Source organism: Trachypithecus francoisi, unplaced genomic scaffold (genome assembly GCF_009764315.1).
Source record: "Trachypithecus francoisi isolate TF-2019V2 unplaced genomic scaffold, Tfra_2.0 Lachesis_group0, whole genome shotgun sequence".
NCBI classification, from domain to species: domain Eukaryota; kingdom Metazoa; phylum Chordata; class Mammalia; order Primates; family Cercopithecidae; genus Trachypithecus; species Trachypithecus francoisi.
This window is the reverse complement of record NW_022681453.1, coordinates 109,727,902-109,799,990: the sequence shown is the minus strand read 5'-3', so window position 1 is coordinate 109,799,990 and position 72,089 is coordinate 109,727,902. Positions and strand designations below refer to the sequence as shown.

The 72,089-nt window shown below is 34.7% G+C and overlaps 1 long non-coding RNA gene across 1 annotated transcript; it reads right to left on the bottom strand.

Moving 5' to 3' along the window:
* Positions 1–27,616: 27,616 nt before the first annotated feature.
* Positions 27,617–50,525, bottom strand: LOC117077004. The gene is made up of 3 exons (XR_004434607.1): positions 50,482–50,525; positions 40,607–40,612; positions 27,617–27,815 (listed from the first exon to the last, which is right to left on the bottom strand). It is a non-coding gene; the product is annotated as an uncharacterized LOC117077004 (long non-coding RNA).
* Positions 50,526–72,089: the final 21,564 nt, after the last annotated feature.

Sequence of the window (72,089 nt, the reverse complement as noted above, 5' to 3'; positions counted from 1 at the left end):
AATGGGGAAGCGATTTTGAAACTGGATAACAGGCAGGGTTGGAACACTTTGGAGGGCTCAGAAGAAGGCAAGGCAAAGTGGGAAAGTTTGGAACTTTCTACAGACTTGTTTAATGGCTTTGACAAAAATGCCAAGAGTGATATGAACAACAAGGTCTAGGCTGAGGTGGTCTCAAATGGAGATGAGGAAATTGTTGGGAACTGGAGCAAAGGTGACTCTTGTTATGTTTGAGTGAGACTCGCAGGATTTTGCCCCTGTTCTTGAGATTTGTGGAACTTTGAACTTGACAGAGGTGATTTAGGGTATACAGTGGAAGAAATTTTTAAGCAGCAAAGCATTCAAGAGGTGATTTGGGTGCTATTAAAAGCATTCAGTTTCAAAAGGAAAACAGAGCATACAAGTTCAAAAAATGACTGGACGTGGCGACTCACATCTGTAATCCTTGCACGTTGGGAGACTGAGGTGGCCAGGTCATGTGGTCAGAAGTTCGAGACTAGCCTGACAACATGGTAAAACCCCATCTTTACTAAAAGTACAAAAAAATTAGCTGGGCATGGTAGCAGGTGCCTATAATCCCAGCTACTCCAGAGGCTGAGGCAGAATTGCTTGAACTCGGGAGGCAGAGGTTGTAGTGAGCCAAGACTGGGCCACTGCACTCCAGCCTGGACAATAGACAGAGACTTCATCTCAAAAAAAAAAAAAAAAAAAAAAAGTTCAAAAACAATTGCATCCTGACAATGCAATAGAAAAGAAAATTCCATTTTCTGATGAGAAATTAAAGCCAACTGCAGAAATTTACATAATTAATGAGAAGCCGTATGTTAACCACAAAGACAATGGGGAAAATGTCTCCAAGGCATATCAGAGAACTTTGCAACAGCCCCTCCTACCATATACCAGAGGCCTAAGAGGAAAAAGTGGTTTCCTGGGCCAGGCCTGGTGTCCATGCTGTGTGCAGCCTAGAGACTTGGTGCCATGTGTCCCAGCCGCCCCAGCCATGGCTGAAAAGGGGCCAATGTAGAGCTCGGGCTATGGTCTCAGAGAATACAAGTCTCAAGCCTTGGCAGCTTCCATGTGGTGTTGAGCCTGTGAGTGCACAGAAGTCAAGAACTGACTTTTGGGAACCTCTACCTAGATTTCAGGAGTTGTGAGGAAACTCTTGGATGCCCAAACAGAAGTTTGCTATAGGGATAGGGTCCTCATGAAGAACCTCTGCTAGGGCAATGCTGAAGGGAAATGTGGGGTGGGAGCCCCTACATATAGTCCTTACTGAGGCACTGCCTAGTGGAACTGTAAGAGGAAGGCCACTGTCTTCCGGATTCCAGAATGGTAGATCCACCTACAGCTTGCAACATGCACCTGGATAAGCCACAGACACTCAACACCAGCCCATGAAGGCAGCCAGGAGGGAGTCTGTACCTTGTGAAGCCACTGGGGTGGAGCTGCCCAAGACTATGGGAACCTACTTCTTGTATCAGTGTGACCTGAATGTGAGACATAGAGTCATAGGAGATCATTTTGAAGCTTTAAGATTTGATTGCCCTGCTGGATTTTGAACTTGCATGGGGCCTGTAACCCCTTTGTTTTGACAAATTTATCCCATTTGGAATGGCTGTATTTACCCAATGCCTCTACCCCCACTGTGTCTAGGAAGTAACTAACTTGCTTTTGATTTTACAGGCTCATAGGCAGAAGAGACTTCCCTTATCTCAGATGAGACTTTGGACTGTGGACTTTTGATTTAATGATAAAATGAATTGAAACTTTGGGGGACTGTTGGGAAGGCATGATTGGTTTTGAAATGTGAAGATATGAGATTTGGGAGGGGCCAGGCGAGGAATGGTATGCTTTGGCTCTGTGTCCCCATCCAAATCTCATCTCATACTCCCATAATTCCCACATGTTGTAGGAGGGACCTGGTGGGAGATGATTGAACCATGGGGGTGGGTCTTTCCCATGCTGTTCTCATGATAGTGAGTGGGTCTCACAAGATCTGATGGTTTTACAAAAAGGGAGATTTTCTGCACAAGCTCTCCTTTTTGCCTGCCACCAACCACATAAGATGTGACTTGCTCCTCTTTGTCTTCCTCAGTGATAGTGAGGCCTTCCCATCCATGTGGAACTGTGAGTCAATTAAACCTCTTTATTTTGTAAATTGCCCAGTCTTGAGTATTTCTTTATTAGCAGCATGAAAACAGACTAATACAGTCATCTATCAAACTAAAGCACACACTAGAAAGACTAAGCCAGAGTCTACAATCTTTTATGTCACCTGTAGACCAACACCTTTGGATTTAACATTTGTACTCAAATTTTGAACTTATATTTAATGTGCAAGTGATTTATAGCAGAAGGCCTCTAGAGAAAAAAGAAACAATGATTTTACTTATGGCAATACTTTTGAGTTTATTTCTGGTTTTAGTTAATTAATCTATTAAAAATGAGACTCTATCTTTTTTACGTACGGTTTTATTTATTTTTGGCATCTTTGAAATTGAAAAGTTTGTAATTTAAAAACTAAAGTAGAACTACAGCCAGCATAAGGAAACATGAGTCTTCATAATTAAATTGTGTTGAAAACTAATATATTTTCATTAAAAAATAAATATCAAATAAATTAATTTCATATTGAATTTAAGACTAAAAAGAAAATCCTATAACATTCTGAAAGTCACAGTTAATTGTGCCAATTCCTTATCTTTTCTAATTAGAAACAAAAAGGGAATTTTTATAGTTGATAAGTTAAGAAACAATACCTAAGAGTACTTATTAAACCTTTGGATACTTATTAAACCATCTCCTGCTTGCCCTTTGGTCAGTTTCTTTGTGTTGAAAGTATTATACTCTCGGAGGTTGTTGTCTGAGTTTTATAAAGCAGAATAGTCTCCAACTTTTTTTTTTTTTTTTTTTTTTTTTAAGTTTGAGTTTCCCTATATCATCTCCTTCATTAGCCTCTTCAGCCAGACTTGGGAAGAGTGAGGCTGGTGAGTTGATTTGAGCTACTGTCTTGTCTCATGCATTCAAGCTTGACTTATGTATCTAATAGAAAGGATGGTAAGTTGGAGGGGCAGGACATGTCACTTGACAGACTTTTTCTAAGAGTACTCTCATTTCCTACTGTGTGATGCTAATGAATTAGGGCATTGGCTTATGACACCAATCCAAAACTAAACTATACCCCTGGCTGGAAGCAAACACTGTTTTATCTACCCCGTTTCAGCTTAGGGTAAGCTGAAAGCTGAAACAACTGATCATCCAAGATGTTCATATTTTACTTCCAGCAGGCTTCAGCTTCCCTGTGGTTCTACTGCTCTTTTATAAAGCATTTTTTCTTTCTCATGCATCCTGTGTTAGGCTGTCCTGCTTCATTCAGATTCTACTTTCTTCTTTATGAAGTTATCTATTGTCTATGATCCTGAAAATATTCATCTTCCTGAATTTTACCAGGGCTATGTATTTTTTGTTTGTTTATTTTCAGATGCTTTTAACACCATTTTGGGATTGGAGCATTATGGAGTTGTAACACATCCTCAAATTATTGCCTTCCAATTTTTCCGTTAGTTAAACAAACAACTGGAGAAAAATTATCAAATGCCTGAGTGCTTAAAAAATACAATATTTATGTGCACTTTGAGCATGCTTAATGTTTGTAGGAGCCATAACAATATGAATGATTATTAACATAGACTAAATTTAAACATTCCCAGTTAGAAATTACAATTATAGGATAAAAGAGAAATATTATAAACCTTGTAATTGTAAGAAAATAACAATAGTATTAAAAATGTGGCTTGAGAGAAGGTAAGAATTTGGTAAGAAACATGAAGAATGCTGCTTAAAATGTGTCATATTATCCAGATACTGCCTTACAAAAATAAGAATTTTAAAAAGTTATTCAGTTTTTTTATTAGTATGTGTAATTTGTTTCTCTTGATTTAGAAATGAATATTTTAGCTGATGATGTAAAAATATAATAATTTTTTAATTTGAACTTATTTTTGTTAACTACAGATAAATTTCAATGTAATCCTTTTGCAAGCAACATATAAATAAAACTGTTTTTATTTATCCTTGCATATTTATATAGATTTGATAATATGAAAGCATGTACATGGAGCAAAATACGGCGTTAAGAATAGCTATAAAATAAATACCTACTCAGCTTGATAAGAAAACTTATTACAATTAGATTAGAAGTTACATAATCTCCCCTTGTCAATTGTATCTGTTTTTCTCCAAACATAAGGAAGGGACCCCACTATCATGAACTTTGCCTTTTATATTTCCTTACTTTCACATATAGTCATGCATCACTTAACAACAAGGGTTTGTTCTGAGAAATCCATCATTGGGCTATTTCTACACTGCACAAGCAACATAGAAGGTATTGACACAAATCTAGATGATATAGCCTGCTACACAGCTAGGCTGTATGGTATCGTTAATTACTACAAGACTGCCAACTTGTATACAATGTTACTGTTCTGAATGATGTAGGCTATTATAACACAATGATATTTCAGTATTTAAACATACATGAAGATAGAAAATATACAGGAAAAATATGCTATAAAAGTTTAAAAATTGGTATACCTATAAATGGGCAATTACCATGAATGGAGCTTGCAGGACCAGAATTTGTTCTGGGTGAGTTAGTGAGTTGTGAGTGAATTTGAAGGTCTAGAACCTTACTGTATACCATTGCAGACTTTATAAACACTGTACACTTAGGATGCACTAAATTTATTTAATTTTATTTCTTCAATAGTGAATTAATCTTAGCTTACTGTAACATTTTTCTTTATAGATTTAAAATTTTAAAAAACTTTTTGACTCTTTGGTAGTAACACAGCTTAAAGCCAAAACACATTATACATCTGTAAAAACATTTTATTTCTGTGTGTTGCTATTTTATAATAATAGAATAATAATGTTATAGAAAAACAGAATAATATATTCTATTTAAAATACTTTTTTCTTTTTAAACTTTTTTTGTTAAAGACAGGACACAAATAAACACATTAGCCTAGGCCTACACAAAGGGGGATTCATTAAAACACTCTCTTCCACCTCCATATCTTGTCCCACTGGAAGGTGTTTAGGGAGCTTTCTTCTCCTTGATAGCAATGCCTTTTTCTAGAATACCTCCTGAAGGACCTGCTAGAGGCTGTTTTTGAATTAGCTGTTTTATGTCTTTTAGTAAGTGGAAAAAGACACTCTAAAATAATCATAAAAAGTAGACTGTAGTAAGTACATAAACCAGTAACATAGTTGTTTGTTATCATTAAAAAGGATTATGTATTGTACACAATATTAGATGTTATACTTTTATAAGACTTACAATGCAGTAGATTTATTTACACCAGAATTACCACAGCAGGTGAGTAATACATCATATTATGACGTTAAGAAGGAGATAATATCACTAGGTGATAGATATTATTCAGCTCCCTTATAATCTTGTGGGACCACCATCATACTGTAACAGTCAATTCTCGACTTACTCAATGGCTTAACTTTTCATTTTTCTACTCTATTATCATGGAAAAGTGATACACATTCAGTAGAAATTGTACTTTGAGTCCCATACAACCATTCTGGTTTTCCCTTTCAGTACAGTTTTTAATAAAGTACATGAGATACTCAACACTTTATTATATTAGATAATTTTACCTAACTGTGGGCTTATAGAAGCATTTGAGTGCATGTAAAGTAGGGTAAGCTATGTTCAGTTTATTAGATATATTAAATACACCTTCAGCCTATGCTTTTTTTTTTTTTTAGCTTAAAATAGGTTTATTGGGATGTAAGTTCATCATAGGCCAACAAGCATCTGGAGGTATATAACTACTTCTTTGTGTTTTACTCTATGGAGCATAAAGGTTATATGGTTATCATGGTGAAAATATGAGAAATGCACACCTTTTTGTTCACAGGGAGGAAAAGAATATATTGTAAAATATGTCCATGTTCTTGGCTATAATAAGACTTACTCTCTGGGGGAAAAAACATTGCCATAGTCCTATTTCTGCTACAGGAAGGAAGGATATTCTTCCCAATACAACTGTCTGTATTTGTTGTTGTTGTTGTTGTTTTGTTTTGTCTTGTTTTTTAATTTCACCTAAGGGAGTCAACTGAAAAAAAGTAGTTGATATGGTTTGACAGATCTGAGCTGGAGTTGTAGCTCCCATAATTCCCACATGTTGTTGGGGGAACCTGTTGGAAGATAACTACGTCATGGGAGGTGGATTTCCCAGACTGTTCTCATGGGAGTGAATAAGTCTCACGAGGTCTGATGATTTTATAAGGGGTTTCCATTTTCACTTGGCTTTGGAACTGCATAAGAGGCAGAAGTTGGAACAGTTTGGAAGGCTCAGAAGAAGACAGGAAAATGTGGGAAAGTTTGGAACTTCTTAGAGATGCATTGAATGGCTTGGACCAAACTGCTGATTATGATACAGCCAATGAAATCCAAGATGAGGTGGTCTCAGATGGAGATGAGAAACTTTTTAGAAACTGGAGTAAAGGTGACTCTTGGTATATTTTAGCAAGAGACAGGGGACATTTTGCCCCTGCCCTAGAGATTTCTGGAACTTTCAACTTGAGAGACATGATTTAGGTATCTGACAGAAGAAATGTCTAAGCAGCAAAGAATTCAAGAGGTGACTTTTGGCCGGGCACAGTGGCTCAAGCCTGTAATCTCAGCACTTTGGGAGGCCAAGACGGGAGGATCACGAGGTCAGTAGATCGAGACCATCCTGGCTAACATGGTGAAACCCCGTCTCTACTAAAAAAAAAATACAAAACACTAGCCGGGGGAGGTGGCGGGCTCCTGTAGTCCCAGCTAATCGGGAGGCTGAGGCAGGAGAATGGTGGGAACCCAGGAGGCGGAGCTTGCAGTGAGCTGAGATCCGACCACTGCACTCCAGCCTGGGCGACAGAACTAGACTCTGTCTCAAAAAAAAAAAAAAAAAAAAAAAAAAAAAAGAGGTGACTTTTGTGCTGCTAAGAGCATTCAATTTTAAAAGAAAAACAGAATAAAAGTTCTGAAATTTTGCAGGCAGTTGAGGCAATAAAAAAGAAAAGTCCGAAGGGGGCAGAGTAAGATGGCCAAATAGGAACAGCTCCAGTCTCCAACTCCCAGCCCGAGCAACACAGAAGACTGGTGATTTCTGCATTTTCAACTGAGGTACTGGGGTCATCTCACTAGGGAGTGCCGGACAATCGGTGCTGGTCAGCTACTGCAGCCTGACCAGCAAGAGCTGAAGCAGGGGGAGGCATTGCCTCACCTGGGAAGCGCAAGGGGGGAAGGAATCCCTTTTCCTAGCCAGGGGAACTGAGACACACAACACCTGGAAAATCGGGTGACTCCCACCCCAATACTGCTTTATAAGCAAATGGGCACACCAGGAGATTATACGCACTCCTGGCCGGGAGGGTCCCACAGCCACGGAGCATCCCTCATTGCTAGCACAGCAGTCTGTGATCTAACTGCAAGGCAGCAGCGAGGCTGGGGGAGGGGCGCCCGCCATTGCGGAGACTTAAGTAAGTAAACAAAGCCGCTGGGAAGCTCGAACTGGGTGGCGCTCACAGCAGCTCAAGGAAACCTGACTGTCTCTGTAGACTCCACCTCTGGGGACAGGGCACAGCTAAACAACAACAACAACAAAAAAAGCAGCAGAAACCTGAGCAGATGCAAACGACTCTGTCTGACAGCTTTGAAGACAGCAGTGGATCTCCCAACACGGGGGTTGAGATCTGAGAAGGGACAGACTGCCGGAGCAAGTGGGTCCCTGACCCCTGAGTAGCCTAACTGGGAGACATCCCCCACTAGGGGCAGTCTGACACCCTACACCTCACAGGGTGGAGTACACCCCTGAGAGGAAGCTTCCAAAGTAAGAATCAGACAGGTACACTCGCTGTTCAGCAATATTCTATCTTCTGCAACCTCTGCTGCTGATACCCAGGCAAACAGGGTCTGGAGTGGACCCCGAGCAATCTCCAACAGACCTACAGCTGAGGGTCCTGACTATTAGAAGGAAAACTATCAAACAGGAAGAACACCTATACCAAAACCCCATCAGTACGTCACCATCATCAAAGACCAGAGACAGATAAAACCACAAAGATGGGGAAGAAGCAGGGCAGAAAAGCTGGAAATTCAAAAAATAAGAGCACATCTCCCCCTGCAAAGGAACGCAGCTCATCGCCAGCAACGAATCGAAGCTGGTCAGAGAATGACTTTGACGAGATGAGAGAAGAAAGCTTCAGTCCATCAAACTTCTCAGAGCTAAAGGAGGAATTACGTACCCAGTGCAAAGAAACCAAAAATGTTGAAAAAAGAGTGGAAGAATTGATAGCTAGAATAATTAATACAGAGAAGGTCATAAACGAAATGACAGAAATGAAAACCATGACACGAGAAATACGTGACAAATGCACAAGCTTCAGTAACCGACTCGATCAACTGGAAGAAAGAATATCAGCGATTGAGGATCAAATGAATGAAACGAAGCGAGAAGAAGAACCAAAAGAAAAAAGAAGAAAAAGAAATGAAGAAAGCCTGCAAGAAGTATGGGATTATGTAAAAAGACCAAATCTATGTCTGATTGGGGTGCGTGAAAGTGAGGGGGAAAATGGAACCAAGTTGGAAAACACTCTTCAGGATATCATCCAGGAGAACTTCCCCAACCTAGTAGGGCAGGCCAACATTCAAATTCAGGAAATACAGAGAACACCATAAAGATACTCCACGAGAAGAGCAACTCCAAGATACATAATTGCCAGATTCACCAAAGTTGAAATGAAGGAAAAAATCTTAAGGGCAGCCAGAGAGAAAGGTCGGGTTACCCACAAAGGGAAGCCCATCGGACTAACAGTAGATCTCTCGGCAGAAACTCTACAAGCCAGAAGAGAGTGGGGGACAACATTCAACATTCTTAAAGAAAAGAATTTTAAACCCAGAATTTCATATCCAGCCAAGCTAAGTTTCATAAGTGAAGGAGAAATAAAATCCTTTACAGATAAGCAAATGCTTAGAGATTTTGTCACCACCAGGCCTGCCTTACAAGAGACCCTGAAGGAAGCCCTAAACATGGAAAGGAACAACCGGTACCAGCCATTGCAAAAACATGCCAAAATGTAAAGACCATCGAGGCTAGGAAGAAACTGCATCAACTAACGAGGAAAATAACCAGTTAATATTATAATGGCAGGATCAAGTTCACACATAACAATATTAACCTTAAATGTAAATGGACTAAATGCTCCAATTAAAAGACACAGACTGGCAAACTGCATAAGGAGTCAAGACCCATCAGTCTGCTGTATTCAGGAGACCCATCTCACATGCAGATACATACATAGGCTCAAAATAAAGGGATGGAGGAAGATCTACCAAGCAAATGGAGAACAAAAAAAAGCAGGGGTTGCAATCCTAGTCTCTGATAAAATAGACTTTAAACCATCAAAGATCAAAAGAGACAAATAAGGCCATTACATAATGGTAAAGGGATCAACTCAACAGGAAGAGCTAACTCTCCTAAATATATATGCACCCAATACAGGAGCATCCAGATTCATAAAGCAAGTCCTTAGAGACTTACAAAGAGACTTAGACGCCCCTACAATAATAATGGGAGTCTTCAACACTCCACTGTCAACATTAGACAGATCAATGAGACAGAAAGTTAACAAGGATATCCAGGAATTGAACTCATCTCTGCACCAAGCGGGCCTAATAGACATCTATAGAACTCTCCACCCCAAATCAACAGAATATACATTCTTCTCAGCACCACATCACACTTATTCCAAAATTGACCACATAATTGGAAGTAAAGCACTCCTCAGCAAATGTAGAAGTACAGAAATTATAACAAACTGTCTCTCAGACCACAGTGCAATCAAACAAGAATTCAGGTCTAAGAAACTCAATCAAAACCGCTCAGCTACATGGAAACTGAACAACCTGCTCCTGAATGACTACTGGGTACATAACGAAATGAAAGCAGAAATAAAGATGTTCTTTGAAACCAAAGATACAACATACCAGAATCTCTGGGACATATTTAAAGCAGTGTGTAGAGGGAAATTTATAGCACTTAATGCCCACAAGAGAAAGCAGGTAAAATTGACACTCTAACATCACAATTAAAAGAATTGGAGAAGCAAGAGCAAGCACATTCAAAAGCTAGCAGAAGGCAAGAAATAACTAAGATCAGAGAAGAACTGAAGGAGATAGAGACACAAAAAACCCTCAAAAAAATCAAAGAATCCAGGAGTTGGTTTTTTGAAAAAATCAACAAAATTGACAGACCACTAGCAAGACTAATAAAGAAAAAAAGAGAGAAGAATCAAATAGGCGCAATAAAAAATGATAAAGGGGATATCACCACGGACCGCACAGAAATACAAACTACCATCAGAGAATGCTATAAAGACCTCTGTGCAAATAAACTAGAAAATCTAGAAGAAATGGATAATTTCCTGGACACTTACACTCTCCCAAGACTAAACCAGGAAGAAGTTGAATCTCTGAATAGACCAATAGCAGGCTCTGAAATTGAGGCAATAATTAATAGTCTACCAACCAAAAAAAGTCCAGAATCAGATGGATTCACAGCTGAATTCTACCAGAGGTACAAGGAGGAGCTGGTACCATTCCTTCTGAAACTATTCCAATCAATAGAAAAAGAGGGAATCCTCCCTAACTCATTTTATGAGGCCAACATCATCCTGATACCAAAGCCTGGCAGAGACACAACAAAAAAAGAGAATTTTAGACCAATATCCCTGATGAACATCGATACAAAAATCCTCAATAAAATACTGGCCAACCGGATTCAGCAGCATATCAAAAAGCTTATCCACCATGATCAAGTGGGCTTCATCCCTGGGATGCAAGGCTGGTTCAACATTCGCAAATCAATAAATGTAATCCAGCATATAAACAGAACCAAAGACAGGAACCACATGATTATCTCAATAGATGCAGAAAAGGCTTTTGACAAAATTCAACAGCCCTTCATGCTAAAAACGCTCAATAAATTCTGTATTGATGGAATGTACCTCAAAATAATAAGAGGTATTTATGACAAACCCACAGCCAATATCATACTGAATGGGCAAAAACTGGAAAAATTCCCTTTGAAAACTGGCACAAGACAGGGATGCTCTCTCTCACCACTCCTATTCAACATAGTGTTGGAAGTTCTGGCTAGGGCAATCAGGCAAGAGAAAGAATTCAAGGGTATCCAGTTAGGAAAAGAAGAAGTCAAATTGTCCCTGTTTGCAGATGACATGATTGTATATTTAGAAAACCCCATTGTCTCAGCTCAAAATCTCCTTAAGCTGATAAGCAACTTCAGGGAAGTCTCAGGATACAAAATTAATGTGCAAAAATCACAAGCATTCTTATACACCAGTAACAGACAAACAGAGAGCCAAATCAGGAATGAACTTCCATTCACAATTGCTTCAAAGAGAATAAAATACCTAGGAATCCAACTTACAAGGGATGTAAAGGACCTCTTCAAGGAGAACTACAAACCACTGCTCAGTGATATAAAAGTGGACACAAACAAATGGAAGAACATACCATGCTCATGGATAGGAAGAATCAATATCGTGAAAATGGCCATACTGCCCAAGGTTATTTATAGATTCAATGCCGTCCCCATCAAGCTACCAATGAGTTTCTTCACAGAATTGGAAAAAACTGCTTTAAAGTTCATATGGAACCAAAAAAGAGCCCGCGTTGCCAAGACAAGCCTAAGTCAAAAGAACAAAGCTGGAGCCATCATGTTACCTGACTTCAAACTATACTACAAGGCTACGGTAACCAAAACAGCATGGTGCTGGTACCAAAACAGAGATCTAGACCAATGGAACAGAACAGAGTCCTCAGAGATAATACCACACATCTACAGCCATCTGATCTATGACAAACCTGAGAGAAACAAGAAATGGGGAAAGGATTTCCTATTTAATAAATGGTGCTGGGAAAATTGGCTAGCTGTAAGTAGAAAGCTGAAAGTGGATCCTTTCCTTACTCCTTATATGAAAATTAATTCAAGATAGATTAGAGACTTAAATGTTAGACCTAATACCATAGAAACCCTAGACGAAAACCTAGGTAGTACCATTCAAGACATAGGCATGGGCAAGGACTTCATGTCTAAAACACCAAAAGCAACAGCAGCAAAAGCCAAAATTGCCAAATGGGATCTCATTAAACTAAAGAGCTTCTGCACAGCAAAAGAAAGTACCATCAGCGTGAACAGGCAACCTACAGAATGGGAGAAAATTTTTGCAATCTACTCATCTGACAAAGGGCTAATATTCAGAACCTACAAAGAACTCAAACAAATTTACATGAAAAAAACAAACAACCCCATCAAAAAGTGGGTGAAGGATATGAACAGACATTTCTCAAAAGAAGACTTTCATACAGCCAACAGACACATGAAAAAATGCTCATCATCACTGGCCATCAGATAAATGCAAATCAAAACCACAATGAGATACCATCTCACACCAGTTAGAATGGTAATCATTCAAAAGTCAGGAAACAACAGGTGCTGGAAAGGATGTGGAGAAATAGGAACACTTTTACTCTGTTGGTGGGATTGTAAACTAGTTCAACCATTATGGAGAACAGTATGGCGATTCCTCAAGGATCTAGAACTAGATGTACCATATGACCCAGCCATCCCACTACTGGGTATATACCCAAAGGATTATAAATCATGCTGCTATAAAGACACATGCACACGTATGTTTATTGTGACACTATTCACAATAGCAAAGACTTGGAATCAACCCAAATGTCCATCTGTGACAGACTGGATTAAGAAAATGTGGCACATATACATCATGCAATACTATGCAGCCATAAAAAAGGATGAGTTTGCATCCTTTGTAGGGACATGGATGCAGCTGGAATCCATCATTCTTAGCAAACTGTCACAAGAACAGATAACCAAACACCGCATGTTCTCACTCATAGGTGGGAACTGAACAATGAGATCACTTGGACTCGGGAAGGGGAACATCACACATCGGGGCCCATCATGGGGAGGGGGAAGGGGGGAGAGATTGCTTTGGGTATTATACCTGATATAAATGACGAATTGATGGGTGCTGACGAGTTGATGGGTTCAGCACACCAACATGGCACAAGTATACATATGTAACAAACCTGCACGTTATGTACTTGTACCCTAGAACTTAAAGTATAATAAAAATATATATATATAAAAAAGAAAAGTCCATTTTTTGAGGAGAAATTGAAGCCAGTTGGATAAATTTGCATAAACATTGAGAAGCCAAATGTTAATCACCAAGACAATGGAGAAAATATCTCCAGGGCACGTCAGAGACTTTTGTGGCAGCCCCTCCCATCACAGGTTAGAGGCCTAGGGAAAAATAAAAAATGATTTTGTAGGGTGGGCCCAAGGCAACCCCCTAACCCCGTGTGCAGCCTAGGGACTTCATACCCTGCCTCTTAGCTGCTCTATCCATTGCTAAAAGAGGCCAAGGTACAGCTTCAGCTGTTGCTTCAGAGGATGCAAGCCTCAAGTCTTTGCAGCTTCCACATGATGTTAAGCCTGCGGGTGCACAGAAGTAAATAATTGATTGCCTAGATTTCAGAGGATGTATGGAAATGGCAGGATGTTCAGGCACAAGTTTGCTACAGAGGTGAGGCCCTCATACAGAACCTCTGCTAGGACAATGTGAAAGGGAAATGTGGAGTTGAAGCCCCCACACTGCCCAGTGGAGCTCTGAGAAGAGTGGCACCATCCTCCAGATGCCAAAATGGTATATCCACCAACAGCTTAGAATCACATGCCTGGAAAACCTGCAGACACTCAATGCCAGCCCATGAAAGCAGGTGAGAGGTAGTCTGTAACCTGCAAAACTGAAGAGATGGAGCTGCCCAAGACCATGAGAATCAAGATCTTTCATCAGTGTGAGCTGGATGTGACACATGGAGACAAAGGAGATCATATGGAGTTTTAAGATTTAACAGCCCTGCTGAATTTTGGACTTGCATGGGGCTTGCAGCTCCTTGGTTTTGGCGAATTTATCCTATTTGGAATGGGTGTAGTTATCCAATGTCTGTACTCACATTGTATCTAGAAAGTAATTAACTTGCTTTGATTTTATAGGCTCATAGGCAGAAGGGAACTGCCTTATCTCAGATGAGACTTTGGACTGTGGACTTTTGATTTAATGTTGGAATTGGTTAAGACTTTGGGGGAACTGTTGCGAAGGCATGATAGGTTTTGACATGTGAGAACATGAGATTTGGGATGGGCTAGAGGAAGAATGATAAGGTTTAGTTTTGTCCCCACTGAAATACGATCTTGACTTCTAGCTCCCATAACTACCACGTGTTGGACAGAGACTCTGTAGGGGATAATTGAACCAGCGGAAGTGGTTTCCTCCAGACTTTTCTCATGGTAGTGAATAAGTCTCATGAGATCTGACAGTTTTAAAACGGGTTTCCCCTTTTCACTAGGTTTTCCTATTCTTTTGTCTACTGCCATGTAAGACATGCCTTTTGCCTCCCACCATGATTGAGGCCTCCCCAGCCATGTGGAACTGTGAGTCCATTTAAACCTTTTTCTTTATAAATTACCCAATTTTATCAGCAGCATAAAAATGGACTAATGCAGTAGTTAACAAGTTAGAACATCATGAAAATAAACTGAATATACTGCAACCAGGAACAAGAGTAGGGAAAATGGGGAAGAAAAAGACTGCAATGAGGAAATACTTATGCAAGTTGTAGCCCAAAGACATAGCTCACCAAAAAGAATTATACACACACACACACACACACACACACACACACAGAGAGAGAGAGAGAGAGAGAGAGAGAGAGAAGGCTTTTTCTCCCCCACATCTTACCACCATATTAAAAGAGCTCTAGTAAGAGGAGAAAAGTGCTTGAAATTGTACCATTTATACATTGGTGGGGGATATGTAATATGGTACATCCACAGTGGAAACCAGTTTGGCAGTTTCTCACAATGTTAAACACAGAAGTACTAATATAGACTTGCAAGTCTATTCCTACGTATGCGCCCAGCAGAATTTATGACATGTTTTCACACAAAAACTTGTGCAAGAATGTTCATAACAGCAAATTTAAAATATCCAAAAAGTTAAAATTACCCAAATGCCCATTACCTGTTGAACAAGTAAAATTTATCACTTTATAATGAAATACTATTCAGCAATAAAAAGGAATGAAATACTTGTATACACTACAACACAGATGAATCTTGAAAACACTATGCTAAGTGAAAGAAGTCAGACATAGAAGGCCACATATTGTGTAATTTTATTTCTATGAAATGTCCAGATAGACAAATGCAAAGACAACGGAAAGTAGCTCAGTAGTTGCTAAGACATGGGGTAGACAAAATTGGTCATAACTGCTAATGAGATGGAATTTCTTTTCAGAGTAATTTATATGATCATATAGTGGTGATGATTGAACAAAATTATACATATATTAAAAACCACTGAATCATACACTTTAAAATAGTTTTAATGGTGTTTCTGAATATTAATTTGAACTTTATCCAAAAATAGTTTTCAAAATCTGAAAAAGCTGGAAGTCACAGACTCTATATTAAGGCTAAAAATACCATGTGAAAAAAAGGCTAAAAATGCAATGTGAAAAAAGCAATGAAATGTGAAGACTCTGACACCTATAAATACAGTAAACATTAAACACAATCCAATTCCCTATCATATTAACATAAATCTTCACACTATATCTCTTTTTATCTATTTACCCAATAAACAATGTCAAGGTTTCAACATCAAAAGGCACAAGCACCTGAGCAGACAGAGCAAGAATCAGAACCAAAATCAGATATCATGCAGACCCTGGAATTATCATCACACAGGAAATTTTAAGTAACTATTATTAATATGTAAAATGCTATACTGGGAATGGATATAGCATGCAAGAATGCATGGGTAATGTCAAAGGAAAAATGCAATTTTAAGAAAAAAAAGGAAATAGTAGAAATCAAAAACATTTTAACAGAAATAAAGAATTATATTGATGGGTCCTTATCATATGAGTATCATCATGAGTATACTTACCATTTAAGTGAAAACAATTAGTAATCATGAAGATTCATCAATAAAATTTCCCAGACTACAATACAGAGACAGAGAAAAGAGGAAATCTCAAAAAATTGTTTGACAATTTCCAAAGATATAACTTCCATTGGGACTACAAAAAGAAACACAAAAACAAATAAATGCAGCAAAAGAAATAGTTAAAATATTAATGTGAAATACTTCTCAAAATTAATAGCAGACAGCAAACTACATATGTAGGAAACAACAGAGCACCAAGCAGAACAAATATTCCCACCAATAAATGCAAGCAAACTAAAACAGGAAACAAGAGTAATATTCCAGGCACATCATATTGAAACTACAATAAAGCACAAACAAAAAGAAAATCTTGAAATAAGCTGAATGAAAAATATCTTATCTTTCTAGAAACAAGGGTACAGATTACATCAGGCAAGAGGAGAGCACAGTGAACTCTTTAAAGTGTTGAAAGAAAAATTCACCATCTGTAATACTGTGCATACATCCAATGATATTATTTTTCAAAACTGAAAGAAACATAAACTGCACAAACAAAAATGAAAAAAATTCATTACCAGAACTTCCCTGTAAAAGACACGCTAGAAGTTTTTCAGGCAGATGGAAGCTTCTATGGGTCAGAAACTTGAAACCATATATATATATATATTTTTTTTTTTTTTTTTTTTTTGAGATGGAGTCTAGCCCTGTCCTCCGGCTGGAGTGCAGTGGCCGGATCTCAGCTCACTGCAAGCTCCGCCCCCCGGGTTTACGCCGTTCTCCAGCCTCAGCCTCCCAAGTAGCTAGTAGCTGGGGCTACAGGCCCCCGCCACCTCGCCCGGCTCGTTTTTTGTATTTTTTAGTAGAGACGGGGTTTCACCGTGTTAGCCAGGATGGTCTCGATCTCCTGACCTCGTGATCCGCCCGTCTCAGCCTCCCAAAGTGCTGGGATTACAGGCTTGAGCCACCGCGCCCGGCCGAAACTACTTATAAAAAAGAAAGAAAGAGTTGGAGGAAGAATAAATACAAAATAAAATTATTATTTTTTACTTTTCTAATTTGATTTAAAGGTAAATTAAGTAACTATACATTGACTATTATATGCGGGTAAGTGTAAAGAATGAAAAATTTGACAAACATTATAAAGTAACAATATATTGGCTGATTATAACGTGAATAAGTTAAAATAATGAAAAAATATGATCAAAGTTTTGATTAACAGTAATATATCATGTTGACATAATGCATCCTTGATATCATATGATAAAATTAGCATTTTAGTTTTGTGTTTTTGTCCCTCAAACTCCTATTTCCAGTGTATTCATGAGGGAAAAACTTCAAATAAATTATAGTTGAGGGGACATTCTACAAAATTTCCAACCAGTACTCCATAAATCCTCCAAGTTCATCAAAAACAAGGAATATCTGAGACTCTACCCCACCCAAGTGTAGTCTGAGGAGACATGATGAATGTGGTATCCCAGATGGAATGCTGGTATAGAAAAATGACATTGGGTAAATGCTAATAAAATCTTAATATGTGTGAAGTTGTGTTAATGATAATGCATCATTATCAGTTTATTAGTTGTGACAATTATGCCATACTAATGTAAGATGTTAACGGTAGAAATAAATAAGTGCTGGGTATATGGGAACTCTGAACTATCTTCGTAATTTTTCTGTAAATTTAAAACTATTCTATATTAAACATTTGTAAAAGTAAAAATATGTGGTGGGTCATTTATTATGCTTTTACATACTTTACTAGTGTTACCATTGTATTTAGAAATGCATACACAATATTAGACATCTAATTTTAAACTTCTACTTAATATGGAATAATACATGTTATTTCATGTTAAAACAATTTACAGAAAAATCTCATTTGATTCACAATTCTGAGTTAAAGATTCTGAAAATTAAATTTGCTGAGGTATCTATGAAAATTAGGCCAATCACCACCATAGCCCACTGACTTAATGAAATGAGAAAGTTTCACACATATGTAGTAAATATACACACAACCACACACACATACACATATATATGTGTTTATATATACACATACACACACATATGTGTATATGTATACACATAAGCACATATATCTATATGTATACAAATACACACATATATTCACAAATATATATTTATTTACATTTATGTGAGTATAGACTTGGGAGAGTTGATCTAGGTAATCACGGCAGTTTTAAGCCTCAAAACTTCATCTCCCAGTTTGCTGTCAATTTTGACAGTTTATAAGTTACATAATTTTATATAAATGATTTCTAGGAGCCATCATCAGCAATTTTAAAGTACTTGCTTATTCAGCAAGAGGCATTTTTATATAGATATCTGGTTCCAAGAGATGGTAAATGTAATTTCAAATTATATTTTAATGTTTTATTTGCTTGGACTTTAAAAATTTCATAGTTTTCTTATATTGACAGTGATATCTCATGAGAGACAATAAAACTTTTTTTGCTAAACAAAGATGAAAAGTGAGTTTATTAATGCATACTATCATAGTAGAACTGTTGACTTTTGCAGCAATTCTGCAGATTTTCTTTTACATTTAATTAGAACCCATGTATTTTGTTTGGTTTCCCCAAAAGCATATCCTTTAATAAGAAATTGTGAACTACTAGTTTACGGGGTAATGCCACAAAGAACTAGCAGAAGAGTACAAAGTTGAGAGAGTACAGATAAGGAAAAAAGTACATGCACCTTAAATAAGATGCAATTTTGGACAACTGGAACATTAGGAGACAATATGAAACATATATCAGAGTTTTTCACAGGAAAGAGAAAACCTGGACTAACTAGTCAGTTGGCAGTAAGATTAGGTGCATATTATTTGGAGAATTAAAGAGACAGAGCAATATATTTCAAGAACAGATATGAAATATTTTTGCAAATTAAGAGATCAGATTTATTGGACAAATGGATTGAGAAAGCCAAGATGAAACCAGGACTAATGGATATGTGGCTATATAGTATTCAAAGCTAACTCTAGTATATGATATAAAATTTTAATTTTTCTGCATGTCTTCAAATCATTAAGAGCATCAATTATAGTGATAAGAATATAACTCACATTCATAATCTGTGGATTATCAAAATAAGCTTATATATCAGCAGTAACCTTCATTAGTACAATATTAATTTGATTATACATTCAGTATATTTCAGATTGAAAATCTTCCTTTCATTAAACACTAAATGACTTTCTCATGAATTTAACCAACATTTATTTCTCATGACAAATAGTTAAGTTTTCGTAGCAATCAATCATTGTGTTCAACGTTTTCTCTTTTTCTCCTTTTGCTAGGATTATCCTGTTTTAAAAATTTGTTTAGTAACATATTGGGAAAAAGGAATGTAAAACTAATAAATATAATTTTATTAAAACATAGAATGTTGACTTTTCTTAAAAAGGTAGAATGAGAGCAGTACTTAATGCCAGCTACATTTAAAATTTTTTATTATACTAGATTGTCTGTAACTATCAAGTTTGTCACCATGACCTCAGGAGAGTTAATGAGTTCATTATTTTAATGTTTAGTGCTTAACACATTTACAATCATTTTCAATAATCTATAAAGCTCATAGATTTGTTCTGACATCTATAATACTAAGAATGACTTAATTTTTCAACTAAGTTAATATTTTAACTATTTTTGACTATTTTAAGCTTAGTTAATATTATCTTTTATTAAGTTATCATATCTGATTCATGAGCCTTCTACATATAATAAAATCTGCAATATAAGTAAGGCTTTTATTTCAGAATTTATTATTTCTTCAACTTTTATGTTTTATTTTAAATTTGTTTGAACATTGAATCACTTTTCACTCAAATAAATATTCCAATAGCATTCTATGGATGCATTTTATTCAAATGCAGAAATTTAAAGAACACTACTATTTTTACTATTTGCTTTATATACACAGATATGTGCAAAAAGATATACTCTAACCATGTACCTGGATATGACTTAAATGTAATTTGTTCCACTACAGAATCAACAACTATGTTTTTATTAGTTTTTCTGTGTTTCACTTGTTTTAATAATAAAGAAACTATATAAAACTGTTCACAAAAGATTGGAGGGAATATTGTGGAATGGATTGTGTGAACTCCTGTGGCTTCCCATTTATTCAAACAGGAAAGCCACACAACCATTGGGCTTGTGTTGTAAGACAACTGAGACACTCTGTGAAAGGTACGGAAGCCCAGGAGGCTAGAAGGATCTTTCTTTTGTTGTTTATAAGAGAATGCTGATTAAAGTCTGCACTTTAGCAAGGTGAAAATTTGAGGTACTTTGGGTGATTATATACGTGAAACAAACTGAAAAACTACAAAATTACAAGGTTGTACATTGAACCCATGAAATATTATTTAAAGATGTTGAATTTGAAACAGTAACGATTGTAATACCCTATGAAGCTCTCCTTATATTCCAGTTATTGACCTTAGTACTTTTAACATATTTTGTAATGTAATTTACTTCTATGAAAAATACTATATCTCCTTTTTTCAGTTAAAATACTGAGGCTCTAAAAAGTAAATAATGTGTCCAAATTTACAAATTTGCAGCATAAATACAAATCCAGATTTATATGTTTATAGAGCAGATACTTCAATTTTCCAGTTTTATTTTTTTCTTATTTTCAGGTACTATTTTTCAGATAAAGTAAAATCAAAGTAAAATGTAATATTTCAAATATATTATAGTTATCCTTATATTGTTTCTGAATATTTAAAATGATAAGATAGCCGAACAAAAAGTTTTAGAATGGTTTGTGACAAATTTAAAATTAAAGACATGATAGCAGCACTGTTTTATACAAATTAATCTAAATTTTGCGTGTCACTGGAATTTTATTCTATTTTTCAAAAATTGTAATCCACTCCAGACCCAAGAATGATAGATCCAATGGCAGCTTACATCATGTGCCTAGAAAATCTGCAAACATTAAACTCACACCCATGAGAACAGCCGCAGGGGCTGTCCCTACAAAACCATAGGGAATGGGCTGCCCAAGGCCTTGGGAGACCACCCCTTCCACCAGAGTGTTCTGGATAAAAGACATGAAGTCAAATGAGATTATTTGGAAGCTTTAAGATTTAATAGCTGCCCTGCTGGGATTTAGATTTGCATGGAGCTTATTGCCCCTTTGTTTTGACCAATGTCTTCATTTTGGAATAGGAATGTCTACCGAATGCCTGTACCACCACTGTGTTTTGGAAATAAATAACTTTTCTTTGATTTCACAGTCTCATAGGTGGAAGAAGGAAAGTCTCAGATGATTCATAGGACATTAGACTTGATGGTGGAACAAATTAACGCTTCAGGAGACTATTGGAAATGAATAATTGTATTTTGCAATATAAGGACATGAGATTTTGGGGGAGCAGGGGTGGGAACATATGGTCTAGATGTTTGTCACCTCCAGATTTCATGTGGAAATGTCATCCTCAGTGTTGAAGATGGAGTCTGGTGGGAGGTATTTGGATCATGAGGGAAGATCCCTTATGAATAGCTTAGCACAATTACTTGGTGATAAGTGAGTTTGTGCTCTGAATTCATGCCAGATCTGGTTGTTGATAAGTGTGTGGCATCGCTCCCCTCGCTCTCACTCCTGGCTGTGGTGCACTGGCTCTACACTTTGCATTCCGCCATAATAAGAAGCTTTCTGAGGCTCCCACCTGAAGCAGATGCCAGCACCATACTTCCTTTATAGCCTACAGAACTGTGAGCCAAAAATACTGCCTTTTTAAAAAAAAATAAATTACTGTCTCAGTTATTCCTTTACCGTAGCAAAAGAATGGCATAACACATGCATTTTCCCTCTAGCTTAATTACACAGAGCACACTTTCAATAATTTTTAGATTATTGTGAAGTATCTTTGTACCCAATATTTGGCCTCCCCCTTTCTTCTCTTTCCCTTCTCTTGTCCTTTCCTGCATTCTTTCTATGTGCTAAAAAAAAATCCTGTTTTAAGATATACTTTGATCCATATTATCCACGATATTATAGTACAGGGTCCTGAATGTATGCTATTTTTCAATACTTCTAACTTGTTAGCCAAGTAGCACATATTATCTGGCATTGTGGTCCTAATATTCTTCTGTCTGGACCTCCTAAACACATTTCGAGCCCTTGACCTTTAATTCAACCTGAAGAAATCAGTCAGTTTATACTGATGTATATGTCACATTTTTCAAGACTCATTTTATAATAAAAGTAAATTTATTATATCTTAAGTACATTTTCTTTGGCACGAAGCTTTAATTAGTGCATTTGAATAAGGATCATAGCCTTAAATATGTAAAAAAAATTAAAAATCTCTTTTAAAATATGTAACAACTAAAAAATCACTTTATTATTTTCATATTGCAAATATCTCTTAGTAAAAATGTGTGAAAACTCATTATTTTAATGTTTGAGTTTCAAATACCTCCCTAACCACAGCTCAAGTGAATGCTTTATGAAAAATCTACAACAACAACAATGAAAATGTCATTACCTTTCCTGCATAAGCTAACATCAAGATGTATTTTGAGATACTCCCTCTAAGCCATGGAAAACTTATACCAATGTTCTTCAAACTGTGCTGTTAGGAACCAAGTTTTTAGTTTGTTTTTATTGGCTTGTTTCATTTCATTAGGATTTTTATTGTATCTTCAGGGAAAAAAGAGAAGGGATCTGGCATATCTCTGGTCCTTGATCCCACCTCTAACAAGAAAACGAAAAATGCCATAGTAGAGCCATTGACATTCATTGAATCCATGCTTAATATTTTTTTTTCATTGAGTAGAGAAATTAGCTGTTATTAAAACAAAGCAAAAGAAAATAAAACAAACAAAACAAAAATAACCAAAAAAGCAATTGAAAATCACTGGCTTAGAGGCAAACAGGATAACATAAACCATAAAATGTCTGCTAAATATATCATTAGTGTATGTGTGTTTGTGTGTGCACACGTGTGTGTGCGTGTGTGTTTCTGTTATGACTTCTAGGAGTATTTCGGGGTCCCTACACCATAACAATAGGTCATCAACCTCCTTATATATTGTATAATAATAACTTGCTCTCTCTCGTTACCCTGAGGGAGAAAAACAAAAACAAAAAAACAAAAACAAAAAACAAAACAGAAGCATAAAATTATCCATGAAAAGCAGAATAAAAAGGAGTTGAATGCTTTAACCACAGTCTTATCTTGGGGAAAAGGCCAATGTACTAATGTGTTCATTTTCTCTCTTTTAATGGAAAGCAGCAGGAAAATAATTGATATTTGGTAAAGTCTGCTGCTGTGAATATTGCCATGTATTCTTTTGAGAACCATGGTGATGACCCAAAGAGGTAATATTACCTTTTAAAATAAAAAAAACAATACGAAACAAAACAAAAATCTGTCATGGTGTTTTTGAAACGGTGTTGCATATATTATTTTAACAATAATTGAAATTGATTTTGACAGTAAATATAAAGTTATTATAAAGTTACTACTGGTTTCAATAGAGGATATAAAACTAGAAGCTTAAAGGCACCACATAAGACTTCAGATGTTTAAAATAAAAGAAAATAGATCAGGTCTGGTGGAGTGACTCATGCCTATAATCCCAGCACTTTGGGAGGCCAAGGTGGGTGGATCCCTTGATGTCAGGTGTTTGAGACAATCCTGGTCAACATGGTGAAATCATGTCTACCAAAAATACAAAATATAGCCAGGTATGGCAGCACCTGCCTTTAGTTCCAGCTACAGAGGTGACTGAGGGAGGAGAATCACTTGAACCCAGGAAGCAGAGGTTGCAGTAAGCTGAGATCATGCCATTGCACTCCAGCCTGGGCGACAGAGCATGAATTGGTCTCAAAATAAATAAATAAATAAATAAATAAATACTCTCTGCATTGTTTATCTGTAGAGAAACAGTATTTATCTGTGTTTAGATAATAGTTCAAGAAGGGAACAGCTTCTGAATTATTGAAACCTTTCTGAAAAGGGAAAGTTTCCTAAAGTGTTATATTTAAGATTATTGTTGTTTCTATGGCATACTCCAGTCTAATCGTGGTGGAGTCTTGAAGTCCACATCCACTTTTTCCCTATTGCATGGGCACTTGAAAACATGTGCTTCTCTTTCCTAAGTAAATGATCAACCTAGACAATCTTTTGTGCTAATATATAATATAGAAAGACTGGATAAGAAAGGAAATATTATGGTGATAATGATTCTATAAAATGGCAAATGTATGAAGTATCATAAAATTTAGAAAATGTAAATTTATCACTGCCAGCTACAAGTACTTGCAAGTGACCCCAAAGGTCACTGATGTGTGCTTATTTTCAATTGTTCAGGTTTCTTTATGGGAATGAGCCACTCGTCTAATGACACAGACAACACAGTGGCTAAGCAGCCACTTTACAATGTGTCTCAATATAGTTTTCTCCATTCTTTCTGCCTTAGAAAAATATGTCACAATTAGACAAATGATTTCCTTAGGTGAAAAGAGAAATGAAAAGAAGTCGAAGAGCTATTCATATTGGCAGATAAGTTTTAGAAATGAGAATTTCTAACCAAATTTCAAAATTGGATAAATTAAAATGTGAATGTTAAATTGTGCAGCAGTTTATGAATGTTTTATTGTGCAGCAGTTCATGAAATTTTATATATATAATTTTCAGATAGTACCCCAGTAAGTACAAAATTCTTCCCAAACTCATATACAAAATAGTTGTAAGATGACTTACTCATTAGGTCAAAGTCAGAAGAGAGTAACAGGAAACATGGGACTCTCAAGGAAACAAGATTATGAATAAAAATCAAACATTCATACATTGGTTACATAAAGGAGCTGATATTTGGGGCCAATATGCTTTAAGTCACTGAAATAAATATATGCTTGTTCAGGAATATAAAAAAGAAAGAAAAATAAACTCTTTCTGTGAGTAAAGAGACGCTTAAGAGAATAGAAATTATTCCCTGCTTACATTTTCAAGAGAATTATTATAAAATATTGAATAATCTTTTAGCAGAAAGAAATGTAATAGAACATAAAACATGCATGTATTAAATGATAAAACCCTCTTAAGCATAAAAAATTAAATATAAGCATTTGAAGGGAAGACCAACTCATTAGCCTATGAGTAATATGAACAAAATGTAGTTTAAAAAGAGCTTGCAGTATTACTGCAACAACCACAGGTCATTTAGGTGCCAAGAGTGAGGACTTGTTACATTCCGGAAGTTCAATAAAATAAATGATTAGTGAAAACTACAATACAGTTTTCATTCTTCTTTAAGTGTTTTGGAGATGGAATAGAAAAATATTTTGACTCCTTCAGCAAATAGCAGATAGGATACAGGGTCATCTGTAAGCCACTTGTGAATTTCAGTGCTGAGGTGTTTATTATTTCCTTTATAACATCATACACTTTCTCCCTCTTGAATAGATACACACATATGTTTAACAATATTGTAGAAAGATCACATTTACTCTTTGAAAATACTGACCAAGATGTGAGGATGTATTGAATAGAAATAGATAATCAAGAAGTACTAAATAAAGTGTGACCTAAAACATTAAATAATTTTGAAGAGCTCTGTGGAAGAAAATAAAATTATTTCATGAGATAGCCTTTGGTAGTATGATATTTCTGAGACAGCAGCTGATAAAAGTATCAAGGTCAATGCTTAAAAGCTGAATTGGATGAACTGGTTTAAAGGGAAAAAAAACTGTTGGAAGATGTAGGAAATGTAGTAAAAGTTGTAAAAAAAAAAAAAAAAAAGACAAAACAGAAACATTGAAGAATCAGGAAAACCTATTTTGAAATATTTAAAATATAGTAAATATTTCCTATACACTAAGATGCTAACCAACAGTTCATCCAGTTTGATCTTCACATTAAAACACAACTTTGATATTTCATTAAAAATTAAGCTTTTACTTATTTTTCTTTACTCCTTTAAAAGTTGTTAATCAGAATGGTCTTACACGTAAAATTTATTTCTTTGTAAATGACTATTCCCACTGGTCTCTTACAACCCCGTTTTCAACCATTGCCCCGATATTTTCTGCCAGCTACTTAATCAATTTATTTTCCAAGGTTGATGTCAGTCACTCATTAGTATGCCAAAAGGAGATTTAATTCATCTAACTATTTATCCACTGTTTTTTTTTTTTTTGCAGTTTTCATCAACTTCAGCTATATTTACTGTAAGATCCCTAATGACAAAACGTTCATCTATCACATCACCAGAGTATCACAACCACAATTTGCTACCACAGACTCTGACACAGAGTAAATTCCCAAAGAATATTCTTACATAAATAAACTCATGAATGCATAATCATGCATACATCCATTAACTATAGCATTATCATCCTTTTTCTTTATTCTTGATATCAACATCATTAACACTATTATTATAACTATTAAATAAGCTGAAAAAATATATGATTCATGCTACTGCAGTGAAAAACTTTACTGCCATCTTGGAAGATGTAAAAGGTAGACACACATTCTTGAAAAATTAAATGGAATAGCCTCAGTCTTATATGAAAGTTAACCAAAGCACTGGTTTAATTTTAAAAGTCCATGTAGGTTTGTGCATACATAACCCTGTAGTTAATTTTTGGAAAACTAATGTTATTTATAATACTTTACCTCTTATGTTTGTAAAAGAATGTTGATGCAATGCTGTAAATTAAGATACAAAAAATTCATTAAAATATATACATTGGTCTTATGTTTCTGATAACATGACAGAGAAAGTACATGAGATATCATTACTCCTCAAAACAACTAAAATCTTGGACAACAGATAGACAATTTTGTTCATGAATGGGTGGTATGACCAAAAATTAAGAAATTATCCTCTTCCCCTCCCCACAAAACAAACTATAAAATAAATCCAAAGAGGTAAGCAAATATTAAAACTAGTGCCTCTCATGGAAATTTTACTGATCACTTGTGACCAAAGGTTTTGATTTTTAAACCCATGCCAAAGACAAGAGAGCCTTGTCTGTGGTGTGATTGTAGAACCATAGAAGATGAGATATTAAGTCTGTAAACACAAGCCTCTGTATTAAGCTAGAGTTATCAAAGACTAAAACCTCCATGAAACAGTATGCTAAGTAAAAACAAATATACTTTATAAGAGAGAAGACTTCTTTCTTTTTTCCTTAATCACTAGTAACCGCTGACTTCTGCTGTTCTACTTACCATTTATTTCTTATCTCTCTGACGTCTTATTTTGTATTGTGATAATGTCCAGGATTTTTAAATATTTATTTTATATTAGTATTAATTCTCTTATAGTATCACCCTGTTTTATATACTAAATTACATATCACATACATATGATACTAAAATTGACTTTCAAAACTGTCGTATTTTGTTTGAGCTTCATGTGCATTGCTAATTTTTGGATAGTTATTTTTCAAATTAAAAACACTAGATTAAAAAAAAAATTGCCTATCTTTTCATAATGCTGTGTGATGGTTAATACTGAGTGTCAAACTGATTCGATTGAAGGTTGCAAAGTATTCTTCCTGGGCATGTTTGTGAGGGTGTTGCCAAGATTAACATTTGAGTCAGTGGACTGGGAAAGGCAGACCCACCCTTAACCTGGGTCAGCACAATCTCATCAGCTGCCAGTGCAGGCAGAATAAAAAGCAGGCTGAAGAATGGGAAAAAACTATACTGGCTTACCTTCCAGCCTACATCTCTCTCCTGTGCTGAATGCTTCTCTTCCTCAAACATCGGACTCCAAGTTTTTCAGCTTTGGAACTTGGGCTGACTTTCTTGCTACTCAGCTTGCAGATGGCCTATTGCGGGACCTTGTGATCCTGTGAGTTAATATTCCTTAATAAACTCATATATATATATATATATATATATATAATATATATATATATATATATATATATCTCCTATTAGTTCTGTCCCTCTAGAGAATCCTAATCCTGATTTTAATACAAAGAGTGGTTCTAGAGGAACAGAATATTAAGAATGGAGTCCTTTTGTTGGTTTGGGGGTTTCTGAATTTGGCTGCTTAATGTGATTAGATCCTAAAATGCTAAGGACTCGACATCTAACAGTATGGAGAACACTGAGAGTCTTTGGCATGAATTGTTTAGAGCGTTATGCAAAATAAATGCATTTGACACTCTTGATTCACCACTTGTGAGAGGCAAGGAGTTTAGTGACTCCATACATCATACTTTTGACCATATATGGAGAACCAAGAAACATGATGAGGTTGCTTGGTTGCTCCTAAGTTCACTGAACAAAGTGTTGAAAGAAAATGATGAACTCAGGATTCTAACTCCCAGCTTCAGAAGAAGATACTGAGCTTCAGATCTGCTAATATTGCCCTGAGTGAGAGTCTTATCTCCTGTAGAGAAAGAGCTGAAAGTATGGAAAACCAGACACAGGCTCTTATCATTTGAGTAGCAGACCTGCAATGAAAGGTGCATACACAGCCTCGGCAGTTGTCTACTGTTATAGTGAGGGCATTGATTGGAAAAGAATGGGAGCGTGCAACTTGGAATGGGGATGTGTGGGAGGACCCTGATGAAGCAGGGGATGCTGAGTTTGTAAACTCTGATGAACTTTTTTTCCTTTATCATGTGACATAAGATTTATTGACTTCATATCAGCAGTTAAGTGTTGTTTACTTTATGTAATAACATTTGAGTTGAGGATTGGTGTGTTTCCCGTTGTATGATGAGTAGTTGTATTATGTTAGGCATGATTATGACCTTATTATTGTGTTTATTTCAAGATTATGTATAATCTCAGTATATATGTATATATTATAATGTAGTAGATTATGTATAATCTCAGTAGATGTTTAATTTGATAAGGGGTAGACTTATGATGGTTGATACTGAGTTTCAACTTGGTTGGATTGAAGGATGCAAAGTATTGATCCTCGGTTTGTGATCCTGGGTGTGTCTGTGAGGGCACTCATGGTAACTACACTTCTAATCTCTGTAAGTATGTGAGGTGATAAATATGTTAATTACTTGATTGTGCTATTTCCGAATGTATAGATATATCCAAACATGATGTCTTATACTTTAAAGGTATATATAATTTTATTTGCCAACTACACCTTTATAAATCTTTTCTATATTTCAAATATAAGTAGGATTATGCAGAATTTGTCTTTCTGTGTCTGGCTTATTTCACTTAGCACGGTACACTTCATATTCATCCACATTGGCCCAAAAGATGTACATCCTTCTTTTTAAAGCCTAGGTAATATTTGTGTGTGTGTGTTTGTGTGTGTGTGTGTGTGTGTGTGTGTGAATGCACGTATGCATATATTCACATTTTCTTTACTTATTGGTCCATGGATGGACTCAGGTTGTTTCTGTATTTGGTGATTGTGAGTAATGTAGCAGTGAACATTGGAATGCAGATATCTCTTGAACATACTAATTTCATTTCCTTTAGACATATACTGAAAAGTAGAGATTCTGGATCATATGATAGTTCGAACTTATTAGTCTTAGAAAATCTTCCATATTGTTTTCCATAAGGACTGTGTCAATCTACTTTTCCACCAATAACATACAAGGATTTCCTTTTCTCCACATCTCCATGAAATCTATTTTGACTTTTTGATATATCCTTGCTAACAAGTGTGAGGTAATGTCTTATTGTGCTTTTGATTTATATTTATCTGATGGTTAGACAAATTAGATATAGAAAGAATATAATAACACAATAAAGGTAATATCTGGCAAAGAAACATCATACTCACTAGCAAAAAGTTGAAAGCTTTTTTCTCTAAGACCAAGGACAAGATAAAAATGCCCACTCTTTTTACTTCTATTTAACATAGTATTGAAAGTCCTAGACAGAACAATTAGTCAAGAAGAAGTAATAAAAGTAATGAAAGTAATAAAAATATCAAAGGAAGATATTTTGCCTCTGTGTTCATATGACAAAATCTTACAAATACAAAACCTAAAAGACCAAACCTAACAGCTATTAGAACTAATAAATGAATTTAGTAATGTACCAGAATATAAAGTCAACATACAAAAAATCAGTTGTGTTTCTATACACTAACAACAAACTATCAAAAAAATTGATAAAAACAAGCCCATTTACAATACCATGAAGAAGAAGAATAAAACATGAATAAAATTTTTATTTTCATTATTTTTATTGTTGTGCTGTTATTTATTTTTATTTTTTTAAATTTTTGATACACTGGTTGAATCTTCAGGTGCAGAATCCATGGTAATGAAAGGTTGACTGTACTTAAGAATTAATTTAAGCAAGATGAAAAATATGTACACTGAAAACTGTAAGAAAGTGAATAAGATATAAATAAATAGAAACATACTTCATGCTCATGGATTACAAGAATCAATATTGTCTAAATGTTCATACTACCATAACAATTTATATATTCAATGCAATACATATCAACTGTTCATTGGCATTTTTCAGAGTAATTAAAAAATCCTAAAATTCATATGAAACCACAAAAGACACCAAATAGTTAAATCAATGTTGAGCAAGAAAAACAAAGCTGGAGCCATCACACTTCTTGACTTCAAATTATATTACAAAATTGTAGGAATCCAAAGAGTATAGTGCTGGCATAAAAACAGACACATAGCCCAATAAAATAGAATTAAAAGTCCAGAAATAAAGCTAGGCGTATAGAATCCAGAAATAAACCTAGGCATATAGAGTCAATAGATATTTAAGAAGAGTTCCAAGAATATACATTAAGGAAAGGATAGTCTTTTTAATAAATGGTGTTCGGACAACTGGTCATCTACATCCAAAGTTATAAGAGTATATCCTTATCTTATAACATACACAAAAATCAGCTCAAAATACATTCAAGACTTAAACACAAAATCTGAAACTGTAAAATTCCTAGAAGAAAATATAGGAAAAAATCTACAAGACATTGGTCTTGACAAGGAGTATTTAGATATGACACCAAGAACACAGGCAATACAAAGAAAAATAAGAGTAGAACACATCAAACTCTACAGCTTCTGCACAGTTCATCAAAATGAAAAGGTAACCTACAGAATGGGAGAAAATATTAACCATATATGTGATAAGAGGCAAATATTCAAAATATATAAGAAACTTTTGACTCAATAGTAAAGCAACAAGTAACCTAATTAAAAATGTAAAAAAAAAAAAAAAAAACTCAAAAGACATTTTTTTCCTAAGAAGGCACACAAATCGCCAAAACATACTTGGTAAAAGTACACAAAGCCTATTTCTAAGTTTCAGCTTAGGAACCTCAAAACATGAAACAAATAAATTATTCTGCTTCTTCTGTACAATGCTTAAAGTCTAAAAACCCCATAGGACTTTTCATTAAAGTAGGCAAATAGCCTGCAATGAGCAGGAATTCTTGGAGCGGCTACCCACTCACAATCATCAAAAAACAATGGCTTATGATGTCACTTCTGGCTTTGTGGATTGGGCTCATCCTTGGCCTGAGAACTCTTCCGCCAAAACTCACTCACCCTAGAGTAGCCTTTTACTCATTATAATAGTCCAAAACATAACTCTGGGTGAAGATTGTAAATGCTAATGAGGCATGCAGTATGTGTACCAGCATACACAACCACAGCACATGTGTGCCCAAGGGACCAGTGGAAACATGCTTGCAAGTAACACCCCCTCACACGGTTTCATGAATAATCATGTAAGATTCTCATAAAGAGGGTTCCCCCAGAACTAGTTGGAGCTGGCTGATTCTCTCAAGCAGCATGCTCTGCCTTGACTTTCAGAGGATACTGTCACTTTAAATAATCTCTGCTGCTTTTTAACCCTTGCCATGCATCTTGGCTGAATATATTCCTCCAAGATAAGAACCCAGGAACCGGCATTCCTCCGGTTAACATTTCTAGGGTCTTGTTGGCCTAGGTTAATCTGCTCCCTAATCTTTTCATTTTCTCCTGAGATACTGGATCTTTGAAATGCAGAACTGATTCAACCATTTTACCATTCTTTGTGCAGTTTATCAGTTTTCTGAGGCAAAACACAGAGAAAGGCCTATATAGAGATTAAATTTAAAAGTATTCCAATGGCCACAATTTTGCATATTTCCAAGAACTTGTTAAATGTAATGCTTTCAAATGTAGTAAGTTTTGCAAATTTTTGCTCTCTCCATTAAGATTTAGAAAATAACTGAAACAAAATCTATATTCCAAGGAAAGCAAGCCATAATAAATACAACCATGAGTTTACTTTTTTCACAAGATGATTCATCTATATTTTGATGTAGAGAGAAACGATTTGCTAACCTTACTACATCTGAAAAACATTAGGTTTAACAGGTGCTTGGAAATATGCAAAATTTTAGCTACTTTTCTCAACTAAGAATTTGAAATGTATTCCGATTTATATCTAGTGTTTTAAGTGAAATAGTAAGCAAAAATGAACAAACACAGACTGCTTATTTATTCAACATGTAATTGCCTCTAGAATAATAGTTTTACCTTCTCTTGATAAGTAATTGATAGGTTGAATTCAATGTTTTAGCTTCTATTTGGAAAAGAATGGGTCAACAAATTAGCCACAGATAATTTACTTCATAAGTATTGATAGTTTTTCTTGTGGTGGTAATTCTCAAATGAGCAACTTTAGGTTTAAGTGTTTTATCACATTTTATTTCCAATTGTTTTCACTGACAATTAGATCTATACAAGAATGTGAACTAAGAATACATTTTTATGCAGGGGAACATCACACACCAGGACCTGTCAGGGGGTGGAAGGCTAGGGAAGGACAGCATCAGGAAAAGTACCTAATGTAGATGACGGGTTGATGGGTATAGCTGGCCACCATGGCACATGTATACCTATGTAACAAACCTTCACGTTCTGCACATGTATCCCAGAACTTAAAGTATAATAAAAAGTATATGTTTTCAAGATGTATAGTTTTTTTTTTTTTTTTTTTTTTTTTTTTTTTTTTTTTTTTTTTTTTGAGACGGAGTCTCGCTCTGTCTCCCGGACTGGAGTGCAGTGGCCGGATCTCAGCTCACTGCAAGCTCCGCCTCCCGGGTTTACGCCATTCTCCTGCCTCAGCCTCCGAGTAGCTGGGACTACAGGCGCCCGCCACCTCGCCCGGCTCGTTTTTGTATTTTTAGTAGAGATGGGGTTTCACCGTGTTTGCCAGGATGGTCTCGATCTCCTGACCTCGTGATCCGCCCGCCTCGGCCTCCCAAAGTGCTGGGATTACAGGCTTGAGCCACTGCGCCCGGCCAAGATGTATAGTTTTTATTCTTATATAAAAGTATGCTTCATGGGATATAATTTGTTTTACATGTCAGACATATACTATTATATACTGCAATTATTATAATGGCTCAATATTAATAATAAACAAAATTGTGGCAAACATTTTCCAAGTATCAGAACAGATAAAATAACCATAGGGAAAGTAGCAAACTGCAGAATAAATGCAGAGAGTTATAAAACCACTTAAAATACAGAAATTATAATTGAATCTGATGAGCATGGCTTCATTATTTGTATTTTTCTCATTATTATCATGTCATATCAAATTTCCTGAACTCAGGAACAGAAAAAATAAATTTGGCTACACCATGCAAATCTCTACATTATTTAAAACAACAGTTCCAGAATTCTATAATTATTGGAATGATGAATGTAAGACTAATTTATATTTAATTTTTTTTATATTTCCTTTTAATAAATTGATTGACTTAAATTTGCCTTCATTATTTTTCGAGATTCTTAACAAGCACTGAATAACTGAATGTATGTCAAAAAAAAGTAATAAGCTGAGAATTTCAATTACTTGTAGTTTTACTGTTTTTAAAGTAATGTTATCTCTAATGAAAAAATTAGGCAAATTATTTTTTATCTCTAACATATATCTAAATCATGAATAGAGAATGCTATTTTTATAATGTATAAAATGTAGGTTTAATTTTAAGTGGACTAATTAGAAAATATTAATATTAATATAATATCTTTAATGTTGATATTAATTATATTAAATTTATATAATTATTTAATGATATAATTAATATATACAAATTGATGAAATTATTTTCTAGGAAAATAAATGATGTCCATGCATCACATTTTTAGTCTTGGTTCAAATAATAATAAATTCAGAAGGTATTCTAAAATAAACAAGTTACCTATTTGCAAACTAAGTTTCTGATAAATGCCTAAAATCCAGAATCTATAGGTAACTTAAGCAAATCAACAAGTGAAAACCAAATAACCCCATTAAAAAATGGACAATGGGCAGGAACAGATACTACTCAAAGAAAGACTACAAGTAGCCAACAATCATCCGAGAAATGCAAATCAAAACCACAATGAAATGTTTTCTCACACCAGTCAGAATGGTAATTATTAAAAAAGTCAGAAAAAAAAAAAAAGATACCAGAAAGGCTGCAGAAAGAAGGGAACAATTATTATTATGAATGAATCCTTCATTATATTTTTCCTACTCTGTTGAAGCTTTAATTTCAACAGGAAGTATACTAAGTAACTTTAAACAGCATATTCCATGATGCAGATTTAGCTTTTCTATATAATATGACTTTTCCACTCCAATTCTAAATTACAAAAACAGCCACGGACAATTTAAGACCAGAATTAGAATGCTACAATAATAATAGGTCTATGAAATGTAATGATAATAAAATAACAAAAATATTTTGGATTGTTTTATATGTAAGTAAAGCAAAATACCAAGAATGTTATGTTTTCTACAAAAGAAACCTGTCAGATATTATTCTTCCAAATGTACATATACTACAGTTTAATAAAGGAAAAGTTATCTGTTAACAGTTTCACAGCATACAAGATAAAAAGTTGGGATAAAATCACATCTGTCAGATTACAGACCCAGGTTCTATTATACAATGAAGTTATCTTAATCATAAAATATTTTCTTTCTCAATCATTTCCTTCATGTTTCCACATAAACAATACAGTATAAAATTAATCACTCTTGTTATTCTCACACTGTCATAAAGAACTACCTGAGACTGGGTGGTTTATCAATAAAAGAGGTTTAATTGGCTCATGATTCTGCAGACTGTACAGGAAGCATGGTTGGGGAGGCCTCAGGAAACTTATAATCATGGCAGACAGCAAAGGGGAAGCCAGCCTGCCCTACATGGCTGCAGTAGGAGAGGGAGGGGGTAAAGGGGAGGTGCTACACACTGTGAAACAATCAGATCTCCTGAGAACTCTATCAAGAGAACAACAAAAAGGAAATCTGCCCCCATGATTCAATCACCTCTCACCCGGTCTCTCCTCCAACACTGAGAATTACAATTCAACGTAAGATTTAGATGAGGACACAGAGAAAAACCATATCATTCTTTCCGTGGTCCCTTCCAAATTTCATCTCCTTCTCACATTTCAAAGCACACTCATGCCTTCCCAACAGTCCTCCAAAGTCTTAACTCATTTCAGCATTAACTCAAAAGTTCAAGTCCAAAATCTCATCTAAGACCAGGCAAGTCCCTTCTGCTTTCGAGCCTGTGAGATCAAAAATTAGTTCGTTACCTCCAAGATATGGTGGGGGTACAGGTATTGGCTAAATGCTCCCATTCCAAAAGGAAGAAATTGGCCAAAATAAAGGGGATACAGGCTTCGTGCAAGTCTAAAACCAAGGAAGTCAGTAACTGAATCTTAAGGCTCCAAAATCATCTCTTTGGATTCCATGTTTCACATTCAGACCACATTTACAAAAGGCTAGTGGGCAGGCCTGTCCCTGTGGCTCTGCAGGGCTCAGTTCCCATGACCGTCCTCAAGGACTGATGTTGAGTGCCTGTGGCTTTTGACAGGCTGTTGATGGATCTACCACTCTGAGATCTGGAGGACAGTGGCCCTCTTCTCACAGCTCCACTAAGCAGTGACCCAGTTGGGACGCTGTGTGGGGCATACAACCCCACATTTCCCCTCAGCACTGACCTAGTAGAGGTTTTCCATGAGGGCCCTGCCCCTGCAGCAAACTTCTTCCTGGATGTGCAAATGTTTCCATACATTCTCTGAAATTAGGGCAGAAGCTCACAAATCAAATCTTGTGATAATTCTATGATGAGAACACCAAAGGGGAAGTTTGACCCTATGATTAAGTCACTTCACTTCCCATCAGGCAGGAACAAAGCATTTACTGTATCTTAGTACAAATGCTATTTTCAAAAAATATTTTCTCTTCCTATTCTTCCTAAGAGTTATAAATGTTGAAAGACATAATTGATTAATGTACATTACTTGTGAAAATACCTGAATATAATTTTTAACCTTACTTTTTGTTTAAATCCAAAAATAAATAGACATTGTCACCACTTATGATCTGTCAACAACTGCACCTTTATTATTATTTCTTATTAAATGTGCATTTAATGTTAGGCACATTGTATGCTTTGTGTATAAATGTATGCTTTAATTTACATTTGAAATATACTCAATAAGTCAAGTTCTAGTTCATCTAAATATCATTTAAAATGTAACTTTTGGACATATTATATAGTCTGTATTTTAGGCATAAATTCAGGAGTACAAACAATGATACTGAAGCATACTGATTTCCTGCATCTTGTTTATTCTTTGCATAGTTCAATAAAACATTTAAAAATGTAAAAATGATAAAACTTAAAGGAAAATATCAAAGTAATTCTGTGCTGATATCTTTCAGTGCACTGATACTTGTTAAAAGTAAATGGCATAAATTCCCTAGGTGAGATTTATCATAAGGAAAAAAAATAAATTTATTCTAATATTTGATTCATCTAAATCATGTGGATGCACATATTAAACTCAGATTAATATTTGACTTTTGCCGAATGAAAATAGAATAGAAAGATTGTTGAGAGTGTAGCAGTTAAAATCTATTTAAATCATGCTTTCATTTAGATGAATACAGAGAAGAGACATATTTTCACACATGAACAAATGTACCAGATTGATTTTTCTCCCCACCAATATGAGTGTGTTTTATGTGTAAACAAGTTTGTCTTTGTTGTTTATGAGATAGTCTCATTTTCTAGAAGTGAAGGTAAAACTAATATTACCCAGATTGTCAAAGGGAGTAATTTTGTTAGTTATTTTACTTATTGACTTCAAATTGTACTTATAAGATGCAGGAAATCAATATGCTTCAGTATTATCATTTGTACTCCTGAATTTACACCTAAAATACAGACTATATAATATGTCCAAAAGTTATATTTTAAATGATATTTAGTTGAACTACAACCTGACTTCTAGAGTATATTTCAAATGTGAATTAAAGCATATATTTATACACAAAGCATGCAATTTGTTCTCAAATTTGTAGTGTTCTCAAAGTTGTAATAGACAACTGTAGTTCTCAAAGTTAGTAGTAAACTAACAAACAAAGCTAGTGTTCTCAAAGTTGTAGTAAACATTTGCATCTTTGTTCATTCATCAAAATTAAAATATAACTTTAAATTATTCTTGAGATTTATCATTTAGCTCTATTTTTCAAAAACACAAAATATGTTTTATTCAACACTTCCAAAATCTTAAATACCCTTTATATTAGTTCTCCCTGGTCTGAAATTATCTGGAGAAAACAATATTATGTATATATTCAGCCTATGGTGTGCACGTATCTATAGGTATGAATACAGATATACTCATATATATATACATATATATTTATTATTATATATATATACCTACACCCAGATACATACAAGGGTACTTCAAAGAGTTTGTTTAAAAAAATGGAATAAAATGCCAAAAATTTAAAAACAGAAACTTTATTGCTCAATATAAACTGCATCCAATTCAAGACACTTTTGTAACCAATGAAACCAGTCATTTTCATCAATTGCTAAAGAACTGAGGATACTGGGAATTTAATCATGTCAATTCAGTCATTTTTACATTATTAACTAAAAAAAAATGGGTGCCCATTAAAGATTTTTAAGATTGGGAAATAAAAAGAATTAAGAAGAGACAAATCTGGACTCTAAGGTGGATGTCTAATGATTTTCCATTGAAACACTTACAAATTTCCCTTGTGTGATGACAGGAAAGAGCAAGATCTTGGCTGTGGTAAAGTAGGACTCTTTGGTGAAGCTTTCCTGGATGTTTTTCTGCTAAAGCTTTGGCTAACTTTCTCAACATACTCTCATAATAAGTAGATATCATTGTTGTTTGGCCCTTCACAAAGTCAACAAGCAAAACCCCTACACATTCCAAAAAGCTGCTTCTATGACCTTTACTCTTGACTGGTCTACTTTTGCTGGACTGGACCACATTCACCTCTTGATAGCCATCACTTTGTCTTCAGGATTCTATTGGCAAAGCCATGGTTCACCTTCTGTTACAATTCTTCAAAGAAACACCTCAGGATCTTGGTCTCATTTATTAAAACTTTCCATATGAAGCTCTGCTCTTGACTGAAGCTGATCTGGGCACAACGGTTTGGGCACCCATTGAATGAAAAGTATGCTCGACTTTAATTTTTCAGTCAGGATTGTGTAAGTTGGGCCAGTTGAGGTATCTATGTCATTATCTATTATTTCTGCTGTTAATCATTGATTCCCTTCAATTAGGGCACAAACTAGATGATTTTTTTCTTGCAAATTGATGTGGTTGTCTGTTGCTGCAACCTCGATCTTCAACATCATGTCATCCTTTATTAAAACAAGTTATCCATTTGTAAACTACTGATGTCTTTGGGGACTTGTCCCCATAAACTTTTTGTAAAGCATCAATGATTTCATCATTTGTCCACCCAAGCTTCACCATAATTTTGACACATATTCTCTCTTTCATTTTAGCAGAATTTATGTTGCTCTGAAAGAGGCACTTTTCAAACTGATGTCTTTTACCTCTTCGCGCCTCAAAATAGATCCTATTCAGACATGTCATAGCAAGCTGTAATGAGTTTTTTTGAGAAAATATTTTTTAGATCTAGGTATAGATGTTTTCATTTTTCATAGCATGCACTCTCCGTGAACTTTTTGAGGACTTTTCTTCAAAATTAAATGTTATTTAATAAAAATAAATTTGATAATTATAATTCGTGGTTATTTGATTTTCAATAAGATATAATAGTCTCTAGACTAGTACTAGATTTAGGATTGACACTGTCTTATTGACACTGGAAGGAAGACTTCTGGTTCTGGTACTGAGAACTACAGTGGATACAGGTGGGGGAAATCACAATGAAATCAACAGTGGGAAAGATCAGAAAGATGCAAGAATATAGTTATCCCATTGATTTAGCTAGATAGCTTTTACTTAAAAACGACTCCATCTATTTTCCATTAGCACATATTTGATGATTAAGGCTATTAGCCAAACTAAGATAAAGAAATTTACAAAAATAGCACTATTCAAGTGTAATCATCATGCTCTGTCTCTTCCCAATAGAGACCGCAAATTTTGGAATAGATTGAATGACACATATAATTAGAGAAAGGGGATCTTCAACATCATTTTAACTAAAACTTGATGTTACTATAGTTTTCTCTCTTTTAATCTTAGTAAGCAGCAACGATTAAAAATAATAAGATGGACTCTTCCACCTCCAGGAATCTGGAATAGAACTTACTTTCCTTACTTGGGGAACTAAGTATAGCCATCCTGACTGTTATATGTAAAACAAACCTAATAATACTCTGAGGGTTGGAGACAAAGGGTCAGACTGGGTAGGGTCTTCTGGACCAAAAGAGTGACAGGGCACTAAATTTTGTCAAATTTATTTTTGCCATATGTATCCCAGATTTGGTGCTGAAGAAACCAGCAACCTGAAAATAGCAATCGGCAGAAATAAAACAAATAAGAATAACATAAATATTGCTCTTTCTTGTCTAAAAACCAGGAAAGATACAGTCTATACAGATCTATCATAACAAAAATATTTAGGAAATAACTGCTTTCCTGAAAACACCACAGAAAAACTGTGGTCCCTACCCCTAGCCATACAGTAAAGGCAGAGTGATGATCTTAGACTTTCACTTTAGTTACCACCATAACAAAATCCCTCCTCACACATTCGGCCTCCTCTGGAGTGGTTTTACAGGCGGTCATGCAGGGAGTTAGAGTTTTCTGTGTCCGTGGAGATCACAAGGCAGCCTGCACTTCTCCCTTTTCACTGGATGGTGTCATAAGTGGCCTAGGAAACAGTATGGGCTTATAACACTGCCCAGCAGTGATGAGGTTGCTATTTCAGGATATCAGTGGAGACCATGTGGAGTGAGTAATGAGGTAATCCTATTCCTTGAAGCCAGAAAGGTATCAGTGGAGCCCTAGTAGAAAGCTGCAAATCTTAACCTTGTTCAGCAGCAAAAAGACCACATCATTTTAGATATCAATGAAGTCCTTGTGGGAACCCTACATCCACCTGGAAAAAATAAGGTGACATCCTCTACTTCTCTTGCTAAAAAGGTGTTAGAGAAATCAAGCTAAAACAGAAGATGTAAATAAAAACCAGAACCTCACAACATAATATCCTAAATGTACAGCTTTCAATTAAAAATCGCTCCTCATGCCTAGAAACAGGAAGATCTCAAACTGGTTGAAAACTATACGCACATATTGTACCAATATCAATTTCCTCCTTTTGATACTGTATCATGATCATGTAAGATGTAACCGCTAAGAAAAACTGGTGACATGCATTGATCCTCTCTGCACTATATTTGCAACTTCTGTGAAGGCATAATTACTACAAAATAAAATATTTAAGGAAAAGATAGCACAGTAAATAGCAGGTGTAGCAATCTGCTGTTAACACACTTGTTTTCAGTAATCTGCTGCTAACACAGAGCCTTTTCAGATAATTTTCTAAAAAAAATATTTTATATTCTCAGAATGGAGGTTTCACAATACATAGAAGAACATGGGTTTTCTTTTTCTCTACTAAGTGAAGATTATGGGGAAAAATATCAAATTAAAGTTCTCACACCCCTGAGCCACCAATGTAATCAGTTAGTACTGCTACTTGTCCCCTGACCTAAATGCTATAGACACATGCTCAGTTGCCTATTTTGTAGCACAATTGAAAAGTATAATAGACACATAAACATGACCAATGTGGAATTATTTCTCTTCCTGGGAAGTGTTGAATTGTTGCAAAATTGAATATATTTTAAAATCCTGTTTATAGAATACAAATAATTTCAATTAATGTCTCACTACACAACTGCATACTTATTTTAGTTAGTTTGACAATTTATTTTACCTAGAAATATGATATTAATTTTTCAAAAGCAGTCTGCATTGCAATGAATAACTTTCTGAATCACTCCATGTTAATGTTTATATTTGGCTGACATATTTCTCTGCTGCTGACAGTTCATTTCTCTAGGATCAACAGCTTATAGACAAAAGGAACATTTTTCTTTCTGCACTAGCAGGTGCACAAGTAAGATGTCAAATTCAGTGAACATTTCTCTACCCTTAATATGCTTCTTAAAATTTGGGATGTTAAGTAATATAAATATTCCTTGGGTTATTATTTTATTACCAATGCTATCTCTCAATTATATGCCTGGCCCATGAACTATATGAAATGTAGAAACAGCTCATTTCTTAAATATTTCAGTTGATACTTCTGTATGTAACCCAATAAAAAGGACATCTCGTTAATTACAGTAGTGTTATCTCACCTAACATTATTCACAATGATTCCTTTATAGCTAATATACAGTTAATATCCAAAGTTATCTATTTTTTCTAAGATGTATTTTGCTGTTGTTGACTTTACTGAAAAATTATAAGATAGTGTTTTAAATCATAAATTATTTTGAAAAATTATCCACTCTAGCTGTCAGAACATCAGTGACTCTTTAGCACTGTATACCTCTGAAATCTTTGTTCATTCTTCACCCAACAGCAACTGTTCTTTGTTATTCTTTTTTTGAATCTGTCCTTGAACATGTGCAATCTGTCCTGGGAGACGTGCAGTTGAGAACACTACTTGGAGGAACTTCTAAGCAGATTATTAGGGCTCTTTGTCTGCCATTCTCTCCTCTTTGGACCCTACACAACAAATTTCAGCAAACTTAGCAAAGAGGGCACTCTCCTTTTGAGCTATACTTTTCTGAACAACAATTTGGAAACAACTTCTTTTGAGAAACCAAACTATGGAGACTTGTCCAGGGTCAAGAACGATGGTCTAGACCCTTCAAGTTTGCTTATTCTTTGATTTGCTAAAAAAATGTCTAAGTCTGAGGTCTTACACTGTCTACTGTGCTTCTAAGGAGGCAACCTCTTCTTACTTGTGCCTGCTTTACCAGGCCTCAAAGTACTCCATATATGTCAGTTAAGGGTATTTCTATGATCATATTTAGCCAAGGCCCACAGAACTATGTAGATGTAAACAGTTTATAGACATACATACATTGGATTTTCACTTTTATAAAAATGTGCTTAAATTTTATTTGACTGATGATAACCTCATTACTTGACAATGAATTAGTTTAGAAAGAGTCAGTTATAAGTTAATTATAATGCTCAAGGTACATATATTACAATTAACTTTACTACTGTACTAGAACCATAATTAATATAATCCATCCTAAGACATTAATGCAAATGAGTAATTGCAGTTCTAGGCTCTTAGCCATGGACATGCAGATTAGCAATTGCAAAAAAAAATTATGAAAAACACTATGGACTACTAATTTTTCACACTAAGTAGGGTAGTTTGATCTAGTTAATTTTTCACTTTAAATTTTATCAATAATATTTTCTAAATTAAATTAATATACTCAAGAGAAAACAAACTTTGGAAACAGTTTATAAAAGACTCATAGCTTAATTTGAAATATAAACTTGTTAAATAAATTTCTGTTTTATTTTTTAAAATTCATTTAAATAGAGTGAGTTCTTAATTATTCATGTCATTAAGATTTGAAAGAAAGGTAGAATGTTAAGTGTTTTGATTGATAAGCCAAGTTGCCAATGTTTGATAATTATGTAAAATTTTATCTGGATTTAATTGAATATATATTTTTATGGTAAAAACTAAGATTAATTTATATCATATATGCAATCAACTAATGCCAAGGTTAAACATCCTTATATGATGCTGGATTGTCATAGCACATAGATCGAACTAACTAATTTTCTTAATGGAAATGGTCAAATATAAAATGAATATTCCAAAATTTCTAAGTAACGTATTGTTATGAACAATAACACCTAACTAGATGTTATTTTTCTTGTTATGGACTGAATTGCTTCCCCCACAAAATTCATACATTAAAGCTCTAACCCCAAGTACCTCAGAATGTGAGTCTGGAGACAGAGTTTTCAAAGAGGTAATTAAATTAAAATGAGGAGATTAGGACCCACAGAGAGACACCAGGGACATCATCCCACACAGAAATGACCACACGAAGAGGAAACAAGAAGGAAAATATTTCCAAGTCAAAGAAAGATGCTTCAGAGAGAACCAGCCCTGCAAGTACCTTGATATTGAGAAAATAAATTCCTGTTGTTTAAGCTACCCAGTGTTTGATATTTTGTTATAGCATTCTTACCAAATTAACCAAACTAATATATCTCCTTATACAATTATTGAAGTTAATGTTAGGTTTTCTAGTAAGAAGGATTTATAATTTTTAAAATAAAATAATGATCATAATAGCTGTAAATTAGAATTTATTGAAGAAATTAAAAGAGACAATACACCTGGAAATAATATAAAGTTTACTAGCTTTTATGATCTTTTTTATTGAATATAGATCTTTTATATCCCATCTGTGTGCTTGTTCATTTAATTTAATTTAACAAATATTGTCACTTAGTTTTCAGAAAACTGCAAAGGGAATACAACATTTGTCTCACCTATGAAGTCTCTAATACAGCTTCAGAAAAGTAATGAAGAGCTCTATACTATCTGATGGATCAAGAAAAGTCAAATAGAGGCTGGATGCAGTGGCTCATCCCTCTAATGAAAGAAAGAAAGAAAGAAAAAAAAGAAAGAAAGAAAGAAAGAAAGAAAGAAAGAAAGAAAGAAAGAAAGAAAGAAAGAAAGAAAGAAGGAAGGAAGGAAGGAAGGAAGGAAGGAAGGAAGGAAGGAAGGAAGAGACATCTATTAGGGAAGTTTTCATCTGAACTTGAAAAATAGGAGAAAAAAGTCCTTAACATGCACATTGCATATTGTTTTCTAATGTTGGTTTATGAAATGTTCAATAACTATTTTCTCAGTGACTTTTGCTCATTTTTAAAAAGGAGTTGTATATTTCTTACTACAAGTCTTTGTTTTTATTTTTGTTTTTTTTTAAATTATCATGGGTACATAATAGGTGTATATATTTATAGAGTTCTGTGACATTTTGATACAAGCATAAAACGTATAATAATCAAATCAGGGTAAATGAGGTACCCATCACCTCAAGCACTGATAATTTCTTTGTGATTAGGAGCATTCCAATTCCACTCTTCTAATTATTTTTAAATATACAATAAATTACTGTTGACTGTAGGTGCCCTGTTGTCGTAACAGCTACTAGATCTTATTCATTCTATCTACCTATATATTTACACCCATTAATCATCCTCACCATATCTCATCTCCTTGCTACCCTTCTCAGCCTCTGGTAACCATAATTATACTCTCTAGCTCAGTGACATCAATTGTTTTAATTTCAGCTACCAATCGTAAGAGAAAACATGCCATATTTATCTTCTTGTGCCTGGCATATTTTACTTAAAATAATGTCCTCCAGTCCATCCATCTTGTTGCAAATGACGGATTTAATCTCTTTTTTTTTTTTTTTAATCACTGAACCATGTTCCACTATGTATATGCACCACATTGCCTTTATGTATTTATCCCTTGAGGGACATTTAGGTTGATTCAAAATCTTGGCTATTATCATGAGAGTTCATACATCACTTTGCAATACTCATTTTTTTTATTTGGTGAGGTTGATTATTGACCTAGCAGTGGAATTGAAACATCATATGGTAGTTCAATTTTCATTTTTTCGAGAAACCTCCATATTGTTATCCATAGCAGTCGTCCTACTAATTTAAATTCCCACCAACAATGTACAAGGTTTCCTCATTCTCCACATCCTCATCAGCATTCATTATTGTCGTTTTTTTTTTTTTTTTTTGATAAAACCTTCTTTCTATAAATTTCAAAAGTGTTTTTAAAGCATTCTGGATACAATTTGTTTGCCAGATACACGATTTGAAAGTAATTCTTCTTCTGTAGCTTAACTTTTCTAATCTTTCAATAGTGTTTTTCACACAGCAAATTGTTATTTTTCTTAAATATAATTTATCTATCTATCTATCTATCTATTTATTTATTTATTTATTTATTTATTTATTTTGAGATGGAGTCTCACTCTGTCGCCCAGGCTGGAGTGCAGTGGCGCCATCTGTGCTCACTGCAAGCTCCGCCTCCCGGGTTCACGCCGTTCTCCTTCCTCAGCCTCGTGAGTAGCTGGCGTCCACTACCACGCCCGGCTAAATAATTTTTTGTATTTTTTTAATAGAGACAGGGTTTCACCCTGTTAGCAAGGATAGTCTCGATCTCCTGATCTCATGATCCGCCCTCCTCAGACTTCCAAAGTGCTGGGATTACAGGCATAAGCCAATGCGCCCGGCCTCATTTTTTTAACTAGATTGTGTCTTCAGTGTCATTTCTAAGAACTCTACCTAACCCCTGAGCCCACAGGCACTTTGAGTGAAAGAAATCAGTTTCAATAGGTTCTAATTCCATTTATACAACATTCTTGACAAGAAAAACAAATACTGACAGAAAAAGTGCAGTGGTTGCCAGTGGTGGAAGATCATGTGACTACAAAAGAATGTTCTGAGGAGTTTTCTAGGGTGACAGAACCATTCCGTATTCTGATCGTGGTGGTGGTTAAACAAATCTATGCAAGGTTATAACTCATGTAACTACACAATTCTCCAAAAAAGTCAGCTTGCTTAATGTTAAATGAAAGCAAAAAAGTACATACGTATAAAGCAACAATATAAAATATTATCATAATATAAGTATATTGTATAGTAGATATTCCTTAGAAGTATGTGAATGACAATTATCAAGAAGGCACAGTAATGATGAATTAACATTAAATTTATTAGATCACAGAACTCAAAAGCATTGAATAAGATAGTTTTCATATTCAGAGACTGGTCTGATCTTACATATTAGTAAGTTCAGTGATAAACTTATGAAATTAAAATATATAAGGCTTGGTGTGGTGGCTCATGTTTGTAATCCCAGCTACTGGGGTAGCTGAGTTAGGTGGATAGCTTAAGCCCAGGAGTTCAAGGCTGCAGTGAGCTATAATCATCTCAGCACTACACTCCAGTCTGGGGAATACAGTGAGACTATATTTCCTTTTATTTTCTTTTTTTTTTTTTTTTTTCTTTACTTTCTTTTTTTCTTTTTGAAATGGAGTCTAGCTCTGCTGCCCAGGGTGGAGTGCAATGACGCTATCTTGGCTTACTGCAACCTCCATCTCCCGAGTTCAAGCGATTCTTTTGCCTCAGCCTCCTGAGTAGCTGGGATTACAGGCGCCCGCCAACATGCCCAGCTAATTTGTGTATTTTTAGTAGAGACGGGGTTTCACTGTGTTGGCCAGGCTGGTCTCGAGCTCCTGACCTCATTATCTGCCTGCCTCAGCCTCCCAAAGTGCTGGAATTACAAGCATGAGCCAACGCGCCCGGCTGGGACTGTATTTCTTAAAGAGAGAAAAAAAGATGAAAAAGAAGAAAGAAAACAAATTAAAGCATGTAATGTAGAAATTCTAAAAACTATTTGTTACGGCTTTATTAATCCTGAGTAATGAAAATATTCACAGCGGAAGGCAATATTGGTATCAGAGTTTCTAATTTTTTTTCCTTAAAAATATCAACAGCAAACATTTGTAAAATATTATGAATAGAAATTTTTTTTAAAAATCACAATAATGTGAGCAGGGGCATAATAATCCCATATAAGAGTAATTAAATATTTGAGACATGTTCCCTTAGTTTATTTCACATTGGCCAGAAGCCAAACTTAATGTCAAGCAGGACCTAAGGGGACCATGCATTATAAAATGGGCATATAGGGCATATTGTAGCCAGTTCCTCTGGATGCAGTAATTCATAGATTCTTGAAAGAAAGTGCCACACAGTCAACAATTATTTATTTGATTGTTTGTCTAGCTGTTTATTCAATACAGGCTGAACCAATGATAACCTTAGATTAGACATAAAATTATTTTTAATTCCTGATATTTCATTTTTTTTCTTTCTTTTCTGTTACTTGTTAGAACTGTGGGTTTAACAAATTATCAAATCAGTGAATCAGTGAAGATAACTTCTAAATATTAATTAATTGTCTTTAAAAAGAGTACAAAACTCCTCATGCATGCCTTTAAAAAGAGTACAAAACCCTCATGTCTTTAAAAAGAGTACAAACCTCCTTTTTTTTTTTTTTTTTTTGTGATTGCTACTAACATACGGCTGTAAATAAGGAGATGTTATTACTAGGAACTTTTCTACATGTATAAGGTTGAAAAAGGCTGCATTCTCAACAAGAATAGTAGAAAATAGAAAAGCTTCCAAGGATAAATAAAAGGGGCAAAAATCTTATACTGGTGCAATGGCTTTAAAAATGTGATTGCTTTGAATTTATCTGGAGATAAGCAATGATACAAAAATAGGCTGCTCATTAATAAAGACAAGCTTAAAATTAATAAGTTCAAAATGGCTGAGTTGCTGAAACTACTTGTACAACTAATTTTTAAATTAGAAAAATAAGAGAAATTTAGGAAATAATGACATGTTTGCAAAAATGCTATTGACCAAACGTGAGGGGAATTTTTGAATATTTGAATTAACCCAAATCAGCAAATTTAGATGATCTGTTTCCAAGGGCAAGGAGCAAGTTTGTTACATAATATTGCACCTCTTTCTGTCAGTCACTGAATTGACAATAAATATATAAAAATAATGTCAACACATCTATGTATAGGTATGTCTTCAATACCAATTATCTCAGTCATCTTAAATCCTACTTTTGATTCAGTATGTCTTTTAATGTATTGATTTTTTCCAGACCTCAAAATAAGAAATTGGGTACTTCTTTCTTTTCCAGTTGTTTTTCAAAATTGTCATAACTGAAATAAAAGAGAAAATAACTTCTGAATTAAAAATATGGATACTGACGAGAAAGGGACAAAAATTCATGATTGAGGACAATGAGGTGTTTTGTTTGTTTGCGTGGTTTTTGTTGTTTGTTTTTCAGTCTAGTAAAATAGTAAAGAACTACTTTCGGAGGAGATGATACATAATCTGAAACTTCAAAAGTGAGAAGGATCTCACTATCTGAGGTATTGAGAGTAAGATCATTCCAGAAAAAGAGAACAGTTTATCTAAACATTTGCAATAAAAAGCTTTTATGTTCAAGAAAGGAAACAAGGTTTTCTTGGCTGAAGTTAAGTGCCTCCGAGTGATAGTAATAGGACAAAAGGAAGATAATAAGAGTTAGATTATGAAGATCACAGTAAGAAGTTTGAATAGAAAAGCGTACAATTTAGTATTTAAGTATATCACCCTTAAATGAAAACCACTTCAAGTTCTGGTTCCTTTTAAAGAAAATCCAGTGGCTGAAGAAGTTATGTTAACATGGTAGAATAGGTTTTTAAAATGAGACAAAATGATAGAAATATATTAACTGATAGAACAAGCAGAAAGTAGGCAGCATGTATAACTAATCTCAATCTCTAAATAGTAATATATACACAATTGTAATAAAAAATATTAGATGACTTGTATAACAACTTTTGTCACAAATTCTAATGCACACTACTCTTTTTCTATACTCCATGATTAATCCATTTAAGTTTTTTTGAAAATTTACAGATAGTTTAAGGGTTAAAAACAAATCAATAAAAAATACAGCATGTCATTATTTTTATCTTATTTTTTGTTAGTGCAGTGAATATTTTGTTAGCAGAGTGAATATTTTGTACAATGATAATTATGAACTTGAATGGTAGTGAACAATCAACACTAGCAGATCTTATCTCATACTATATCAAAAAATATAAATATTTCTTTAGCTCCTATTTGGAGATAATATTATTATTCCACTGTTTACATTGAGTGTCAAGAAAGTTATATCAGATACTATTTAAAAAGTTCAAATCTTGCTCTAAAGGATGTTATTTATAGAAATGTTAATTCTGCAACTTTACATATACCTAATACACATTGGCCTATGTTTGTGAGAATTTATATATATAATAATGTGCATATTATTTTATGTTTGTTTCTTTACTTCCTCTTCTTCCTATCTTATTTACATTACAAATATCATTCTTTTTTAAATGAGTGACATAATGAAAACAATAGCTAAACAATAGTCTGAGCTCTAGTATAAATATGTTTCCTGTAACAACTGGTTGAGCATAAGAAAGTTATTAAGCATGAGGAACTTCATGGATAAAATGACAAGTTATTATGGTGCATGAGAAATAGCAGGAGTCTTATAATCACAGGTACATTTTTTGTTTGTTTCCAAATATTTTCTCTTGTTTCTTATTAGCCCTAAAACTTTTATTAGTTATTTAACTCCTTAAACTATCTTTTCTTCATCAGGATAACAACAGTATAAAGGCACTCTACACATGTTACTGTAAGACAAAATGAGATAATGGGTACTAAAGTACAATATGACACTATAATAGATATATCTATGTGTGAAAATTGATTATTTTAATTGAAAATAAATGTGTGATAAATACCTTACCTCTCCTTATGCATTGGAGATTCTGTCATTTATTTTTATTATTTTTTGGTAGCAACAGTATATATATAGTTTTAAAATTAAAATTCCCAATAAATTTAGTAGATAACTTCTCGTTTTCTCTCTCTTGATTTATTGGCCTTAATAATTTATCTTTTTTAAATCAATTATTCAAGGAGTTTCTACAGTAATTAAATGGGTTGTATTGGTAGTATATATAAAGTAATTATATAGCAGTATTAGTACTGAGGGATATTTATACACATACACAAAATACTTCCTACCTCTTAAAACTTTGTAGGATAGATAAAATATGTAATTCCTCACGTATCATAAGCCAAGATTTAAATATCAAAAAATAATTACTCAACAATGATATATGAGTTGTGAATATCCAGAAAAGTTCAAAAAATTGTTGGCGTCTGGTGTAGGTGTTATAATTGGGTAGTTGAAATTAGTGATACATGGCATTCCATGAGAAGAAAATAATAAGAATAAATGTTAGGAGTCCGGATGCGATGACTCACGCCTGTAATCCCAGCACTTTGAAAGGCCAAGGCGGGCAAATCACGAAGTCAGGACATCGAGACCATCCTGGCTAACACGGTGAAACCCCGTCTCTACTAAAAATACAAAAAATTAGCCGGGCGTGGTGGCGGGCGCTTGTAGCAGGAGAATGGCGTGAACCCGGGAGGCAGAGCTTGCAGTGAGGGGAGATGGCGCCACTGCACCCCAGCCTGGGCGACAGAGCAAGATTCCCTCTCAACAACAGCAAGACAACCAAAACAAAACAAAACAAAACAAAACAAAACAAAAAAAACATCAGGAGACAGAAAGCCAATAGCTTTGGAGAAGTAAAATAGGACCAGATTTGCTATAGTTGAATATAGGATAGCCAAAAGTCTGGAAAGAGGGTCTTGTACGCTAGCTGAAATTATCTGATTTTTCTCACAAAGTCAGTGATGGTGCCATGGAACAAATTAGGAAGTGCTATGATCAAAGTAGTATTCCTGGAATATCAGTCTGATGCTGTTATGCAGGACTGACTAGACGAGGAAAAAAAAAGCAGCCCTGGAGAGATATATTAGAAGGCTTCTTTGGCAGTCCAGAAATTCATGAGTTCCTAGACGAGGATATGAATAGGACGAATGAAAAGTGACAAGGTCTACATGAAATATGTAAACTGAAGATTGCACAGATCTTGGTAACTGATTGGATCTGAGAAAGAAAGGAAGGCACCAAAAATAACTATTGTATCATTAAAATGGCCATTCTACCCAAAGCAATCTACATATTCAACAGTACTCCTATCAAACTTCCAATGTCATTTTTTTCACAGAATTAGAAAAAACAAACAAACAAACAAACAAAAAACTATTTTAAAGTTCATATGGAACCAAAAAGAGCCCGACTGACCAAAACAATTCTAGGCAAAAAGAACAAAGCCGGAGACATCACATTACTGACTTTCCATAACGGTACAGTAACCAAAACTGCACGGTTCTGGTACAAAAGCAGAAACATACAGAAAGGGAACAGAATAGAAAACACATAAATAAAGCCACATACCTACAACCCTCTGATCTTTGACAAAATTGACAAAAATAAGAAATAGAGAAAAGACTCCTGTTCAATAAATGTTGCTGGGGTAACTGATTAGCCATATACAGAAGAATATGAACAAACCCTTCTCAAACACATGAAAACATGCTCATCATCACTAATCATCAGAGAAAGGTATATCAAAACCACAATGAGATACTATGAGTAAAAGATGTAAATATAAGACCTTAAACATTAAAAAACACAAGAAGATACTATCTCACACAAGTCAGTATGACTTTTAATAAAAAGTCAAAAAATAACAGATGCTGGCAAGGCTGCCAATAAAAGAGAATGCTTATACACTGTCGATTGAAAAATAAATTAGTTTAGCCACGGGGAAGCAGTTAGGATATTTCTCAGGGAACTTAAAATAGAACTACCACTCTACCCAGCCATCCCATTACTGGGTATATACCCAAAAGGAAATAAATCATTCTAACAAAAAGACACATTCACTCATATGTTCATTGCAGCATGATTAACCACAGCAAAGGCATAAAATCAACCTAGGTGCCCATAAAGAAAATTTAATATATACATATTATAAAATAATATGTAATATAATATATTGGAAAATAGATTAATCATATATTAGAAAAAACATAATATCATATATATATGGTTGGTGCAAAAATAATTGCATTTTTTTGTTATTACTTTTGAATAACAAAACCCCAATTACTTTTAGACCAATGTTATACATGTACACCTTGGAGTACTATACAGCCATAAAAAGGAAATCATGTACATTGCAGCAACATGAATGCAGTTTGAGGTCATTATCCTAAGCAAATTAGCACAGAAAGAAAGAATCAAATGCTACATATTCTCACTTATAAATGGGAGCTAAACATTTGGTACACATAGACATAGAGAGGGAATAAATAGACACTGGAGACTACTAGGGAGAGGAGAGAAGTGATCAAGAACTAAAAAAAAAAAAAAACACCTGCCTATTGGATGCTATATTCACTACTTGGGTGATTGCATCATTCATACCCCAAACCTCACTGACATACAATGTATCCATTTTACAAACCTGCAGGCTGGGTACTGTGGCTCACACCTGTATTTCTAGCACTTTGGGACTTTGGGAGGCCAAGGCAGGAGGATTGCTTGAGGCCAAGATTTCAAGACCAACCTGACCAACATAGCAAGAATCTGCCAGTAAAAATCAAAAAAAGAAAGAATGAGAGAGAGAGAGAGAATCTGCACATGTAATCTGATTCTAAAATAAAAGTTGAAAATACTTTAAAAAGAAACAATAATTATTGATATAAGATATACAGGAATATAGATGAATGGAAGCAAATTATTTCTGTAACATGTGAAGATAAAAAGAAAAGTGAGAATGAACATTATAAAAAAGATAGTTAATTCCCGATATTCTCTGTTTTTATCATTTGATAACTCTTCTTAAAATGAATCTGAATAATCAAGCACATGATCTAAATTTTTAATGTAATCTTTATTATTTATTATCTGTAGACATGAAATATTTATATTCATGTAATATATATATTAATTATTATTCTATATAGTTTTAAAAAGGCTATCTAACTAAAGAATAAGATTTGGAACTCCAATTTAATTCAGACTAAAAAATACAACAGAATTTAAACAGAAATTAAAATAATCAATTTTTAATGAAAATCTAAGACAATACTTGTAAGTTTTAAAAACATAACTAAGAACTAAGAAGAGCTATTATTGCCACACAATATTTTTATAAAATGAATCTTTCAAAAAGAATGTTACACTGTGATAGGAAATGTACTAAGGCAAAGACACAGGTATATTTTGTCATAACGTACTTAAATTGGTAAAAATCTTACATAATCTACAAAGGTCTTCAAAAATCTTTAGAGAATTTTGTATGAGATATTATTAGGTGCTAAACAAAAGGCACTTTTTCAGTGTCAATAAAATAGTTGATGCAAACTGGAGCACAGAAAGGCAAATGAATCTCAAAAGTAAACTTAAAAAATAAAATTGTATTTTAATCCCCTAAGAACTAGAACAAAATGAGAATGCTCACTTTCATCACTCCTATTTAATACAGCACTAGAAGCTTAGCCAGAGCAATCTGGCAAGAAAAGTAACAAAGGCATCCAAATTGGAAAAGTAACTAATTTATCTCTTTTCCCTGATGATATGTTCTTATACCTAGAAAACCTTACAAACTCAGTGAAAAATATTTGATTTGATAAATGAATTCGATAAAGTTTTTGAAGTTCTCATTTTGAGTTAGCAGAGGGTCCAAATGCATCTGTGTTAAAAGTCCTGGGATTGTTGTACATTGGCTGACACTAAAAAGTAAGACAAAATTATAATGAGAGTGTCTGAGTGAAATACAGAGATAAATGTAGATTTGGTTACCAGGAACCCTAGCCTACATCCCCTTTGAATAAATCAGGTAGATAAGAATTTGATGAAAATTTGGTAGTTTTAATTTATAATTGTTGTCATCTATCTAGAAGTTATTTACTCTAGGATATAATTTGTGAAATAATAATCTATTAATATATAAGAATAAATTAAAAATTGAAGAATTGCTCTAGAAACCAATTAGAAACGTTATATACCATCTATCACAAAGGCAGAAAGTTTAAGCTTAAAATCTAGGTTGGAATGTATAACCATATTTAACTACTACATGAAGATAATTCATCTAGAGCACATAATATTTTTTAATAATCCTAGAGGAGATAATAGAATATTTAATATTCTATAAAAATAATTTAAAACATATAAATATATTTACAATATGAATACTGTTAGTATTCACAACTACAGGATAATAGTAATTAATAGTAGTTATCATTAGTTATTATAAATAATAATAATTGCAGACTACTATTGAGTCACTGCTTCATATCAATACTCTCCATGATTTTAAAAAGCGATGATCCATTTGATCATCACAGAGCCCTGTAACTTGTTATTTCCATTATAGGGATGGTTCAAATTAAGCTATAAAATTGAGGAATTGTTTAAGAACTGTACTTAACTGCAACAGAGTAGGTTGATTTTTTTAAAAAACTTAGAATGAATGAAGTAATTTTTAAACAGGCTAACTTGGTAGGATTTGGGACAGTATTAAAATCAATAACTGATTCTAAGTTTGTTGGTATATACTAGGAACACAGAAAAGAGTGAATTATTTGCTACTCTTTATAAACGAATATTATTAATGTACCATATCTGTTCAGTCATACACAGCATAATAATATTTCAGTCAACAATGGACCACATATGTGACGGTCCCAAAATATTGTAATACTACATTTTTATGAAAACAGTTAACAGAAAAATTAAAGTAGGGTCCAAAGAAGTATGAGGTTTTAAAATATAATAATAATATATTCTTAGGCAGATTGTAGTAAGGTGTTTGAGAAACAAGTATCTGTTTATTTGGATCTACTTGCTTTTAGCTCAAGAAACTAATGCTAAATTCATGTAGACATAAAGAATTAGTAAGTTTGAAAGACAAAGACAACATATTAGAAAAATTTTATTGTGCTCCGATGTGCTATATTTTCATACAATTGTGTGTGTGAGAGAGAGACGGACGGATCACGAAGTCAGGAGATCGAGACCATCCTGGCTAACACAGTGAAACCCCGTCTCTACTAAAAAATGCAAAAAACTAGCCGGGCGAGGTGGTGGACGCCTGTAGTCCCAGCTACTCCGGAGGCTGAGGCAGGAGAATGGCGGGAACCCGGGAGGCGGAGCTTGCAGTGAGCTGAGTTCCGGCCACTGCACTCCAGCCTGGGCGACAGAGCAAGACTCCGCCTCAAAAAAAAAAAAAAAAAAAAAGAGAGAGAGAGAGATAAAGACAAGATGCCACATACTTACTTTGCATATCTATGTTTAGATACTCACATAGGTGCCATTGTGTTACAATTGCCTAAAGTATGCAGTACAGTATCAGGCTTCACAGATTTTCAGCCTATGAACAATAGTTCACACCATATAGCATAGGTGTGTAGTAGGCCATATCATCAAGGTTTGTGTAAGTACACTCTAAGATTTTTGAACAAAGATGAAATGCATTTCTCAGAAAGTATCCCTAGTTAAGCAACACATGATTATACTGTATTTGTGTCATGCTAGATGTTGCAATATATTTGTGCATATCGCAATATATTGTGCTCACTGTATATAAAATAAGTTATAAAATGATAATAAAGGAGATATAGGAAAACATTTTGACACAATAATACCAACCTCATTTATTACAGGCCTTAGAGATCTGAGTCTCTCGGCCAGAAATAAAGCTATGACCAGGTAGGACAGGACTCAACATTGAATGGCACACCTCTGTCATCTTACTTTCCTCTATCCCGGTTTTCCTCTTTTACCCTACATGTTGAGGGAAGAAATATGTTAAATTTCTTTTTTTATTGTTATTATTATACTTTAAGTTCTAGGGTACATGTGCATAACATGCGGGTTTGTTACATATGTACACTTGTGCCATGTTGGTGTGCTGCACACATCAACTCGTCAGCACCCATCAACTCATCATATACATCAGGTATAACACCCAGTGCAATCCCTCCCCCCTACCCCCACCCCATAATAGGCCCCAGTGTGTGATGTTCCCCTTCCCAAGTCCAAGTGATCTCATTGTTCATTTCCCACCTATGAGTGAGAACATGCGGTGTTTGGTTTTCTGTTCTTACGATAGTTTGCTGAGAATGATGGTTCCAACTGCATCCATGTCCCTACAAAGGGCACAGACTCATCCTTTCTTAGGGCTGCATAGTATTCCACAGTGTATATGTGCCACATTTTCTTAATCCAGTCTGTAACTGATGGACATTTGGGTTGATTCCAAGTCTTTGCTATCGTGAATAGTGCCACAATGAACATCCGTGTGCATGTGTCTTTATAGCAGCATGATTTATAATCCTTTGGGTATATACCCAGTAATGGGATGGGTGGGTCATATGGTACTTCTAGTTCTAGATCCTTGAGGAATCGCCATACTGTTTTCCATAATGGTTGAACTAGTTTACAATCCCGACAACAGTGTAAAAGTGTTCCTATTTCTCCACATCCTCTCCAGCACCTATTGTTTCCTGACTTTTTAATGATTGCCAGTATTCTTATACACCAGTAACAGACAAACAGAGAGCCAAATCAGGAATGAGCTTCCGTTCACAATTGCTTCAAAGAGAATAAAATACCTAGGAATCCAACTTACAAGGGATGTAAAGGACCTCTTCAAGGAGAACTACAAACCACTGCTCAGTGAAATCAAAGAGGACACAAACAAATGGAAGAACATCCCATGTGCATGGATAGGAAGAATCAATATTGTGAAAATGGCCATACTGCCCAAGGTCATTTATAGATTCAATGCCATACCCATCAAGCTACCAATGAGTTTCTTCACAGAATTGGAAAAAACTGCTTTCAAGTTCATATGGAACCAAAAAAGAGCCCGCATTGCCAAGACAATCCTAAGTCAAAAGAACAAAGCTGGAAGCATGACGCTACCTGACTTCAAACTATACTACAAGGCTACAGTAACCAAAACAGCATGGTACTGGTACCAAAACAGAGATATAGACCAATGGAACAGAACAGAGTCCTCAGAAATAATACCACACATCTACAGCCATCTGATCTTTGACAAACCTGAGAAAAACAAGAAATGGGGAAAAGATTCCCTATTTAATAAATGGTGCTGGGAAAATTGGCTAGCCATAAGTAGAAAGCTGAAACTGGATCCTTTCCTTACTCCTTATACGAAAATTAATTCAAGATGGATTAGAGACTTAAATGTTAGACCTAATACCATAAAAACCCTAGAAGAAAACCTAGGTAGTACCATTCAAGACATAGGCATGGGCAAGGACTTCATGTCTAAAACACCAAAAGCAACGGCAACAAAAGCCAAAATTGACAAATGGGATCTAATTAAACTAAAGAGCTTCTGCACAGCAAAAGAAACTATCATCAGAGTGAACAGGCAACCTACAGAATGGGAGAACATTTTTGCAATCTACTCATCTGACAAAGGGCTAATATCCAGAACCTACAAAGAACTCAAACAAATTTACTAGAAAAAAGCAAACAACCCCATCAAAAAATGGGCAAGGGATATGAACAGACATTTCTCAAAAGAAGACATGCATACAGCCAACAGACACATGAAAAAATGCTCGTCATCACTGGCCATCAGAGAAATGCAAATCAAAACCACAATGAAATACTTTTAATTTCTATCTTAGCCAGAGGGATCCGGCTACTTCAGAAAATTCACATTTTGAATAAGCAGATGATGAAAGGTTTCTCTCTTTTTGATTAGTGAGTTTTAAAAAGACTTAAGTAGTAGATTATTAGTACTTTCTCTGTGCTTTATGCATAATATGTGTTATCATTTAAACTTCAAAACAAATTCTAAAAAAACAGATGTTCATATTTTACAACTGAAGAAACTGAGGTTCAAGGAAATCATATAATTGCCTAATAAAACCAAACTTAAATTGGAGACTCAGTTCTTGAATTCAAGTCTGACTTTAAAAGTTACAATATTTTACTACACTATGAAGTATACTCAGCAAGAACTTAATTTTTTAAAAAGGCTAAAAAATTGAATTAACTGTAAGGAAGTTTCTGTTGTCACTGGCAATGATCATTCAACTTAATTTGCTTTTCCAATACATTCTTATAGTTAAACAATATTTTAACTTTCCTAGGATTCAATTTCTAGAAAATACTTGAGAATAATAAGTTGGAAACTACTACTTGTAATAACATAAGATATTAATATTTATAGAATTTCCCCCCATAACTCACCATCAGTGCTGCTTAATGAACAATAGAAAAATTGGATGAGTGCATCCAAGATTCAAATGATATCCGTTTTTCTACAGTGGGATCTCTAAGGAACTCTAAGTAACTGTAACTATATATCATTACTGCATACCAGGCAAACACGCTCCAAATTATCATAGCCAAATGCATCACAAATATGCCTTCAGGTCACCTTCTTTCATCACGACAGAGGTATGAATCAGAGTGATGCTCCCACATAAAAATACTTGAAAAAAAAGTTTCATTCTCACAATAGCTGCTCTTGGTTATGGTACAATCTCTTGTTAATAAATCCCCCACCAGCCTCTCTCTCTCCATCTCTCTTTTTCTCTCTCTTTTTACTTTATTTTTTGATTTTTATTTTTGATTTTACTCCAATGATGCACTATGAGAAATAAATATTATATCTACATATGTAATTTAGTGCTAAGGAAATTCTTCATTTGTTCCCTTAGAAGAAGCGACAATACAAATGTCTACTAGAGACCTGGACCTAGGGTTAGGTATTAGTCATCATTAAAAAATTAACTACAACATTTCAGACAAGTTGAGGGCTTCTGTGATTTAGCATGATTAAGAATTTATGCTTATATATAAGCATAAGCATATATGTGTGTGTATATATAAGCATATATATATATTTGGAGAGAAAGAGATAGTCTTTCATTTTGGGGGTATAACATGAAAACACACATAATTTCCATGAATATAATATTTAAAAATTCTAATTGCCCCAAATTGGTTTGCTGGCTCTCTAGGGGATGACATATAACTCTAGATTCTGAGAGGCAGTCTATACTTCTAAATACTTGCTTTAGCTAGCATTCTCACAAGAGTCTAAAGACTTCAAGCTTCAGTGGGACTGTGATTTTTCCATGGACAGCTTTTCTTTGTTTGTTTGTTTTGTTTTGTTTTGTTTTTGTACTCCTTCATCTTGTCTTAAAGTTGTGAGAGAAATACTAAGGGTAGTTAATTCAGCTTCTTGAATCATCCTCCTCATCGTCTCTAATTTCCATAAAAAAGTCACTGAATCCACTTTTCATATACTACTACTAATAAATAATAATAATGACTCTTTTTCAGTCTTAGATGTAGTTATTTGCTCCTACAGATACAGTACTTAACATTTCCACCTTTTGATCTGCAACTAATTGAGATTTAAACATGATTTACCTCTTCTTTACCTAAAATTACAATGAAACTAAATAAAAAGAAAATACAAAGCATTCATCACCCACAGACAAGCAGCTTCTGCATACTGTTCTTTTACAATCAAACACCACTTCTTCCTAACTCCCTTGTGAGCTCTTTTAACAACACAGATTCTTAAAAGAATTATTAAACTGATGTAGGAAGCAATCTTTTTAGCCAATAAAATGGTGGCTTTTTTGTTGGCTTTCTCTTTGTAATGTTTTGATACTTCTCTATGAAGTTCTAAGATTTCATTTTTGTTGTCAGATTTAGTGGATGCCTTGAATTCATTTTTTTTAATTTTTGTAGGAACATAGTAGTTTTATATATATATATTTATATATATTTATATATTTATATATATTTATATATATATATATATATGCATGGGATATATATGTGTATGTGTGTGTGTTTGTGTGTGTGTGTATGTTTGTTTGTTTCTTTGTTTTGAGCCAGAATCTTGTTCTGTCACCCAGGCTGGAGTGTAGTGGCGTGATCTTGGCTCACTGCAACCTCTGGCACTGCCCAGGTTCAGGTGATTCTCCTGTGTCAGCCTCCCAAATAGCCAGGATTACAGGTGCATGCCACCACACCTGGCTAATTTTTGTATTTTTAGTAGAGACAGGGTTTCAGCCTCGTGGCTAGGCTGTTTTTGCTGTTTTTGATCTCCTGGCCTTGTCATCCACCCTTCTTGGCCTCCCTAAGTGCTGGGATTACAGACATGAGCTACCACGCCCAGCTGGAATATGTAAAATATTTTGATACAGGCATGCAATGCATAATGATTACAGCATGGAGAATGGGATGTCTATCCCCTCAAACACTTATCTTTCTGTTACAATCTAATTATACTCTTTTAGTTTATTTTAGAATGTACAGTTACATTGTTACTACTATATTCACCTTGTTGTGCTATCAAATAGTAGATCTTATTAATTCTATTTTTGGGGAGGCCTCCATTAACCATTCCCACCTCCTCACCCACTTCCCTTTCCAGCCTCTGGTAACCAACATTCTACTTTCTATGTCCATGAGTTCAATTGTTTTGATATTTTGATCCCAGAAATAAGTGAGAACATGGGATGTTTGTCTTTCTGTGCCTGATTTTTTTTTTACTTAACATAATGATGTCCAGTTCAATCTATGTGGTTGTAAATGACAGAATCTCTTTCCTCCCTGTGACTAAAGAGAACTCCATTGTGTATATGTACCACATTTTAGCAATTGCCCTATTGATGGACACTTAAGTTGCCTCCAAATCTTGACTATTGTGAGCAGTGCTACAACAAACATAGGAGTGCAGGTATCTCTTTGACATACTGATTTACTTTTGTGTCTCTACTCAGCAGTGGAATTGTTGGATCACATGGTAGCTCAATTTTCAGATTTTTGGGGAACCTTCAAATGGTTCTCCATACTGTTGTACTAATTTACATATCACCAACAATTTTGAGGGTTCCCTATTCTCCATATCCTTGCCAGCATTTGTTATTGCCTGGATATAAACCATTATATCAAATACAATGGATATAAGATATTGTTATTTGCTTATAATCCATTTTAACTGGGGTGAACGAATATTTCCTTGTAGTTTTGATTTGCATTTCTCTGATAATCAATGACGTTAAGCACCTTTCATATGCCTGCTTGCCATTTGTCTGTTGTCTTTTGAGAATTATCTATTTGAATCTTTGCCCATCTTTTGATAAAATAATTAGATTATTTTTCTACAGAGTTGTGTGAGCTCCTTATATATTCTGGATACTAATCCCTTGTCAGATGGGTAGTTTGCAAATATTTTTCCCATTCTGTGCATTGTCTCTTTATTTTGTTGATTGTTTTCTTTGCTGTGCAGAAACTTTTTAACTTGATGTGATCTCATTTGTCCATGTTTGCCTTGGTTGCCTGTGCTTGTGGAGTATTACGCTGCAGTTTTTCCAGACCAATGTCCTGGAGATATTTCCCAACATTTAATTTTAGTAGTTTTATGGTTTGAGGTCTTAAACTTATGTCTTTAATCCATTTTGATTTGACTTTTGTATATGGCAAGAGATGGGGTCTAGATTCATTCTTCTGCGTATGGATATCCAGTTGTTACAGCACGATTTATTGAAGAGACTGTCTTTTAACCAGTATATATTCTTGGCACCTTCGTTTACTGAGTTTACTGTAGGTGTCCAAATTTGTTTTGGGGTTCTCTATTCTGTTTCATTGGTCTATTTGTTTATATTCCAGTACTATGCTGTTTTGGTTACTATAGAGCTATAGTATAATTTGAAGTCAGGTAATGTGATTCCTCAAATTGTGTTCTTTTTGCTTAGGAGAGATTTGACTGTTCTGTTTCTTTTTGTGGTTTCGTATACATTTTAGGATTTTTTTTTTAAATTTTCTGTGAAGAATGTCTTTGGTACTTTGATAGGGATTACACTGAATCTGTAGATTTCTTAGGGTAATAAGAGCATTTTAACTGTAGTGATTATTCCAATTTATGAACATGTACTAGCTTTTGACTTTTTGGTGTCCTCTTTAATTTAATTAATCAGTGTTTAATGGTTTTTATCATAGAGATATTTCACCTCTTTGGTTACTTCATTTCTATATATTTAATTTTATTTATTCATTTGTTTGTTTGTTTGTTTTGTTTTGTTTTTTAGACAGAGTATCACTCTGTTACCCAGGCTGGAATTCAGTGGCACAATTTTACCTCACTGAAACCTCCGCCTCCCAGGATCAAGGGATTCTTGTGCCTCAGCCTCCCAAGTAACGGGGACTAGAGATGTGTGCCACCATGCCTGGTTAATTATTTTGTATTTTTTGATAGAGACAGGGTTTTGCCATATTGACCAGGCTTGTCAGGAACTCCTGGCATCAACTCTGCCTGTCACAGCATCCCGAAGTGTTGGAATTACAGACATGAGCCACTGCACCCAGACTCCTAGATACTTAATTTCATTCATGTCTATTGTAAATGGGATTACTTCTTTCTTTCTTTTTCAGATTGCTCACTGTCAGCATATAGAATTGCTAATGATTTTTGTATGTTGATTTTGTACTCTGCAACTTTATTGAAGTTATCATTTCTAGTAGTTTTCTCATCGAGGTTTTAGGTTTTTCCAAATATAAGATCATATTGTCTATAAACAGGGGTAATTTGACTTATTGATTTCTAATTGGAATGTTTTTTGTATTTTTTCTCTTTTCTGATTGTTCTAGCTAGTCCTTACAGTTCTATGTGGAATAGCAGTTGTGACTGTAGGCATCCTTGTCATGTTCCAGATCTTAGAAGAAATGCTTTAGTTTTTCTCCTTTAGTATGTTACCCACTGTGGGTCTGTAATATATGGCTTTTATTGTGTTGAGTTATGTTCCTTTCATGCCCATTTTTTTTTTTAGTATTTTATCTTTAAGGAATGTGAAAATTTATCAACTATTTTTCAGCATCAGTTGTAATGATTATATAATTTTTGTCCTTCAGTCCCTTGACATGATGTGTTACATTGATTGGTTTGCATATGTCGAATCATCCTTGCATCCCAGGGCTAAATCTCACTTGGTCATGATGAATAATGTATTTAATGTATTGTTGAATTTGATTTGCTAGTATTTTGTTGAAGATCTTTGCATCGCTATTCATCAGAGACATTTGTCTGTAGTTTTCTGTTTGATGAGACTTTGGTTTTGATATCAGGTTTTGATATAGTACTGGACTCGTAGAATGAATTTGGAAGTATTCTCTTCTCCTCTATTTTTTGAAATACTTTAAATAGGATTGGTATTAGTTCTTTAAATATTTGGTAAAATGTACCAGTGAAGCTATCAGGTCCCAGGCTTTTCTTTACTGGAAGATTTTTTATAATGGCTTTGATCTCTTTACTTGCTCTGTTAAGGTTTTCGGATTTCTTTCTGGTTTAATCTAGGTGGGTTATATGTGTCTACAAATTTGTCCATTTCTTGAAGATTTTCCAATTTGTTGGCATATAGTCACACAAAGTAGCCGCTAGTGATCTGTTAAATTTCTATAGTGTCTATATCTGAAAATCAGGCCCCTGGTTTTCTTTATTTGGATCTTCTCTCTATTTTGTTTAAATTTGTCTAGCTAAAAGTTTCTCAATTTTGTTTACCTTTGCTGAAAACCAACTTTTTCTCATTCGTCTTTTTTATTTTCTTCATTTCAAATTTCTATTTCTGCTCTGAAATTTATTATTTCCTCTACTAATTTGGGGTTTCATTTGTTCTTCAATTTCTAGTTCTTTAAGATGAATTGTCAGATTGAAGTTATTTTCCTGTAATGAGATAGGCACTTGTATCTATAAACTTTCCTCTTAGTACTGCTTTTGCTGTATCCCATAAATTTGAGTATGTGTTTTCATTACCATGTGTTTCAAGAAATTTTGCAATTTACTTAATTTATTCATTGATCCGCCAGTCATTCAGGAGTGTATTGTTTAATCTACATGTATTTGCACATTTTCAAAAAATCCTCATTATTGATTTTCAGGTTTATTCCATTTTGAGCAGAAAATATGCTTGTTACTATTTCAATTTCTTGAATGTTTTAAGACTTGTTTTGTGACTTAATATACCGTATGTCCCCAAGAATGTTCCATGTGCTGATGAAAAGAATGTGTATTCTGAAGCACTAAGATGAAATGTTATATAACCATCTATTAGATCCATTTGGTCTATAATGCAGATTAAAGCTGATGTTTCTTTTTTGATTTTCTGTTCGGAAGACCTGTCCAATGTTGAAAGTAGGGTGTTGAGTTCTCCAGTGAATATTGTATTGGGACTTATCTTTCTCTTCAGTTCTAATAGTATTTGCTTTGTATACCTGGGTGCCACAGCATCAGGTGCACATATATTTAAAACTGTTATATCCTCTTGATATAAAAAAAACTATTTGTTTACATGAAGAATTAAACAACAAAGCAAAAAGAAAACTAGTACAAACTCAATTTCTCAACTTCATCCCTCCACTTTTCGACTTTTTGTTGTTTCTATTTTATCTTATTACACTATGTCTTGAAAAGTTGTCATTTTTACTATTTTCGATTGCTTCTTCATTTAGTCTTTCTACTTAGGATAAGATTAGTTTACACACCATAGTTATGGTGTTACCATATTCTGTGTTTCTCTTTGTACTTTCTATTACCAGTGAGTTTTCTATCTCCACACGACTACTTATTATTCATTAACAGCTTTTTGTTTCTGATTGAAGCACTTCTTTTGGTATATAGTGTAGGACAGATCTAGTGTCAATGAAATCACCAAGCTTTTGTTTGTCTGGAAAGTCTTCATTTCTCCTTCACGTATAATGGATATTTTCACTGGATATATATTTTAGGGTAAAAGTTATTTTCCTTCAGCTCTTTAAATATGTCATGCCACTCTCTCCTGGTCCATAAAATTTCTACTGAAAAGTATGCTCCCAGATTTGTTGGAGTTCCATTGTACATTATTTGTGTCTTTTCTCTGCTGTTTTAAGGGTCCTCCCTTGTCATTGATCCTTGGTAATTTGATTATTAAATATCTGGAGGTAGTCTTTTTTAGGTTAAACCTGCTTGGCATTCTATAACCTTCTTGTACCTGGATATTAATATCTTTCTCTAGGTTTTAAAAATTCCCTGTTATTATCGTTGTGAATAAACTTTCTACCCCATCTCATTTCCTAACTCTTTTTTTAGGCCAATAAGTCTCAGATTTGCTCTTTTTGAGGCTATTATCTAGATTCCATAGGTAGGCTTCATTTTTTTTTTTTTCTTTTGTCTCCTCTGACTATGTATTTCAAATAGCCTTTTTTCAAGCTCACTAACTCTTTCTTTTGCTTGATTGATTCTGCTATTTAAAAATTCCTTATAATCTCAGCACTTTGGGAGGTGGGCAAATCATGAGGTCAGGAGATCGAGACCATTCTGGCTAACACGGTGAAACCCTGTCTCTACCAAAAATACAAAAACTTAGCCAGCATGGTGGTAGGCGCCTATAGTCCCACCTACTTGGGAGGCTGAGACAGGAGAATGGTGTGAACCCAGGAGGCAGAGCTTGCAGTGAGCCGAGATCGTGCCACTGCACTCTAGCCTGGATGAAAATGAGACTCCATAAAAAAAAAAAAAAATACTTTCTTCAGTACAGTGATTGCATTTTTTATCTCCAGAATTTCTACTTGCTTCTTAATTATTTCAATATCTTTGTTAAATTTATCTGATATAATTCAGAATTTCTTCTCTGTATTACCTTGAATTTATTTCAGTTTCCTCAAAACAGTTATTTTGAACTCTCTGTTTCAGTGATCACCTATCTCTGCTTCTCCAGGATTGGTTTCTGGTACTTTATTTAGTTCATCTGCTAAGGTAGTTTTTTTTGTTTTGTTTTGTTTTTTCCTAGAATGTATTGATACTTGTAGATGTTTGTCTTCTTCCAGGCATTGAAGAGTTAGGTATACAGTTGTCACTGTCTGGGCTTGTTTGTACCTGTCCTTCTTGAAAAGGCTTTCTAGATATTTCCAAAGGACTTGGTGTTGTGATCTAAGCTGTACCTGTTTTAAAGATATGGAATCAAGCCCAGTAATAATGTGGTTCTTGCAGACTTGTACAGGTACTGGCTTGATGGTCTTGGACAAAATCTGTGATAATTCTCTAGATTACCAAGGAGATACTTTTGTTCTCTTCCACTACACTTACCAAGTGGCAAAGCTAGGTAGGCCTGTGTTTTTCTCTTCAGGGCAGTGAGGTCCCCCAGGTCCTGAGTGGGTCCAGAAATGCCATCTGGGAGTCAGAGACTAGAGTCAAAACCTTAGAAGTCTCCCTGGAATTCTATTGTATTGAGGTTGATCTGGCACTCAAACCACAAGAAGCAGTCATTCCCACAATTCCCTTCCTTTTCCAAAGGCAAAGGAACCTCATTCTGTGGCCACTGCCACCACAGGTCCAAGGACAGTGCTAGAGACTATGCTGATATCCTTTTAAAGATCAGGGGCCCTTGGATAAACATATTATAAATGCTGCCTGGACTGGGAATCACCCTGACTCACCCTGATAGACAGTAGGTTCCCCTCTGACCCTGGGCAGGTCCATCAGTGGCATCCAAAAGCCATGTCCTGGAATTAGGAATCCCAAATGCTTTCTTGGTGCTCTATCTCCCTGTGGTTGGGCAGGTACCTAAAGTGCAAGACAAAGTCCCCTTTACTTTTTCTTCTACTTTTCTCAAGCGGAAAGTGTCTCACCAAATAGTCACCATATCTGGGAATGTGCTCAGTCTCTTCTGAAGCCAGAAAGTCTCAAAGCCTCACCCGAAGCCCTTGACGCAGCACTTGGTGTCACTGCTCATTCAGAGCCAAAGGACTCTTCAGTTAGGACATGATAAATCCTGCTGAGACGGGGTCTTTCTCTTCAAGGCAGCAGATTTCTTTCTGCCTAAGGGTGTGTTCATAGAAATGTTGTCTAGGAGGTAGGGCTTGGAAAGAGTGTCTCATGACCGTTATAGGTGTCCTGTCCTTCTGTGGCTGAGTTGGTATCCAATACACAAGACAAAATACTTCTCAGTCTTCCCTCTCTTTTCCTCAAAAAGAAAGAAGTAGTCTCTCTGTCTCTTTTTGGTTTTTTTTGAGATGGAATCTCACTGTGTCACCCAAGCTGGAATGCAGTGGGCAACCTCGGTCCACTGCAACCTCCACCTCCCGCGTTCAAGCGATTCCTCTGTCTCAGCCTCCCAAGTAGCTGGGACTACAGGTGCACACCACTACGCCGGAGTAATTTTTGTATTATTAGTAGGGACGGGGATTCACCATATTGGCCAGGCTGGTCTCCTACTCTTCACCTTGTGATTTGCTGCTTTTGCTTCCCAAAATGCTGGGATTATAGGCGTGAGCACTGTACCCAGCCAGAAATAGTGTCTTTTGGAACCATAGGCTATGTAGCCTTGTGTTAAGGGAGGAATGATGCCAATAGTCCATTAGCTGCTCCAGTTTGCGTCTCAGTAGATCGCCTATTCTCCCATGTCTACTGTCTCTGAGCACAATTCAGCAGTAGGACTTGTGTAAAAGTTGCAGACCTTGTAGCTTAGACAGACTTTTAAGTTTATTAGGGCCCCAGGGCACTGTAGCCTATGGTGACAAGGCTTGTGGTAACTCAATTTCTACTGCGATATTGGCAATTCCACTATGGCCAGGGCTATTTTATATGGTCCCTTTATGGGTGGCTGGTTGGAGGGGGGCAGGTGATATCAGTGATTCAATACTGTTTTTCCTACCTCTTCAGTGCTTCTTTCAGCAATGTGACTTTAAAACCAGGTACTGCGAGGGCTTACTTGATTTTTACTTCTTATTAAGGTGATTTTCTTGTGTACATATTTGTTAAATTTTGTCCTTGTGGGGGGTTGGGGGTAATTGTTAGAACTTTCTATTTCACCATTTTATCCCACCTCTGACACCTTGAATTTGAATAAAAGAAAACAGATAACATCAACCACAATGTCATACACTGGAAGAACTAATTTCATCGGAATAGCAACTGAAAAAAAAAATTCCAAGTTGAAGATAGCCAGTCATTTAAAAAAGAAATTACAGGCCAATCTTTAGTAAAATAAGAGAAAACACTTGAAGGGGGTTTATAAAAAATCTCTCTACTTTCTTCTTAGTGTTGCTGTAAATCTAAAAATACAGCCTTCACCTGGGCAACATAGTAAGACACCATATCTAATAAAAATAAATAAAAGTTAGCTGGGCATGGTGAAAACACACATGTAGGCACAGGGAGGCTGAGGTGAGAGGATCACTTGATCCCAGGAGTTTGAAGCTCTAGCGAGCTATGATCATGCCATTGTACCCCAGACTGGAGTGAGAATCCACCTCTTATTTAAAATAAGAAAAAATACAGTCTTAAAAAACAATGGTAAAATAATTTAAAGGAAAGGAAACACGTTCTCCAATGGACTCTACAGAAAGAATGCAGCCCTGGTAACACTTTTATTTTAGCCTAATAAAATTTATTTCAAACTTCTGACCACCAGAAATATAATATAGTAAGTTTGTGACTTGTTTCTAAGTATATTTTATGGAAACAGTTTTAAAATAGTCATGAAGTTATGATTATAATATTTCTTTATACACATAAATGTTTTATTATAAAAATGTTGAGATTCACAAATGCTTGAAAGATTTTATGCACACAAAAGGTAACATATTGGAAAATATATACCGTTGTTATCACAGAACTAGCTAAATATATGTCAATGATAAACTTAAATTTTTAAAGAAAATAACAGAAAATTAAACCAGACTTTTAAAAAGCTATCTCATTGACTGATATTGGTGATTCTATCTCTTGCTTTAACAATTCTTATTTGTTATTAAAATCGTTATCTACCAACAATTGATAATTAGTATGTTTTAATTATATCAGGTTCTCTTGCTTGTCAAATGGTTTCAAACCCATCTAGTTCAGAGTAATGAATATAACTCATGCTCTGACAAAACTTCCCATTAAATAACTAGAGAGGAAAATGATGACATAAATTATGCATATGCCATTCAGTAAGCAGCTGCCGTGATAATATATTGACTAGAGTAGCAGGGAGTATCTGAAACCAGAATTCTGCTAAGACTAATACCTCACTATAAATGTTCATTAAAATTTCCACAATACATTTTTTTAATCTCAGTTCTTGACAGTACATTGGCATTAAAAGTAGAACAATTCTGGATATGATGATAGGGGTTTTCTGGAAAATGTTATTAAGGGCATTCTCTTTATTCATTGAAATTGATTTTTATACACTTATTAGAAGGAAAGTAAAGTAAGTTTGAAAATGTAAGGATCCCAACTCTACTAACTCCATTTTAGAGTAATCGTAATTTCTTCTATATAATGATTCTGAAAGTGTGATTTAACCAGCTTCCTCAGATCCGTCTATTCCTTGACCTTCTCCTTTTCTCAAATCATCATCTCAATCACATCTGATTTAACAGTTTCTTACTGTATTAATTTACTTTAAACTTTTCTGATTTTGAACCCTTCTAAAATTACAATATATATAAAATATTTACCATCCTGAAGACTAACACCAATATTTCCAAGTCAGATTCAGTCTTGAATATATAAATGGTTCTTGAAATATCTATTTTCTTCAGATACCTGACAAATTTAAGAAAGCTATTTTAGGTCATTCAGACTACTTTATCATCCTGCATAACTTGAATCTGGATTCTATTTTCTCTTATCTAACTCTCTAAGAAAAATAAAATTACCTGGCACAATGCTTTGGATTTTATTTGACATAAAAAATTGGCAGTCACTACAAAGGACAACACATAAAACAAAGACAAAAGAAGCCTTCTTTCTACAAACATTACATAATCTATTTTAAAAAGTCACATTTTTCTTAAATTTGACATTGAATATGTGCAAATGATTTAATAAATAGGTGATCCTCATCAAAAGTGATTTAAGAATGGACAAAAGAAAATTGATAAACACAACTATCCCACAGAAATATATATATATATATATATGAAGTCAACCAAAAAAGCAACAGAAAATGAGTAAATTGATAAACCAGGAATTAATTAGAAGGAATCTATATTTAAAATACTCTAGGAAATATTTCAAAATATAGCTAACCTGTGTGTTCACCACACATTATGGGATGAATTAGATTCCAGAGGCATGGAGTATACTGATTTAAAAAAATACGAAGGAATTTCAGATAAATGCAACACACATTCATTAAATGGGCATGTAGAATCTCCACAAAAAATAGGAAATATTTAAAAATAACTTAAAATACCTACTATTGCCAGAGGTTTAGAAATGTGAAGGAGGAGGCTTGCTTTTTGGGTTTTTAAAATGACATATTGAAGATCTGGAAGGCATTTGGTAATCAAGAACTTGCAGTGACGTTTCAGTCATACACAGGACAGTCAGGAAAACTGTAAATATTACCTGCTCCAATTGCAGTAATATTGGAATCTATTGGGAATCATTGCCTAGAAAAAAATGAATTTATTCTAGAATGTGGATGATATCAGTGCAGCAAATATAGAGAACAATATAACTTGAGTTAGAAAGTTTTAAAATGCACCTGTTTCTATGACCCACAACATTGTTAGATATATACCTTTAAGAAATCATTTAAAATTTGAATAAGGAGATAATGCAAAGATGCAAAAATGTTCATATCAGCATCATTTATATTGGAGAAAAAAATGAAAATAACAGCAATCTTCCTCAATGGGGGTATGAGTAAATAACCTGAGTTATGTTCAGAAAATTGATTCCTAGGGAACACTGACAATGAATACATTATAGCTACATATATCAAAGTACTATATTTTAAAATATAAAACAATGATTAACACTCAATTCAGGATATAATTACTTCTTGGGAGGAATGTATAGGGATATACCAACAGGAAGGCATGTGCAGTGGATATTAACAGTACTCATAACAATTTTTTCCCCCGAAGCATTGATAGTCCCACCTTATGTCCCCAAGTAAATTCAACAACACTCCAAGTATCATTTGAGATTATCTTAAAATTCAATGTCAGTCATCATAACGGCCATGATTCTCTTCAAGGGTTACAACAGTGTCTGTTGGAAAATTGGCAAATCCGCAGACGAATTGACTGGAATGACCTGCCCAACCTTATCTTCTATCACTCTGTCCTTGCTCACTTAGGTCCTGACATGCAGGCCTCCTATCTATTCCTCGAATTTACAGGGAAGTCCCCACTGAAGTGCTTTTGCACTTGCTCTCTGTGCCCATCTCGCCTCCTTTAATTCTTTGCTCAAGTATTACCTTAGAGAAACTTTCTCCTACCAAACTCTTAAAGTGTTGATCTCCAACCCCCATCTTCCTCATCACTCGTTTACCTTTCTCCTTCACAGGATTTATCATCTTCTAATACATTACATAGTTTACTGATTGATTTATTGTCTGCCCTTGGCCCTTTAGGATGACAGCAGAAAATTTCTGTTCCTCTTTCTTACTGTTGTAATAAATGGTAAGTACTTAATATATTTTTTAATGAAACAAAAGACTTCTGATTCAATTCTTTCATGCCCGCTACTTAGATGAATGTAGTAGAAGCCAGGCAACTCTCCACATCTATCAGTTCTGTTGTTCTCATCTTTAGTAAAGTAAATAAAATATGGGTCAAGACTCAGAACTGAGTGCCCAGATTCCAGTCTCACAAGATGTCTCATGCAGATTACTCAACTGCATTGTTTTTGTAATCTATTTAAGTTCTTCCAATGAGTCCTGTTCTTGCTCTTATTATCTCTCATGCATTCAACTATGAATTTCTCTTAAACATTTTGTTCTCCTCTTAGACCCTGGATTCTCCTATAATCCCCTGGAAAGCATTGAACTTAGTATTTTCAATAAAATTTCCTATCATAAGCTTTAGAAATACAATTAAAAATTCTGAATGTGTCCTAAATGTACACATTTCTGCCAAAAAAAAAAAAAATGGTAGAAAATAATGTGTTATTTTCTTGAAAAGAGAAAAAAACAAATACTGAAGGGAGAAAGATCTTCAATTAACTATTTTTTATACTATAGCAACATAT